Raw genomic sequence first — 72,089 nt, forward strand, 5'->3', positions numbered from 1 at the left:
CAAAAAGTATATGAAAAAGCCTGTAGAAAGGAACAGTAGAAAGGGACAACAGGGGATATCGATTTTCAATCATCCTTGTTGTAATTTATAACAGAGTTAAATAAAACTCACAAAAATAGAAAAAAGAAATTTGAATATTTACATGAATCACTATGACTTGCAGTGACAGAGGAAATAGGTGACCAAACTTCAAATTCTCTATTTTGTTGTGAAGGTAGAATTTCGAACATGATGTTTTTTTGTGAAAATGTTAGAGCTGATAAAGAAAAAAGAAAGAAGAAATGTTATTGAGAATGATGAGATGGATCTTTCTCTTGCTAGATTTATAGAGTATTCACTGGACTAAAATAACTAAAATATCAATTGTATTATATCTCACTTTAAATTTTCATGCCACACAAGTCACGTTTCTTTCCATAACTTTAATTATATATTTACTCTAGATTATTTGGTTAGTTAGACATTAAATGACCTTTTCAGGTAAAACATTTACTAATTGGTTATTATTTATGGCTAGTAAGAATTAGACTTATATATGATATATTACAACACAAAGGGTCTTATATACCCCTTAGCTTTGTCATTTAGAGCTAATATATCCCTCGTTATGAAAGTGGTTCATATATACCCATAGCTAGGTATATTACACGTGCTCCGCACGAGATTGAACTATTCTATAACGCTTACATATGATTATTCGGTAGCATTTGTAATTTCGATACATAGACTACATTGTCAAGAACATTTTATGTTATGGCAAAACGTTTCTCCAAATCTTATGTGCTATATTTTTTTAATTTTATTTTTTATTGCACAAACGTTATGAGTCACAGAAAGATTTTAAGTATAATAAAGAAGTCTAAGAAAATCTCTGTGGAAATAGTTGGTCAGAAGTAATGAAATTTTCTGACTTCCAGGAAGTTATAAAGAACAATATCAGACATTAAGGAAAAGACAAAAAATCCTCGAACAACAAAACTGCCAAGTGAAGTGGAACATCCTATCCATACAAGAACAAAATTAACGAAATTAAGATGGAGGACCTTTGGCTCATTTCTTATGAACCTCTATCAATCTCTTTTTTATTATATTATGTCATATCAAATATAGCTATAAAATTACCATAATATTGTTAACATCATAAAGGTTTTTCCTCATTATCTTAGAATGATCATTACTATTGCTTATGTTTCATATCAACGGCCCCAATTTGTTATAACACCCCGCAACTAGAAAGGGCAAGAATAAGAAAGAGTCATTTTCGGAAAGAATGAAAAATCTGTAAATTTGACAAAGTTAAGTTAAATATGTCTTTTGTGTCAAATTAAAACAACAATAACTACTACATCAGGATTAGTTAGGTGTGCTACAAGATATTGTAGGAAAAACCTTTGAATTATCTTTCCAACACCACCGGGTTTGCTCAGTTTCGAGTTCGTATGAGGGAGATATGCCTATTTGAAGTTGGGTTGTCTAGATAAGGAAAGTCTAAACCGAATTTTTAAGGGGTATATTGGTCTTTTCCATGCCCAATTAATTTATTTCGTGTTTAGAAGTTTATTTGGTTTCTAATCAGAATTAGATCATTTGACGCATTTACCAAAATACACTAGGGTTTTTGGAGACCGAACTCAACAGGAGAAAGGAGAAGAAAAGTTCAAGATTCGTCAAGTTCTTGCAATTTTGGTTGAGGATTTCGTTAAGGATTCAATCCTACGAGGTATGTGATTTCCCATAGCGCTGGGTTCATTCACCCACAAGCCAAATTTTTTTATTTTAGTATGATTTTCGTCCTAAAAGATTGAATCTTTGATGTTTTTGAGTTGTATTCTTGAATTGCTTTCGTTCTTGAATTTGATATGAGATTGAGGAGTTCTTGAGAGTTTAAGGTTAATTTTAGAGTTGTGTTTGATAAGATTCTTGTATGCACATGTTGGGTATCTGAATCTAAAGAGGAATTGAGAAAAAGATTCGAATTATGGTGAATTGGGGTTAGAAAATAAAAAAGGAAAAGGTCAGGTGAATCTGGGTACCAGGTCCGCATTGTGGACGTGTTCCTTAGGACTGGGGAATTCTTCTCCACGTCGCGGAGCAGTTAGAGACCATTCTGCCTCAAATTTTATTTTGCGACCAAATATTTAAATACATTTCCGCGTCTCGGATTTGCTTCCAGACAATGATTTGTCGATCTTTTCTCATGTTTAACTATCTAAAAACACTCATAAACATCATGAGACCTTTCCTATCAAAAATTACAATCATTGTATCCATAATTCAATTCAAGGAAAGTTAAGAGTCAAGTCAAGAGAAGTTAAGGGTCAAGTCAAGAGAAGTCCATAGAGTCTTCCAAAAGGCTTTTATAAATGTTTTAACTTTGTTTTAAGACTTGAGTTTTTAGTTGAGCAAAAATAGTAAAGTTTGAAGTTCATTTCTTCAAAATAGTATATCGGGACTATGTATTCCCAAAGAATAAAATGTTTCACATTTAAAGAAGAAAGGAACCCTTGATTTCCAAAAGAGACTTTGAGCTAGTTTTCAGTTAAAGAGTTAATTCTTTCACAATTAATAAATAGAGGAAACTTTGATTTCAAAGAGGAGCCTTTGAGCAATTATCTCAAACCACAGAAAGAAGTTATGTTTTGAACATAAGAGCTAGTATTATATTTTGGAAGTAGTATTGAGTATCGATATGGGGGAGAGTTCAGACAATACACAATCCCCACAAACCATGTAGCCACCGTGGATAGAAAAGGATCATACTTTTAGATGATTCCTTAATGCTTTTAGTATAGACTAGTGGATCCACTAAGTAGTTAGGTTCTATACCCTCGACAAGGTATAGGACGGCCCTGATAGCGTCAAGCAAAATGTTGTACCATCACAATAGCTCTTAAGTGATGGTTTTCGGTTAGAGAAACTCCCACAGAAGTATTTTATATTCTTATATACAAAAATTATTTGTATTTTCATAGACAAACACAGTTAATATTGTATCTTTGCATACAAACAGAGTCACTATTGTATTTTTCAATAGACAGAGTTGCTATTCATGTTTTAAAAGCTTTTCTTTATACTGCATTTACATTACTGCTTTATATTAAAATGAGTTCAGTTCAGTTAAGACCATGTTTGTTATTTCAGTTCCTTTCAAGCTTATCTCTTGTTTAGTATTCCCCTCGCATGCTCGTACATTCAATGTATTGATGTCCTTTGGCCTGCATCTTTTAATTAGGCAGATATAGGTAAACAAGATCAGCATCCAACGCATCGTTGATTCTAGTTGAGCTCGAGAGTTGTTGGTGAGCCTCCATGCTTCTGGAGGATCCCTTTTATTGCATTCAGTATTTTTCATTAGGATGTCGTGGGTCTTATCCTGACATCCATCATAGGTTTAGAGGATTCATAGATAAACAGTCAGATGTTAGTTCTTTAGTATTTTTATTTTCATTCTATTATGTTGAGACATGAGTTTGCCTTATTGGCCAGTTGAATGTTCTTTTATAACATTCTCGTTTATTACATAGACTTATCTTTGTTGAGTAAAATTCTTTTGCTGAGTAAGTAAGCCAGGCCAAAGCTTAACTTGGGGCCAACAATGGCTCTCGAGTACCAGTCCCTCCCATGGTGTAGGCTCGGGGCTTGACAAACTTGGTATGAGAGCACACAGTTCAAGAGTCCTAGGGAGTCTATGAAGCCATGTCTGTAGAGTCCTAGTTATCAGTGTGAAGCGCGCCACATCTATAATTAGGAGGCTACAACATTTAGGAACTATCTAACTTCTTTCATACTCATTTCGTGCGATAGAGTTCATCTCTATATAGTTTCTTTCTAACTCGTGCTTGTGTGTAACCGAATGTGAGCTAAGCTTTGTTTGAGGAGGCCTTCTTGGGGCATTTCTTTCCCTGAGAACTAAGAGAGGCTAAGGTATGAGAGTTCCTCACTGTTAAGCAGGATTCTTTAAGAGTTCATGAGTACAGTCTGAAGTTCACACAACTTTCCCGCTATGTTCCGGGTATGGTTGCTGACATGAGGGGCAGGATGCGTTTACTCATTGTGGGATTGTTTCGCCTATCAAGCAAGGAAGACAACTCAGCTATGCTAATAGGGGATATGGACATAGCAAGCCTAATGATACATGTGCAACAAGTTGAGGAGGACAAGCTGAGGGATAGAGAAGAGTATAAGAATAAGAGGGCTAAGACATCAGGGAAGGAGTCCGAGCAACAGAGAAGTAATGCCAACTGGTCATCTTTACAATAGAAACAGAAAGGACCTGCTCCATCATCTTTTAGTGCACCTACGCCAAAGAACAAAGTTGAGTACATTAATCAAAATTTCAGAGCTAAACTTGCCTATTCTCAAGGTAGTAAGGCACAAGGGGGTAGTAAGCCTCTTGCATGTGCTAAGTGTTGTAGGAACCACTAAGGGATGTGTCCTGATGGCTCCACTGGTTGCTTCGGGTGTGGCCAGAATAGTCATTTTATGAGTGAGTGTCCAAAGAACAGGCAGGGTAACAATAATGGGGGAACATAGCCCAGTCTTCTTCAGTTGCTCTACCAGACAGAGCTGCATCTAGAAGAGCTACTTCAGGGTCAGGCAGAGGACGAAACCGTCTTTATTCTATCACTAGTCGGCAAGAGCAAGAGAATTCTCTAGATATTGTCACTGGTCTGATCCAAGTCTTTAACTCTGATGTTCATGTTTTGCTAGACCCAAGAGCGAGTTATCCTTCGTAAATCCTTATATTGCGATGAACTTTGATGTTCTTCTTGAAAAATGCAGTGAGCCCTTCAGTGTTTCTACAGTTGTTGGTGAGTCTATTCTACCAGAGAGAGTCTATCGTGATTGTACTATTTTCATCAATCACAAGAGCACCATGGCTGATTTAGTTGAGTTAGACATGGTAGAAATTGATATCATTCTTGGTATGGACTGGATCCATGCTTGTTATGCCTCAGCTGATTTTAGAACTCGAGTTGTCAAGTTCTAGTTTCCTAATGAGCCAGTTATAGAGTGGAAAAGTAGTTCAGTAGTGCCTAAGGGTCATTTTATTTCATACCTTAAGGCAAGAAAGTTAGTTTCCAAAGGGTGTGTCTATCACTTAGTCCGAGTTAATGACTCTAGTATTGAGATACCTCCAATTCAGTCAAGTCCAGTAGTAAAAGAGTTTCCAAAAGTCTTCCATATGATATTCCTGGAGTCCCTCTTGAGAGAGAAATAGACTTCGGTATAGATATTCTTCCTAATACTCGTCCTATATCTATTTCGCCATATATAATGACACCAACACAGTTAAATGAGCTTAAAGAGCAGTTGAAAGATCTCCTAAAGAAATGTTTTATTCGACCAAGTGTCTCACCTTGGGGTGCTCCGGTGTTGTTTGTGACGAAGAATGACGGTTCCCTTAGGATGTGAATAGATTACCATCAGTTGAACAAGGTTACCATCAAGAATAAGTATCTTCTTCTAAGAATTGATGATCTCTTTGATCAACTTCAGGGTGATACTTATTCCTCTAAGATAGACCTCAGATCTGGCTACCATCAATTAAGAGTAAGGGAATGTGACATTCAAAAGATAACTTTCAGAACCTATTATGGTCATTACGAGTTTATAGTTATGTCATTTGGTTTAACTAATGCGCCTGTAGTGTTCATGGACATTATGAATAGAGTATTGAAAACTTATTTAGATATGTTTGTTATCGTGTTCATTGATGACATTCTAATTTATTCAAGGAATGAGGAAGACCATGTTAGTCATCTTAAAATAGTTCTCTAGACTCTAAACGATAGAGAGTTGTATGCCAAGTTCTCTAAGTGTTAGTTTTGGTTTGAGTCTATGGCATTCTTAGACCACATTATTTCCGGTGAGGGAATTAAAGTTGACACTCAGAAAGTAGAGGCAGTGCAGAATTGGCCTAGACCCATATCTCCAACTGATATTAGGAGTTTCTTGGGGTTGGCTGGCTATTATAGATGCTCGTAGAGGGGTTCTCATCTATTTCACCTCCTTTGACCAAGTTAACTCAAAAAACAATGAAGTTCCAATGGTCTGAAGCTTGTGAGAAAAAACTTGTAGGAATTGAAAAAGAGGTTGACTAGTGTTCTAGTATTGACCTTACTAGAGGGTACCCAAGGCTTTGTTGTATATTGTGATGCGTCCAGAGTTGGTTTGGGTTGTGTGTTAATGCCGAATGACAAAGTTATAGCTTATGCCTCCAGACAATTGAAAGTTCATGAGAGGAATTACCCAACCCGTGATCTAGAGTTGAATGTCGTAGTATTTTCTTTGAAAAGATGGCGGCATTATGTTTATAGTGTTCATGTGGATGTGTTCACCGATCACAAGAGTCTTCAGTATGTGTTTTGTCTGAAAGAGCTTAATATCAAACATAGGAGGTGGTTAGAGTTATTCAACGATTATGACATGAATATTCTTTATCACCCAGGTAAGGCTAATGTTGTTGCTGAAACCTTGAGTATTATCTATGGGTATTATTTCCCTTGTTGAGGAAGAGAAGAAAGAACTAGTAAAAGATGTGCATAGGCTTGCACGATTAGGAGTTCGCCTAATGGATTCCACAGAGGTAGGAGTAGTGGTGATGAATGGAGCTGAATCATGATTAGTGTCAGAAGTAACATAAAAGCAAGACCAAAATCCCATTTTGCTTGAATTGAAGGCAAATGTTCATAAGCAAAAAGTGATGGCTTTTGAACTAGGGGGAGATGGCGTATTGAGGTATCAAGGTAGGTTGTGTGTACCTAGGGTGGATGAACTCCAAGAGAGGATCATGGAGGAAGCTCACATCTCTAGATATTCAATTCATCCGGGTTCCACAAAGATGTATCGTGACTTGAGAGAAGTGTATTGGTGGAATAGTATGAAGAAAGGTTGAAAACAACACAGAGTTGTCAGAAATCCTACACTGATGTTAGGAGAAGGAAGTTAGATTTTGAAGTAGATTATTGGGTCTACTAGAAAGTTTCACCCATGAAGGGTGTTATGAGATTTGGTAAGAAGGGGAAACTTAGTCCCCGATTGTAACACCCCAGAAAAAATTTGAGCTAAGACTTGAATCGTCCTTCGTTGTGAGTAGGATTTTACTAAGGAATTTAAAATTTCTTAAGTATTAAGGTCAGATCACTATATATAGCACCTTGAGTTCGAAAAAGTATTAAATTGGAAATAGCAGAAATCTGAAATTTTGCAAGTTAAGCTAAGTATGACTTTTGGGTTAACTTCAAACATTCAGAACTCCTTGCTCAAAATGAGTTAGGTGTGCTACCAGATACGGTAGGAAATATCTTTGAATTATATTTCCAACGCCACTGAGTTTGCAAAGTTTCGAAGTCGGATGAGTGATATATGGCCCTTTGAAGTTAGGCTGTCCAGTTAAGGAAAGTTAGTCGAAAACAGTAAGGGGTATTTTTTTCTTTTCCTTACCCAATCAGATTTAATTTGTTTTTAGTAATATTTTAGGGGTCTAATCCTATTAGGTTCAGTATTGTAAGCCTAATATATGCCTAGGGTTTTAGTTGAGAGTTCAAGAGAGAATAGAAGAGAAAAGAGGAGAGGATCAAGCGTTCGTCGAGATTCTTGTGTGTTGTTGCGGATTTTCGCCATTGTTTTGATCTCTAAGAGGTATGTAAGCTTCCAGAGTGTTGGGTTTGTTCACCCATACGCCAAACATGTTATTTTAAGCGCAAATTTCATTCTTGAAGTTGAATGTATTTGAGTTCTTGATAGGTGTTCTTGAAGTTGATTCTAAATCTTGTGGTATTGGGTTTTGGATGATTTCTTGAGATCAAAGTGACTGTTTTAAGGGATGTATTGTGTAGATTAGAGTGTACTTATTTTAAGTAATCAATTCTAAGTGATTGGGGAAGAAACTGTTCGATTCTAAGCGAGTTAGGGTGAGAAAACGAGCAAAGAAATTAGTCGGGTTTTCTGGGTTGGGGCCTGGTGTGTCGCGCCAGCCAGAGCACCCCAAAGTAGGCTCTGAATGTTAGGGGCTGGCGCTCCGCACCACCCATAGCCCCAGGGTCGCCTGCCCCATCCAATTTGCAATTGGTAGCTCCGTTTGAGTTCTCTCGAAAGGTGCTTTCACTCTTTTTCGATTCTATCTACTCTAACCTACTTCTAAACACCTAAAACCATTCCTAACATGATAATAACCTTGAAATAATAATTCAAATTCAAGGTAGAGTTAAGAGTTAAGTTTTGAGAATTCTTTCGAACATTCTAAGAAAGTCCCTTTGAGTCATTTTGTGGAGTCTTCTACAACTTCTAATAACTTGTTTCAAGACTTGAGTAAGTGAGCATGAGCGTGACGAGAATGTATTCATGAGTCTAGTTTTTCATCATGAGATCTTTCATATCATGAACCATAACTCTTGAATTCATAATTTACATTCAAGAGAGAGTTCACAGTAGAGTTCAAGAAAGCTTTTGAGTTCAATTGTGAATCCTTTGAGATCCATAATCGATTTGAGTAAATTTTTGATAAAGTAAGTAAGAGAATGAGAAGAGTTGTATCATGAGTACCATAATGTTATGTAGACCTACGAGTCAAGTCGTTCATGCCCATAAATTTCGCATGAACTCTAAAAGTTGAGTATCTATGAGAGGAGTAATATTTTCATGTCCTATGTCTTAAGTATTGAGTTTCTAACCCATTTGAGATTACATTCCTAATCATGGGACTATTACATGTTACCCATGAAGTCGTTGAGTTGGGTTATTCATATCCATAATTCCGCATGAACCCTATAATTTGAGCAGTCTTGAGAAGAGAAGTATATTTGAGTCATTAAGTTGAGTAGTTCATGCTCATAATTCTACATGAACTCTGAGTTGAGCATTCTTGAAATGAGTAGTATCATTGAAGTTCTTGAGTTCCAAGTATTTGAGTTCTATCTATGGTTATTGAAAATCTTGCATTGAGTCGTTCATGTCCATAATTTGGCATGAGCCATATTTTAAGAAGTATTTTACAAACGTTTTAACTTTGTTTTAAGGCTTAAGTTTTGAGTTCAGTAAAGAGTAAAGTTGCAATTCTTTTCTTCAAAAAGTATATGGGGACTAAGTATTCCCAAAGATATTTAAAATCATTTCACTTTTAAATAAGAACGGAAACTGAGATATCCAAAGAGCCTTCGGGTTAGTTTTCAAAAAAGAGTAATCGCTTTCTAAATGAAGCAAGAGGGGAAACTTTGATTTCCAAGATAGCCTTTGAGCTAAGTTTTTTAGCACTAATCTCAAATCACAGAAGAAGTATGTTTTCAAACATAAAGAGCTAATATAATGTAATATTTTTGGGAGTAGTATTGAACACCGATGGGGAAGAGTTCATACAACAATCAGCCCCCTTAAACCATGTAGCCATCATGGGTAGAAAAGGGTCATACTTTTTATATGAATCCTCTTTGCATAGACTAGTGGATCCATTTAGTAATTCAGGTCCTATACCTTTGGCTGGGTATAGGATGAGTTGGCAGCGTGCGGAAGATCATTGTATCATCACAAAAACTCTTATGTGATGGTTGTCGGTTAGAGAAACTCCCACAACAATATTTTCATGGTTTCTCAAGGGGGTCTGCTTAGTATGAATGGGGGTATGAGACTTCATTCTTGCATTGCACAAGTAGACTTTGAGAGGGAGCATGGTATGTCTTTTATGATATTATGATTATGAGTTAACATCATGTTTTAAACAGTTTTACTTTTTCTTTATATTGCACTTGTTTTAAACTGTTTTATATTGAAATGAGTTCAGTTATGTTGAGTTGAATTGAGTTGAGCCAGGTAAGTTCTTCAGTTTCTTTCAGATTCTTTCAAGTTTATGTTATGCTTTAGAATTCCCCTTACATGCTCGTACATTCCACGTACTGAGCCATTTGGCCTGCATCTTCTCATGATGCAGACACAGGTATTCAAGATCATCAACTGGAGCTTCGTTGATACATCCGAAAGTTCGAGTTAACTATGGTGAGCCTCTTTATTTCCGGAGGATTTCATTTAGTTTTCAGTTAAGTCAGGATGTCGTGGGTCTTGTCATGAATTCCATCTTTATCAGTTAAAGGCTTCATAGATAATCAATATAGTTGAGAAGTCTATATTACTCATTTATTTTATTAAATGTTTTAAAGAATTAAGTTGTCTATTTTATGGTGAGTTGAATATATTATTTTATTCTAAGTTGTTCATTTGAGTTGAAGTTTTGTAAAGTTGAGTTTAGTGAATTTTATGCAGTTTTAAGCTTTTGCTTGCGTAAGTTAGTCTTCCTCTTGTAGTCAGCCATGATGAGGGTTCACTTGGGGACCATGAATGGTTCTTGAGTGTTGGCCACGTCCAGAGTGTAGACTCGGGTCATGATAAACTTGGTATCAGAGCCCAGAATTTTAAGTGTCCTAGGGTGTCTATGCAGCCGTGTCAGTAGGATCTCGTTTATGGTTGTGAAGGCCCCACTTCTATAAACGAGGGACTACAGACATTTAAGAAAAGTTTCCTTTCATTCATACTCTTAATCATGAAATAGAGCTATGTCATAGAGATTTTATTCTTACCCGTGCGTTTCTCAGATTCATTCGACTACCCATCATACTAGTGGTGGTTTAATAGAAAAGTCAGATCCTTATGGATGAGTTGTTCTTAGCAAGAGTTTTGAGAAAGTTAGGAGATTCCAGAGGGACTTGAGAGAAGCCCAAGAGTAAGTTTAGTGTTCAGTTTCAGAGTAATGCCCTCATATTCATATGAATCATGCATTTGAGCTAAAAGCGAGTTGTACTCTTTTCCTTAAGCCTTGTTTCAGTTGAGATCCTTATGAGAAAGTATGATTAGAGTTTGGGTAGAATTTTTTCACCCGAAAATGTAGCATGAGTTACGAGATCATAAGTATTACTAGTGAAAGAGCCTATAAATACATTTTTGAATATTTAGTTTAATATCATAGTTTTTATAATATTTTTTTTATCGGTTTTGGAGATTAAGAACTGAGAGTATTGAGACTATGTTTTCCTTAGCTTTGAAGAATTGAAGTTTTCCATTTTTGAGAAATTGGAAGTGGGTCTTTGAGATTCTTTAATTTGGACCTTTATAAAGACGAAATTAATCGTACCTAGATGATGGAAACAAAATTTGGTGACGGTTTTTATCTTTTTATGATGTCTAGCTAAAACCCCAATTCTTGGGGTGTGATTATGTGATAATGAGTTTCTTTAGTTTATGGGTATTGCTAATTGTTAGTTTAAATGTTGTTTATAATTGATTTCAATCAGTAATTGTGGTTAAAATTAAGGGATTGTAGTTGCAAATACAGTTCTACCTTCGTTTTTTGGCTTGTTTAAGAGAGAGGTTTTAAAACCACGATTTCTGAATTGCTAGTTTGTGGGTATTGGTTTGTCATGGGTTCTGCTCGAGAGAGTGAATCCTAAATCCTTTTCCACACATTCAGCTTGAGAGAGTGAATGAACTATAGCGTAGGCTGCTCTTATTTGCTTGCTTGTTGGTGTTTCAGAGAAACCCACTTGATTCGGGGTAAATTGTTCGAGAGAAAGTTTATCCCCACTAAATTCTAGCTTATTCACTAATTTACAGCTATTTACTAACAATTGCAATTACCCATTTGTCTATATTAGCCTATAATCGAATCACATACCAAGAATCCGCCTCATTTGTGTCACCCCCTAATTTGAATTATGTGTATTCGATAATGTCTATTCCTATGATTAACTAGAACATATTCGTACTTTGCTCTTGAATCTTAAACACGTACCAATCCATGTGGGATTCGACCCCAACTCATTTAGTTGGGTTATTGTACTGAGTAGAGATCGTTGACACTTAGAATTGGATGAATTTCTTTGAAACATTAATCAAAATGGCGCCGCTGCCGGGGAATGGTGTTAGTTAATTTTTTTTAGTTAAGTTGAATTTTGTTCTTGTTAGTTATAGTTGAATCTACTTATTTTTAGTTTTGGTTCGTGTGTTGCTGTTATAAACATGTAGTATGATTGTGAATGGAAGCAATGGTAGCCAAGTGGGCCACCAGGATGTCATCGGAAACCTCAACGATGTCAATAAGCCTAATGCTAATGATCCCTTATTATGGGTGGAATTAGTACCATTCGCTTGCCTGTAGGGAATGTTGTGTTCCATATTACAAGTACTATGTTGCAACTCTCGCAATTGAAAGGGTTGTTTGGTGGTCTGGCTCATGAGGATCCCCATGAGCTTATTAGAAACATTGTGGATTTTTGCGGTTCATTCTCCTTCAAGAACATATCCCAAGAGTCGGTTCAGTTGAGGTTATTCCCGTTTTCTTTGATGGGAGAAGCATGTAAGTAGTTGGCTGAATTGCCACGAGAATCAATCATTCCTGGGAAGATCTTGTCATCGCATTTCAGGTGCAATTTTTCCCTCCTTCGAAGATGATGACTCTTCGGGATAGCATCCAAAGCTTTAAACGTTTGGCGGGTGAGCCACTTCATGAGACTTGGCTACGATTTGGTGCTGCAATGCCCAACTCATGGTTTGCTCGACAACGTTTTGTTGCAATATTTTTACCGTAGCCTTGATTCGGTGAACAAGGGTGTAGCTGACCAACTTTCTCTAGGAGGTTTGATGCAAAAACCTTATGTGATAGCAACCCAACTTTTTGATGGAATGACCACAATTAATGGGGCTTGGTACACCCGTGAAGATCAGGTCTCTCCCTTCACTTTCAAATTGATCGAGGAGCAGATGGAGAAAGACCAAGAGAGGGACCAAAACATGGCTAAGATCATGACACAACTTGACATTTTGTCTAAAAATACCATGGGAGCTGGTGCTCGGAGTGTCAATGCCGTGGTGTTGGGTGAGTGAATCTCGAAGAAACCAAGTTCGAAGCATTGTATAATGAGGAAGTGTATTTCTTAGCCAACCAAGGAGGTGGTTATCGTTCAAACTACCCAAGGCAGGGTGGTACTCATGTTTGGAATAGGGATGAAGGCTCCAAGGATCGTGATAGAGATTGGAGGGATCGAAATCCAAATGATTCTGAGGGAGGTCAGTCGGAGGATATGCTTTCTCGTATCCTCAATAGGGTTGAGGGGTCAAACAATATTTCGAAAGAAATGAGGGAAGATGTGTCGACCCTTAGCTAGACGATTACCTCTCATTCCGTCCCTATCAAACAGTTGGAGACCCAAATGGGTCATATCTCGTCTCATTTGAACCCGAGACAACAATGGGGGTTGACTAGTGACACTATGGAAAACCCCAAGAATGAGGTTTGAGCGTGGACTTGCGTCATGCCGCGACGTTAACTAAGGCGCTGCTTGGGAGGCAACCCATGTTTTATTTGTTTTCTTTTTCTATTTGAAATAATGGTGTGTTAATTGTGCAGGTCAAAGTGTGGAATGTGTTTGAAAAGTGCAGGTTGGCGAGCTAAAAGGTCTAGTCGGCGACTCGCCGAAGAGGTCGGTGAGCCCGACTTGGACCACCGTTAGACTCAAAACATTTTGATATTAGAGTCCGTAAAACTTGGCGAGTCCAGGAGTATATTGGTGAATCGCCGACCAGGTCGGCGATCATGACTTAGTCCGCAAACTGGAGTTCATGCAAAACTTGGCGAGGTAAGTGCCCACTCGTCGTGTCACCGAGAGGGTCGGAGGGCAAAACTTTTGTCACCAAATGGGTTAGAACTGGATGCTTTTTCAAGGCCAAAGGTTTAAACTTTCAAACTCTGTCATTTTTCCTTACTTTTGAACTTCCAAACCTCACACCCGCACAATATTTTCTGTATTCTTGCATTTTTATCGCATTTTAGACATTGAGTTTGTTTTCAAATTTGAATATCATTACAACCTAGCTTTACAACTTGATTATTCAACTTCTAATGTTGGTTTTCCGAACCCCAAATATTTATTTAGCAATTTTTACTCTTATGCAATGAATTCTTATCTTAGTGATGTGTGCTGGGCCTCTTTGATCGTAATTGTATGCTTGTGTGTCTATTTAAATTTTAATATCGTGCCTATAATGCCTTTATTGTTAATTTCCCGAATTATTGTGCTTTAAAGTTAATAAAAAATGTTGGATGTTGCCTAAGTGTTGTTGGGTCTAGTCGGGTGAAGTCTAAGGAACTCACATTTGTGCCAAATGACGTAATTTGCCCAATGATAGAGTGGTTGAGATCATTCTTAAAGGCAAAAGTTGTCAAATGGCCAAATTTTTGCCCAACCAGGAGAAGTCTGAGTATCCCGAGGGATTGGATAGTATGACTCTTAGTTTAATTAAAGTAGTGCATGTTTTGATTTTGTTATTGGGGGTTGCGGGGTTGAATTTGGAAGTTGGGGTTGAAAGTAGGCATGTTGGGCGAGCCGGGTCGAGCTCGCTGAACCATTCAGCAGTTCGCTGAATACCCCCTAATCACCTTTAATTTCATGCTTAATCTGGAGTTTGGTTCTGTAACTTTCAGCCAAAATCCTGAGTTTACCGAGTGCACTCGGCGACTCGCTGAATGTCTTCCTTGATCGCCTTTTTGTGCGCTACAAATCCATAAAAGCACTGTAACTTTCGGCGGGCTAGTCCTTGATCACCGAATGTATCGGTGATTCATCGAAAAGGCCTTCCCATCACCGACATGCCAAAATTTTTGGGAAATTTTGAGCCAATACCTTCGGTGAGACCGATCTGGCTCGCCAAAGAGATTCGGTGACTCGCTGACTAGTTCGATGAGTCTGTCTGCAAATATTTTTCTACAATTTTTCTTGAATTATCTCTTAACTCTTTTTGATGGTTTTGCAAATATGGCTAGAACCAATCTTGACATGCAGTCCCGTAAGAGAACACGAGGGATCGTGATAAATGAAGGGGGAGCCAATCCTCCCAAGAGGCCAACAACTGAGGTTCCGGAGCATAACTCCGCCAGTGAGGGATAAGCTCTTAACTCCCATGTTATCTGAACCGGAGGACGACCAACCCTTACAGTCTAAGAGAGCGGAGATCCGTGCTAGATCTAGTCCTGACTCAGCTAGAGTCCCAACAGCCTATTCTCCGGTAGAAACAGTGCCCGCTCCGGTATCTCTTGTGGCTCCAGTTCCACCTGTGGTCACTCGTCCCAGGCTACTCAACAGACTAAAAGTCGATGGGTTGTAGACTCTCCTTGATGAGAAGCTACTCTTCATAGAAGGTCTTCAGGGAAAATACCCCTCAGTGAGGGACACTCTCTAGTATGACCGCTTTAAGCAGTTCACTAAACCCCGAGGCCCGTATATACCAACATGGGTCCGAAAGTTTACTCGCCATATGGTGGCTTGGTTCCTAAAGGCAAGAAGAAGGCCAACTCTTTCAGACTGGTGGGGTCCATCATAGTACGGGCAATAGTAGTACATTGTAGCCGTGACCACATCAACGCGGTACTTAACAGAGGGTCAGTATATGACTACCCAAATGTGGCTACCACTACGGCATCATTGGATGAGATCAAAGGCTAGTTGGCTCCCCTCATTTCTGATACCAACCCGAGGTGGATTGAAATTAGAGTTTTGATCCAGAAGAAGGACTTGAGTGTAGCTGCACGATATCGATTTGGATTCATCAGCAGCTCCATTATGCCTGTCACGCCCCGAGCTACCCCCAAGACGCGGACACGGGACCTAGGACCACAAGTGATCCCAAGCTAACCCTGCTGGCATGATCATGAGCATACTAAAGATAATAAACTGTTGCGGAAGCTAAATCATAAATAAATCTGAAAAGATGGGGAATGCCCATATACTATAACTGAATATATCAAATCTGAGAGTTTAATACAAAAAAGTTATCAAACTCAAAACACTAAGCTGAATCTAACTTATGTCTGAAATAAGCCTCTAAACTGATTAGAAATGTTGGGACAGGCCCCAGCTAAGTCTAGCAAAATTGAAACTAAAGGACTAAAATACTGAAAAGAAACTCATGACTATTGTCCTCGGAGAATGAGGACTCACCACTGATTCTGCTGAACTGGAGATCGGGAACCGATCTAAGCGTGATCTGGATGCTGAGAACCTGAACCTACATCACGAGAAAATGTAGTGCACGTATACGTCAGTACTTGAAAGGTACTGAGCATGCAGGATAGAGTAAAGCTGAAAGAACATATAACTGAACAAAGCAATAAAGCAATGAAATAATCTAAACATGATATAGATACTGAAAATACTGAATACTGAGCTAACTGATGCAACGACCAAATTTATAACATGCTGAGACTGAATACTGACTGTACTGAAATATGGTCAATGCAATAGAGTCTGACTGAACTGTGGGAGCTACTAATAACCGACATAAAACCACATGAGCTAAATGTGGAGTCCGATGTATACGCCCCATCGAGAGGACCCAATATACCCTGCCAGAGGTATAAAGGCATGTTGGCGTGATCACTAAACTGATGTTGCCCACAGAGGGGACTTACACCTACGTGGCTCGTAGTTCTGGGACTATATGGGTACGCTGAAACCCTAGTCCAACTCGGTATTATGCTACTCCCAATGAATTAAGTAGTTAACTGGTTATGACTGAATTTCTGTAAATACTGGATAGCTCGAACTGAACATGCAAACTGAGAATGCAACAATTAATCTGATAATGATGCATTCATAAACTGAGGCATGTATAACTGAATACTGAAATATCTGACCTAGCATGTGTAATTCAAGAACTAAAGAAATACATAGCTAGGGTTCTGAAATTCATGCGATAAACTGAGCAATAACATGATAATCTGATTTGGAACATTTAAATAACTAATTCATGATGATCTGCTGTAATTTTAGAAACCTTAGGTCTGTTCATAATCATGGAATCAAGAATCTGATTGAATTCTAGGGACCTAATGGACGAAAGGAACCCACTAGTGAAATCCCATATACCTGGTGACGAATTCCACGGAGAAATCTTTCGATTTCGGGGCTGGAACTGAAGGAACCTTGCTGCGTTCTTGAACTAGGGTTCTTGACCTTTTTCTCCTCTCTTGCTTCTAATTTTCTAGGTTTGATTAATGATTTGACTTAGGTAAGTTCTAGTTATGTTTCTAGGCTTAAACTAATTAAAACCTCATGATTTAGGGTTTAAACGACGTATCTAAGGGGTTAGACAAAATAGGAAAAGACCAAAGGATCCCTGAATTAACTGCTGTCGGAGTGACCTACGGAATGGACCTACGGGCCGTAGGTCAATCTACGGTCCGTAGATTGAGTCCGTAAGTCAAGCCTATTCGACAGGCCTTCACTAAAACGGGTATAACTTTTTACTCGGAGGTCAGAATTTAGCAAACTCGGTGGCGTTGGAAATATAATTCAATTATCTATCTAACCATAGGTAATGAGACACATAGTTCATTTTGTGCTAAAAGTTATGACCATCTGAAGTTGACCCATCAGAATTTTCAGCTAACTGGCTGCTAACCTTCGATCTACGGTCAGACCTACGGACCGTGCTGGTCAACCGTAGTTCGGGACTGAAGCTGGGCTTTTGGGGCATCGATCCACGGACACGAACTACGGTCCGTGACCTGACTTACGAACCGCAAGTCCGGCCGTGGGTCAACACTTAGCCAAATTTTCTGACTGAGTTTTGGGGAAGTTTTCTGTCACGAACCACGGACCTGCAGGACGGACCGTGAGTCCATCTACGGTCCGTGGATGGTGTCCGTGAGTGCCACCTGTAACACCAGAAATCTGAAATCTCTATTTTCGGATACGGGGTGTTACATTATCTCCCCCTTGGGACCATTCGTCCTCGAATGAATACTAAACTAGCTGAAATGGAGGGAGAGGGCTGCAATCCCTACCACTAAACACTGAGAACTGAATTTCTGACTGAACTGAGTTCCAAGAACATGCAAATACGCTGAAAATGCAAGTACAAACTGAAGGAACTTGATTCTAAGACTGAATTTTCGCATGAATGACTGAAAAACTGAAGAGGAACTATTACCTCAAGCTGGAATGGAATCGGAAGGAAAGAGGTGAGGATACTTGGACTTCATGGCTGCTTCTGCTTCCCAAGTAGCTCCCTCTACTGACTGACTCCTCCACAAAACCTTGACTGAAGCGACTTCTTTATTTCTCAACCTTCTAACCTGACGATCGAGAATCTCAACTGGTACATCCTCATAAGAAAGACTATCTTTCACGGCCACACTCTCTAATGGCACTATGGATGCTGGATCACCCACACACTTCTTCAAAAGAGAAATGTGAAAGACTGGATGCACTGCTGCTAAGTCTGCTGGCAACTCTAACTCATAAGCCACTTTACCAATCCTTTTCAAGATCCGGTAAGGGCCTACATATCTGGGACTGAGCTTTCCTTTCTTGCCAAATCTCATCACTCCCTTCATGGGTGACACTTTCAGGAAAACCCAATCATCAACTTGGAACTCTAGTTCCCTTCTTCTCACATCTGCATAAGACTTCTGGCGACTCTGAGCAGTCTTAAGTCTATCTCTAATGAGTTGCACTTTCTCCATAGCATCAAGGACCGAATCTGGTCCTATCAAGGCTGCTTCACCTACTTCAAACCAACCAACTGGAGATCTACATCTACGCCCATACAATGCCTCATAAGGGGCCATCTGAATGCTGGAATGGTAGCTATTGTTGTAGGCGAACTCTATTAGAGGAAGGTGATCATCCCAACTACCCTTGAAGTCGATCACACAAGCTCTCAACATGTCCTCTAAGGTCTGAATGGTACGCTCTGCCTGACCATCCGTCTGTGGATGAAATGCTGTGCTAAGATTAACCTGAGTACCAAGACCTTTCTGAAATGACTTCCAGAAATGAGATGTAAACTGAGGACCTCTATCTGAGATGATAGACAAAGGAACTCCATGCAACCTCACAATCTCATTAATGTAAAGCTTGGCGTAATCCTCCGCCGAATCTGTAGTCTTGACCGCCAAAAAGCGAGAAGACTTAGTAACCCTATCAACAATCACCCAAATGGAGTCATGTTGTCTGCGAGTACGAGGTAAACCTGTGATGAAGTCCATGTTGATCACTTCCCACTTCCAAGTAGGAATGTCAATCTCTTGAGTCATACCTCCTAATGTAGAACCATTACTTGTCATCAAGTGATGAGAAAATCAATACATTCAGCCCTCAAATTATTCAAACATTTTTGAAACTACGCGGCAACCATCTCAAACACAATTTTTATCAAAAACCATGAATATAACATGCAAGGATGAATCTATGACATCTCATTACTTATAGTCAATTATGCTTATGGCTGTAAATTTTCAGCTAACACAATCTACTCTCAAATGCTATCACTTTGTCCTCACACAAAATAATTCCCTCACTAATAATAATTGGGACTAATTACTGCGCTCACACTTTCAAAGAACTTCTAACAAACAAACTAACATAGGCTTGCCATTGCTTTCTACGATCTATCTTGCAAATACCCGGAATAGGACCACTATAGGACTTTATCGGTTTGTAACATAGGCTCAGGTTAGGGAATGGATATTTGGGTTTGTGAGTGACTAGTCCCTTGGTTTTTCCAAAGTCTCATTTTCACACTACTCTTTTCTGGGCAATTCCCTCTTTTTCTTCATTTCAGCAAACCCCAACAACCATTATTTTTTATTTTGTTTTCTTCTTTTTCTTGTATTTTCTTCACATTTTTTATGTACTCAGCTCATTGGTTGAACGTTCTTTTTCACTTTTTCTTTCTGCTCGGATTGCAAACACCCTCAACTTAGTCTTTTGGCCTGGAGTGTTAACATCGTATCTTCGGAAACCAAAGGAGATGATATTTACTAGGTAAGAACAAAAACTGATTCTTAGGCTCAAATCGGGTTCAAGTGGTAAGCTTTTTATTTGTAGTTCTATTTTTGTCTTTTTACTGGATTACAAAAATGGCCTACTGTTCCTTTCCGATCCGCTTATTCTCAGACTTAAGCAAGACTACTTAGGCAAGTTCTAGTTTCTGCTCCTAGTGTTAGACTTCAAACAACACTCAAACATGACATATGACTACATTATCCAGTTTCTTGGTTCACCAATTTATTGATCAGACAAACAATGCTCAACATGTAAGTATCTAAGATGTCATCTAAAGATCCTAACAGTCAAATGACAGATTCAGGTGGTTATTTTTACGAGACTAGCTGCTGCACAACTCAACACACAAAATAATTTTTTTAACAGTAATTACAGAGTCAACCTCCATTCAGCTTAGAATGGCAGGTTGCTCACCACCCCCTCCCTAAAAAAAGGGACTTTACCCTTAATGTTAATAGAAAATAAAACAAGACTATGAGGAGGGGTCATACCTACGGCGCTCTAGGAGTCGGTAGTCGGCTCATGATCAGCACCCTTATCAAGGGGTGCAGTCTCAGAAATCAGCATATGATCAGGTTGACTACTACTCGCTGGGGTAGGTGCTCCCCTACCAGAAGCTCAAGCTAACACTGTATCTCATTGTTGTTACTCAAGGGCTTCTTTTTCTCTAGCTACCTTCTTGGATGCCTTGCGGGGTTTCTTTTCTTGCCTTCTTTCCTCTCTGGAAAGGTCACCATGTATCTCATTATCTGATTCTCTGGCTTTGTGTTTTCTCTAACCGGACTTACTCTTGGGTAGTTCACCCCAGAGATCATCAATTGATTGAGTGGAGGGTGCCTAATTTAGCATTTGCATTAAAGAATATGGCATTAATGGAGTGAGTACCTGTACTAGTTTTTCTGCCAGTTTAGCAACCTGATTTCGCATCTTAGCCAACTGTGATTTGAACTCTTCAATATCTACTGATCATGTTACCTGGAATCGATCCTGGACAAGGTTCTCCAAACCATCCATCATGTCTTTTAAGACATCCAGCTCCTTCCACATCTCAAATTTAAGCTCTTTCTTTACAGCTAACACATCTCTCTGCATCAATTGAGGCATCCTGTTGACTATCTGGTCGACCAAGATCCTGGTTTGGTGTTGATATGCAACAAATTTCTCATGAAATATCATAGGGATAGAGACAATGGTTCCTGGAGCTTGGGAGGCTGAAGCTGGAGGTGGTGGTGCCTTTGCGGAAAGTTGTGATGACTCTCCCTGTTCTGGAACTCTATCTGCATGTAGGATGTCAATTGGTACGTGAGGGACAACAACTAAGGTGCCTACAATTGTAAATTTTGCACCAAAGAGATGGTTTGCGTAATCTTTGATCTTAGAAACTTAGATGAGTCTGAATGATTTACCGTATTTTGTCAACTAGCCTGTTTAGAGGAATGCTCGCTTGTCGACATAATTTCCCTATCAGACAGGGGAATGGAAATCTGGCTCTCTCATTCAGTACCCTATCCCTCATCTCAGTCGATATAATCCACCCCGCATTTACCGGGTAACTAACCATAAGACATGCTACCAACGAAGCTAGGGAAAAGGACAGAGAGTTATCATTAGTTATCAGTCGCAATTGTTCCCGGATGACAGCCCACAAAACATTGGCTGGAAATGACAGTGAGGCTTTAGTAATGATTGTTGGAGTTGTGGTGACCCAAACTACATTCTCCCCATCTATGGCAATTTGCTTCGCAATCTAGCACAAAATCCTCACTTGAGAATTCTGATCCTCCATCGTAGTATCACTGGTGACCTCATGATGTTTTCCCTCAAAAAGACTAGCTGAAGCTGGTGCAGAGTATTTTGGGCCATACAAAATTCTGTTAATAGTTGTCTCAGAAATATCTATTGATTTGCCCCGAACTATAATTGAGTTGGCTGGACCCCAGGTAATAGCAATGTCTTTCTATCTACGTTTCATAGGCTCTGTTCCTGCAACAAAGTTCATCAGTGTAGATGCATAAGATAAATAAAACTCTATGGTCAGGTGGCTAGAGTATTATCCAGGTGCATTGTCCATCCAATTGAACTGATGAAGCTAAAATATCCCATAGATGTTGGGGAATGCTTTGATATCAGCAACCACCACCCTAGTCTCAGGCATGATTGCTCGATTCTTGAAGCCACCAATTTTGTTCACAATGCCATTGTTGAAGAATTCTTTGGACCGGTTAACAGGCCATATGGAGCGATAACAATCAATCAGTTGTTGCCTCTCTCCGGGATCAGGTTCATGCATATTCACATATATCACCATGGTTTCATCGGTGGTGATCTCTATATCCTCATCTGTAGCATCTACCTCCTCACTTATTCTAGTTTCAACTTCTGTATTTATCGTAGGTGGAGAGGTAGTTGCATCTTCCTGAGAGCCACTTTTAGACCCTGCGCTACTTCCCCAACTATTATCTGATTGGCTTCCAGAAGCATCATCAAATTTATTTCCCGAGTCCTCCCTGTTACTAGAACGACTTTCATTCTCTTCAAACTGAGGAGGAGTGTCCTAGAGGATAGCCCTTGCTGCTCTGGATATATTAGCTCGAGGTGGATGATTATCAGGTGTGACATTTATTTTCACCTCCGAGCTACTAGACTCAAAGTTGTCATGACCTTCGGATTGAGACGCAGTGGGTGTAGACTGTGGGGCTGCGTTGTTTGGCATAGTACCTGAGAACACAACATTCATTAGTACCCAAATCAATAAAATGGAGTGCTATCGAGTACTCAGACTTCCCTTGTGTAATTACATCATGACACCTTGCCTTAAGAATGTCGTTGCCCAATCTATCATTGGGAAGGGCCACAGAATCAAAAGACGAAACAGCAACAAAAGTACAAAACTTAAACTGTACAAAATATAAGTAAACTTTACGAAAGCTCCCACGGGCCGTGGTAGGTACCACAGTCCATTAAACCCCTCGTGGATTTATCACATACTTAGTGTGCAATAGGAGGTTTACCAAGTACTATTCACAGACAGTTACACAGCCAGTGGAGTGAACCATGGTCCGTGATACTGGTCATGAACCTAGCTGATGGGTGGAAAGAATTTAAGTATGGTCCATGATTTGTTTCACGGCTTGTGGTAGCTTTCACGGTCCATAAAACCTATCGTGGTCTTACAGTTGGCTATCTCTTTAGTCATCTTTTTCCCCGTATTCACCAAACTACCATTTTTACACTGGATCACACCCACACATATACACAAATCATTACTATCCTTCATGAATTCAACTGCCCTAATACACTCACAACTGATTTAGAAACACTGTGATCATACCCATGTACAAGAACAATAAACTATACCCAATTCAACTTAACCCACAACAAATTAATACCAATCAAAGTAGTTCATCATTTAATCATGCTAAGCTCAATTAAATTGAAGTAATTCAAACTAACTTTTATACAAGATTAAACTTATTGCAACTGATAAGAGAACTTACTTGGAAATTAGAAGAAAATTTCGCTTAGCAAGAGGATAAGTGAATTCGACTTGAGATTCTTGATACTTAGTATTAGGGATTTGATTCTTTGATAAATTAGGATTATGGATGATAGGAACTGTTTTAACCTCTTAAGAACCGTTATGGAAGAGACTAAAAAGAAAAACTCCGACCCTTGGCGCTTTAGGAATCATATAGTAATTTTGATGCAATCACGGGACGGTTCGAGTATCGTTGGGACTGGTTGTAGACAACGGACCGTGAAAGTACCCCGTGAAGCTCACCATGGTCCATTCAGTGATCCGTGGAACTAACTTGGGACGAAGTACTTACCTGTGGTTCACGAGAGGCTAGACGGTTTGTACAAATCATGACGGAGCGTGAACTATTTCGTGAACCCTTTCTTGCAAATTCCAGCACTTCTTTTTCGTTAGTGCTAAGATTGACGGACCATGAAAGTTCCTGTGAAGGCCACCATGGTCCGTGAGGCTGCCCCAGTTCCTGCACTTTTTAACCCATTCTCTTCTGCACACATCAACAACACAGTGACTCCATAAAAACTAAGAAAAATAAAGAAAAAGAGAAATACGTACTACATATACATGTTGGGTTGCCTCCCAAGCAGCGAACAATTTAATGTCGCGGTGCGATGCAGGTTACTTGATTACTCAGACTTCATTAAGTTTGTATTCCTCCATAATCTTTAAATCCTATAGAACATCCAAGTATGCCTTGATTCGCTGGCCATTTGCTTTGAACCTTTCGCCCTTATCATTTTCCAACTCAGTAGCACCCGACTGAAAAAACCTGCGTAACCTTAAAAGGTCCAGACCATTTGGATCTCAACTTTCCCAGGAACAAACAAAGTCTGGAGTCGAAAACTAACACCAAGCTAACTCACCAGGAGTGAAGCTTCTTTTCTCAATATGCTTGTCATGATATAGCTTCATCTTCTCCTTATACAGTGCAGACCTCTCATAGGCTCTTAGATGAAACTCATCCATCTCATTGATCTGATCCAACCTCAGGTTTGCAGTTTCGCTCCAACTAATGTTGAACTTCTTCAAAGCCCCGAGTATTTTATGGTCAAGATCAATCATCAAATGACATGCCTTTACAAACACCAATTGATATGGAGACATACAAATAGGTGTCTTGAAAGCTGTATGATATGCCCATAAAGCATCATCTAACTTCCGTTCCCAATCTGTCCGGTTGGCATTCACCATTTTAGCTAGAATTGCTTTAATTTCTTTGTTGGAGACCTCCACTTGGCCACTGGAATGTGGGTGATAAGGTGTTGCAAGCTTGTGTTGTTTTACTCTATATTTAGCCATAAGAGAGTTGAATACCTTATTGTAGAAATGAGAACCACCATCACTAATGATAGCTCTGGGTGTGCCCAACCTTGAGAGGATATTCTTCTTTAGAAAACCAGCAACATTCTTACCATCATTCTCAGGCAACACAACTTCCTCAACCAATTTGGACACATAACCCACTGCAACCAATATGTACTTCTACACATACGAGCTCACAAATAGGTCTATGAAGTCAATTCCCCATAAATCAAACAACTCCACCTCCAGAATAGGTGTCATGGGTAACTCATGGCGCCGATGGCTCCTTGTCGCTGGCATAAATCATAACTACTAACTACATCCATCGCATCCTGATCAATTATTGACCAGTAGTACCTAGACTGAAGTATTTTATGAGCTGTCCGAGTACCTCCATGATGACCACCTACCGGAGAGGAGTGACAGGCTTCGAGAATATGCAACATCTAAGCTTCAGGAACACATCGCCTGATGATGTTGTCAACATACACCCTGTATAGATAAGGTTCATCCCAAAAATACTTTCCCACATCATGCAGGAACCTATTCCTTTGTTGATAAGTCATCTCCTCAGGCATCAAATCACTAACAAGATAGATAGTAAAATCAGCAAACCAAGGAATAAGATCAAGTGTAGCGGCTAATACCTGCTCATTCGGGAATGAATCATTTATGTCAAGCTCGTGGTGACTAACAAGAAAAATACAAGATTCGGTAACAACGAAAGAAATAAGGAGATTGGTATTAAATATATTAAATTTTATATTTACAATTGAAGTAATAAAAATTGATAAAAATGTTATTGCAGATTACCTATCACGACAAAGCTACTCAGACTGAGACTGAGGAAGAAGATACAATTGAAAAGATACTCAAAGCTATTACTACACTTTGTACAAAAGTGGATAGTATGGACAGCGAGATACAAAAGCTAAAGACTAATGCAGATAATTTGAAGTCTAAAGCTAGTCAGCAGCATGACTATAAAAATGCGGAGCTACGTCGATCGGAAGACGGAAAAAACCCAGAGCTAAAAGGAGACGATGGGAAACTCCTTAAAACCCATAATGTTTGTTTAAATACAGCTGCAGGTACAAGCAAACAAGTTGGCGATAAACAACATAAAAATGCGAACTTAAACCATCTATTCGCAAAACCATTTACCCAAAGGACACCTAGACATATGTCTGTAGAACCACAAATATCTACATAGGCAGATAGTTTGCAAAACCAAAATGAGAAAAAGACATATAACTACATCACACGAACCTATATCGAAAATATACACAAAATCCAAACTTATTTTAACCGCAACCCCATATCAACTACAAAAGAACCAAACCAAGATTATTTGACACAAAAGTTACAAGGATATAACAAGTTAATTGCACGACAAAAAACTAACGCTAATTTAGTAAGAACATGTTATAACTACAAACTGTTAAATACCGTATACACATACGACAGAGAAGAAGTTGGTGAAATACCGGAGCTACACAAAGCATTCGTCACATACAAAAGAGTTACAAAAGGAAATTTATTTTATATAAAATTCTATAAAGCACCATCGGATATATTATACGAGGAAATAAAACCTCCAATACAGGTTATCAAGATAGGACTGACTAAAGATATGATTATACCCGAGGACATCGGACAACAAGAAGATATATGCAAAATAGAGATACCAAGTTTTTATGCCAACAAAAGAATAATTGGTATATCAACTATCATACAGGAGCTAGCAAATAATTATTTAAATGGAAACGCTATATGGAGCTACTATGCAAGAGATCAGCTAATGATTTATTCCAATTCAAGGGAGCTAAGGAAATCAGATATGGATGAAGTCCAGAGATGGATTTTGTCATTACTTAAGCCAGAAAAACGACCTACGATGAGAGCACTAAATGCAGGATTTATTTCGACAGAGTTACTAACCAGATATTGCAAATTAATTGGACATAAATATCCTGATCACATATGTTCGAAATGTAACGGTGAAAATAACATAATTCCAGATGTCGATTTAGAGTAAAAGAAAATGATGAAGATAAGATGCAATTAGCAGACAAAGTGGCAAAGAAGATAAAGTAAATAACATAATGAAAAAGATGTAGATGTAAATTAGTCAAGTATGCATTATTATGCATGTGCATATTAAAGTAAGTGGATAGGAATGGTGGACATGTGTAAAGTAGGAATAGTAAAATTGTTTGTTTGTAAACACAAAAGTCATGTAAAGTTGTTTGTTTGTAGACTTATTGTAAAGTAGAAAAGATGTAAAGTCGTAAAACAAAAGACAAGTGTAAAGTAAGGTGTAGAAGTGTAAGGTAAGTATAAGGGATGGTAGGGGGTGTGATTTAATAGGTGACAAGTGTTAAAAGTGAATAGTAGTACACTATTGTAGTGTAGTATGAAAGTCCTTTCTATATAAAGGACGAATATGTAACTTAAAGAGGCAACGCCTAAATAAAAATCCTCTCTTTTCAAAAACTCTTACAAGATACTAACTACTTGAAAGTTAATGGATAAATCTGAAATCCAATCAGATATTTCAGATAGCATGAATGAGCAAGAGGCAAAGGTATATTGTTCAAAAAATATGCGGAACTAATTTCATATATTCCTGAATATCATATATATGATTGAATAAATTTATATTAGTTATTATGTATTAGAATTATTTGAATCATGATTTCTAGTTTATTAGCACACTGGAAACAGGGAGAAAACTTCTATACTATGTCATCCTAATGTTGAAACCGGTAGGCGAGGAAAGCTGTTTAGGGGAGTAAACTAAGTTGAGGCACTGATAAGAAGGAAGTATCCGCTAAAGTACGATGCTAGTAGTGACATGAGAACATGATAAAGATAATCTAGTTCATAATAATCTAATATGAATTTAATCAATTATGAATATGATAGAAAGGAATAATTTGAAATAAAAAATCTGCATAATAAAGAACATGACTACATACATGCATGATGAAATGATAAAAAACTACGAAACTTTAATCTTATATGAACTTAAAATATATAAATAATTGAATTAAGAAGAATAATATGGGAAAAAATATTTAATGATTACGAATCAGAAGATATATTAAATCAAGAATGGTATGAAATAGACCTACATGATTTAGACCTCGAAAGAATAGAATGGTATGATTTAGAAATAAACTTAGATTAAAATGAACTACGAATATTTACAATATTGGATAGAATCTATGAAAGATATAAAACTATTAGAACAATTAATGGAGGAAAATGTATATATGTACCAAAGAACCCAAGATATGATATATCTAGAATATATCATAAATAATATTAGTGAAATACTCAGATTAAAACAACTATCAGAAGAATATTACAATAAATATTATTACATTTTACCATGAATTTCGTAACCCCAAAAAATGATATTAAAGAAATATCAAGATTAAGACACTTAGCAAAAGAATATTATAATAAAAAAATCATATTACCGCTCTATAACAACAGTTTTGTTATTTGCGCTCCATATACAACTATGTTTGCTATGGAGCATTTGATTTGTAAAAATTGCAGACATTTGATTTGTGTAAAATCATAGTGATTGTATGTATATCGGTTAGATAATTGTATATATGTAACTAGTATATATATGTATCAATGAAGTCATAGAAGTCATAGATAATTTTCATGTCATAGAAGTCACATTTCTTTCTATAACTCTATCTGTATATTTACTCTAGATTATTTGGTTATTTATATATTAAATGACCTTTTCAGGTAAAACATCTACTAATCTGTCATGATTTATGGCAAGTAAAATTTTGACTTATATGATATATTACAACACAAAGGGCTTGATATACCCCTCAACTTTTTCATTTAGAGCTAATGTATCTCTCGTTATGAAAGTGACTTATATATACTGATAACGTTCAAATATACTTCTTGAAAAGAAATATAAACGATCGTATGTAATATATTTACCCAACTATGAGTCGGGGTCGATCCCATAGAGAATATGGAAGAATATTGTCAATAGTAAATATTTAACTCGATAGTCGTTATAAAAATGGGGGATTTAAATTGAAATAAAATAAAATAAAAACAATAAAAAGATAGTTTTGAACTAAGTATTTATTCAGATTATTAAAAGTAACTAGGAATGTGTTCCCCATAAGCTCATAACGCAGTAATTCTAATAATAGTAATCATTTTCTAGTGTATTACATGCGAAGTGATAAGTTAGGTATCTCTAAATCCTTGGTCCAGCATCTAGCGAATTTCACCCCGCACCTTGGTCCGGCTACGTGTGTATAATTTACTAACCCTTACCTTTACCTCATATTAGACATCATAATCGATGTTTGGCTTAGTTATTACTTCGCACCAATCGACACTAGCCTATTAGATAGTATCACACTAAATCTATGTTGATAATTCTTTTCTTGTTAATTACCACCTTGGTCCGGCAAGTAGTAACAAGGCGAGTTCTAACGTTGGCCACCGTTAAAAAGACTTCTAAACGAAAGAATTATCAATGCATGCAAAATACTAGTCAAGAATTGTTTATTTACTATTCATACTTTGTTAATCGCTCATGGTTCCCACAACCCTAGTTATGAAAGTTAGCTACTCATTATCTCAAAAACACAATCAAAATTTATTAAAATAAATATGCTTGTGTTAATCATAAAAAGTTAAGAACAATAGCTAAACTATCTTTTATTAATCACAAATACAAATAAATAATAAAGGAGAAGAAAGAATAAACCACAATTCTCCGGCCTCCACGGCGGCTCTTCCAAAGTTCCTAAGCTAGAAGAAAATTTATATTATGTATTGTATCTTGGTTCTTGCCCCCCAAGAATAACTTTTCATGCCCTATTTATAGATATAGAAACCCTAAATAAAATAATTGAGTCCATCTTAAATTAGGAAATCAAAACCAAAAGGAATCGAATTCCTTTTTATTTTCGGTGAAGCTGTCCGCGTCAATTTTCTTTTGATGTTGTAGCCTTCCATTGTGAGACGTGTACAGTAGAGGTAAATTGAAAATTTCCAATTGCTGCCGCCTTTCCTTATATACATAAATATATTATTTTATTCAATTTAATCCATTAAGTTGTCTGCTTGATTTCCTTCTTCAACCTTCTATCTTTAATTCGTTTTAGCTCCAAACTTTTTTATTTTTCCACTAATTTAATCCTACAAATAAAATATACCATTTAGCACAATTCATAAAATTCATACTCATAAAGGATATATATAAATAATAAATGTGAGGAAATAATGATTAAAAATATGTATTTTTAGTCTCACATCAACACCCCACACTTAAACTTTTGTTCGTCCTCGAGCAAACACTAAAACTCATCCCAAAAAAATCATACTAGCAATGTCATCACTTTGGTTAATACAAACAATTATGTCATATACCAATTTCAAAACATCAAGTAGACTTCTCAATCACTATGCAAGTCATCCAAATAAACAACAAACCTCCTAACCTCGAGGAAGGACTTTGAACTCATCAAATTTAAGTTTGTTCTCCTACTCTCATCAAAGAAAGTTAATGACATCACTTATCTATCATGAAACAAGTGCCCTCACAAGAAGAAATAGTCCACACACTTGAATCAACAGATTGAATATAAATTAAGGACTTGGCATCAAAGAACACTCTCACACTCACAAAGAAAATTCACATGTATGCACAAAGAACCATATGCTTGCCCATTATGTACATCTCCACTAATTAAGCATTCTTGAATAGAATCAAATAGGACTTTAATGGATTGTACTGTAGGTTAGGGGATGGGTAGGAAAGCTATATAATAGTGACTTACACTTACTTAAGCACTTTGCAATTTTAGACTTCATAACCCATTATTTTCTTCTCTTTATTTTCAGCCCTCTCTTTAACAATTATTTCACAAGTAATTCTCATCCTCTCAAAAATGTTTTAATCCTTTTTTTTAAAAAAAAAAAAAGTTTCCCTTCATAATAGCCACCCTCAACTTACGTATTTTACATGCGTTAAGGTGCACAATATCCTTGGAAGGACCAGGGCCATCATCAAAGTAACTTTTTTTTTTTTTATGTCACATTTTTTTTTTCTTTTTTTTTTTCAAAAAGGGCTTATAAGCACTTTGTAGCTATCATTGATTACTCAATCATCCCTTTTTCTCATAATTGATAATTAGAATAAGTCTATGCTATAATGCTCAAGGAAGCAAGATGCAAAAACTAAGGATTCAACAAAATAGTTAAGGGCAAAATATGGCTACCAATAAAAGGCTACAGGCTCAAAAGGGCTAATTAGTGATAAAATATCTGAAAAGGAAAAACTTTACTAGACAAATCAAAGAAAGCCTATTATCATCTCCTAAACAAAGCAACACTTTTTATTTCGTTTCAATGACATGCAGGGCAAGTTCTAGACTAAGATGCAAAACATGGAATAAACAAAGTCTCACCACACATGGAACAAGTATCAATCAAGATGGATCAATTCCACTTCTAAGAGAGACAGGATCATAACAAACTACAAAATAAAATAAGTTATATACAAAGTCACAACCATGAGCTTAGATGTCAAAGAGTCTACATTTTTTTTTAATCAAGCATTCACAAGAAAGTACTACTCAAAAATTAGGCCCAAATAGTAAGTATCACATAACTCAAAAGGGTCTTTTCTTTTCTCTCCAAAAAAAATAAAATAAAATAAAATTTATTCCTAAAAAAAATAAAAAAAAATAAAATAAACACTTGGTTCAAAGGGACTATCCTCAGGAAAAGAACCGAAAACAAAAGCCAAGGAACCCATCCTAAAAAAAAAAGACTCAATAAAACGGTAAAAACTAGGAATTCATTCCTCCACCCCACACTTAACAAGATGATATGTCCCCAAAGCATTAGATAAAATTTAAAACAAGGGTTAGAAAAACTCCCTGAGGCCTTTAGGCCTAGCTAGTAGCATGATCTCTTAATTTTCATCAAGGGTCGTCACCCCACACTTAAGCTCAAACATGCTCCCTCTTTTTCTTGTTCTTTTTTTTTTTTTTTTTTTGTGGATACTCAAACTTCCCCTAATCTGCAAAAAAAACAAGAAAAGAGAAATACCAATGTTCAACAACAGTAAATCAAGGCATATCATTAAGTGACTCATCATATTCATTTAATTAGTATTATCAAATCACACAATTCAACAAGGAAGGAAAATGAAGGCTTTAAAGGCGAACAAAGGTGGTAATCGGCAATTCGCCGAACGTGAAAGGCAAACTCGATCAAGTCTGTCAACTGAGGTTCAAATACCTGAAGCAAGTGAAGGGCGAGCTAAGGAACATATGGCTATTCGCCGAATATGTTTGGCGAGCCCGACTAATGTCGCCAAGTTGATCACGCGTTGGATTTTGGGCTAAATTTTGAGAAATCATAAATAGCCCAAAGGAGAGAGAAAATAGAGGTGATTGTGGAGAAGAATTTCAGTTCCTAACTTTGTATGAGTTTTGGAGACTTAACTTTTGAACTTTTTGAGAAATATTCTTAATTTACAATCTTGTAATTGACAATTGAAGATTCAAATTGAAGTGGGTCTTAAAGATTATTGCATAATTTCAATTCTCCAATTACTGAAATCATAACGGGTATACCTTCTTTTCCTTTTATGATGCTTGGCTAAAATCCCAAATCTAGGGGTGCGATTATGGGGTTGAGTGTTGATTTATTGTAGTGAATTTTGTATCTTGCTATGTTTTATTACTGTAGATTCATGGATTTAATCTAATTAGCATGAGGCAAATTCATAAGTTAAGGTTGCAAAGTTAATCTTAGCGTAGATCCTCGATTGATGCTCGAAAGAGATTAATTGAGATGGACAATTAGTTTAATTCAAACAGAATAGAATATTCCAAGTGGAAAGTTTCTGCTTCTTTTTTCATATTTTTGAAAGAAAATCAATCTTGTAATGAGCTTTTTTTCTAATTTACAGGTGTAAAATATTAAATGAAGGCAGATATACAGTTTCTTTTTTTAACATGAGTAAATAGAGAAAAGAGATACCCAACTAACTGGGTTATACTTCTTAGTTTAGGATTCTTTGTATATAAAGTCTGGCTCTTTTTTTTTTTTGATTTGCACCGGGTGTCCGAGTCTCTTTGAGCCCCGACTAATCCCGGGGGTGCACAGGCCCTCGGCAAGAAGTTTCCCGCAAGTGCACCACGGTTAATTCAGGTTTTACCCAGTCCGATGGCCCTCAGAAATTGTTTGCACCTAGTGGGTTTCGAACTTGAGACCTTGAAAGGGAGCAAACCCCAAGGCTCAAGTCAATTGCCAGCAGGCCAACCCCTGAGGGTTTATATAAAGTCTGGCTCTTGAATTCAAATTTTCCTTGTATGCTCAAAAGTTTAAATTACATGTCTACTGAAAATCAAAGTAGAGCAGTTTCAAAACCTCTTTCTTTCTATCTTTAAGGCAAAGCCGGCCTGAAAGTCGGAACGTATAACTTGTACCAACAAAAAGGCTCAACTGCAACAACTTTGAACCTGAATAATTAGATTAGGCGGTGATTACCAGCTTGTGTATATCATTCAACAGTGATTTCAAATGTCTAACTGCTTATAGCCTTATACAATCACTCAAGCTTTTCAACTCAAAATATAAGTAACCTAACAAAAACTATACTCAAGATCAAAATGTTCAACTACTCCCAACTCTAAAATTTGAAACACTGATTTGTTCCGCGGTAATAATTTCAAGCAAAGCTTAAAAGAAAGGAAAACCGTGAGTGCAAACTTTGAATATCCTCTACTTTGAACTTGAAAATGTCTAGCATCTTCTTGATGTGCACGTGAGCTAGCTTCCAGCATCAAGGATAGTGAAGGTCTTCATCTCACACAAGACCCTCAGAATATATGCACAATGTCATACACAAATCTTTTGTGTGTTAAGGAATTATAGGAATGTATTATAGGATACAACACCATGCAAGTGATGATATGGTAAATGCACATAGAGACCACGCAAGATATGCAAGGACAGTATTGGCACTGATGCTGCCAGTTCATATCTACAAAAGATCTTTAAAAACTTGTTTTGGTTAAGTTATTTCAGAACTTTTCCCCAGAGAAACTTCATCAAAATACCTGTTTTGGTTGAAAAGTGTTCTTAAAAAACATTGAGAACACAAAATCTTACAATATATGCATATATGTTTTTGTTCCGGACATTTTTTTCCTCAACAATGGCAGTTAGTATTTCTTAGGAGAGAGGACGGAAGGTAAAGGATAATATGTTGACAGCTACTCTAACCTGATGATATTTGCAGAGTCATTCCTATCTTGTTGCTATGATAGTAAAACTTGAAAACTTTGACAACATAGTTCAGATAGTTTTATTAAGGGAGGGGAAAAATGTGTAAGTCTTTCATAAGAAGGATACGTCCAGAAGAGCACAAATGACTGCAAAGAGAAGAAACAATGTTAATTGAGTGTCAAACTAAGGGTATAAAGCTAGATTAACAATTTGAAATCATCATGCAAAGATGATAAATTTCTCTCAACAATCAAGCAGTGAAACTGTTATGTTGGATACTATATCGAAACTAAAAGGTAGTTCATAGACTACCAAAACCTAGAAATCGACCCCTTTTCCACAGATTCCCAGGAAAACCTAGTTCTTTATTAGTTACCAAAAAAAAAAACCCTAGAAATCAACACCCATCACCCTAAAAATAATTAAGAAGATCCACAGGAATACTAATAAACATGATTCTAATCAACAAAGTATCACTGAGATAGAAAATAAGTTCCAATAGTTAAGTAACTTAAAGAGAAATTTGAAGAAAGAAAAGTCAAGATGATATGGAAAGAATTCATAACTGGAAAATGAATGAGAAAAAATTTCCAAAAGGGTATTAAAGAAACAGGTAGATAAAATGAAGCAGGATAGACGAACTAACTAGGGCTTCAAAAAAATATTACTCCACTTGTTTCAATTTGTTTGTCATGTTTTGACTTCGCACGGAGTTTAAAAAAGTAAAGACGGTTTTTGAATCTTGTGGTCTTAAATTAAAAATATGTCAAATGCACCAAAATGCCCTTTAATCTTGTGGTCTTAAACATGCCATGTGGAAAGTTGAAATTAAAGAGTTGTCAAAAAAGGAAGAGCAATTCTTTTTTAAATGGACTAAAAACGAAAGTAGGACAAACAAATTGAAATGGGGAGTATGACTTTGAAAGAAAGTACTCCCTCCGTCCCATTTTATGTGGCACTTTTCGGATTTCGAGATTCAAACAAGTCTATCTTGGACCGTAAGTTTTTCATAAATCTTTTAAACATTTTGAATTATCAATTATTATGGCTTATAGTACTTTTTACGTAGTTTACAAATATATAAATTTCATTTCAAAAATTTGAAGATTCCATGCGCAAATTTCCGATCAAACGTAAACTATTTGACTCTCGAAATAAAGAAAAGTGTCACATAAATTGGGACAGAGGGAGTAATTTTTTTACAATATTCTATCATTGTAACCGTTTCTTATGCAGGTGATTGAGCAGGCAGATGAACTATTTCTTGATCAATGATTAGAAACAAAGAATGCACGAAGAAGAGATCTTATTAGAAGTATGAATGCAAAGAAGTACCATAAGCCCGCCAAAAAATCCATCAAGCAAGATTCTGTTCCAACTGTCAAAGTAGGAGTGGATTGAAAACTTGGCCTTCGCAGTGAGTGCTACTGAAGTCATTGCCATGACAAGAAAATAAAAGATAAAATCCTGTCAAGCTATTAAGTCCCAGAATGCCGGCAATGACACCACCAATGATTGCCATGAATGTGCGGCTGAACAAAAGAATGCTCAATATAAATGGAGATATCCAATGACAAGGAAAAAATGCTTAGAAAGACGAAAAGAACCGAATTTTACTTTTTCACATATGATCGACCGCTCGTCTCAATCATATTTTCATTCTTCCTTCGGATCCAACTGTGTGATCAAGTAGTTAAATTTCTTTATAGACAGTTGCAACACAAAGCTTGGATTTATTTTGTTTATCTTTCCTTTTTTTAGATATATAAGTTTATGGAGCTTGGGGTTGTTTTCTTGTAGAGGCAAAATGACAAGGGTAATCCCAAGACTTGCACTAGCACTGAAAACAGGTATTAACTGTTCAATTACTCAAAAAGCTATTACATACTGATCAAAAAGAAATTATTCAAAACTACAACTAATTCATTAATTGAAACCTGAAAAGGTTAATTGCCATTAATATGATTATAAACTGCAGTTCTTGGTTGAGGGTGTTAGGTTGTTTATTTGGTGATTGAGGTACTTGGTACTTGTAGGACTTTACTGAGGCAAAAGAACAGATATTTATAAGGACTATACGCATCTCCTCGAGCCATTACAGGAAAGCATACAGCTACACCAAGGGCAACTCACTTTCTGCTCAAGTGCAAGGAGTACTAGTCTTGGGTGAATAAAAGATAGGAGGAAAAATCAAGGACTGTAACCCAATTGGCCATAATACATACTAATCATACCAATGTAGAAGTGTTATCCCACAAATGAAAAGAAGTTAGCACTAAGGCTACTTTTATGAGGTATGTTGTCTAATTAAACTGATATCATATTTTTTATTCTATATCCTAGAGATGTTCCACCAAAATGACGCCTCAGTGAAGGAGTTAAAGCTACAGGTGCATATAATCCCTAATTTCAACCAGTTGTTCCGTTGGGCTAATTTCAGTGATACACAATTAAGGAGTAAGAGTTAGATTTAGGCTTCTGGAAAGTAGTTAATTCTGTTAGACAGCTAGAGTGAAAGCAGTTAGGCAGTTATAACTGATTTCTATTAGATTAGTGAATTAATAGATGTACATTTCAGTCATTCAATAACTATATAGCATGTAATCAACTCATTGTACTATCATATATGGAAATACAGAATTCTTCCCTATTCCTAAACTATCTTCTTCTCTCTTAATTCTTCTTCTTCTTCAACTGTATTCTCGAGGTTACTCCTGAATCAGTAACTCGATCCTCGAATTCATTGAGAATTCCTGTAATCGAGTAACATTGGCATCAGAGTCATCTATCCTTGGATTTTAATGGCGAAACAAACAAGGTCTGCCGATAATTCTCCAACAGAAATGGGGACTTGGGGCCCCCAAGGCCTAGCTCAAGTGGCAAAAGGTGGAGGATTTGTGGCTTAGGTCGCAGGTTCAACCCCACACCATGCAAAGCGAAGCCCAGTATTTAAGTGGAGAAGGGTAGAGGGGCGGGCCCATTATCCACGAATTTAGAAGGCTGTGATTGGTCCAAAGGACGGGTCACAGACAGATTTCTCGGTTATCAAAAAAAAATAAAAAAATGGGGAATTCGGCAGGGGAAGTTACAAACATGAAGAGATTGGATCAAGTGGTCATGGAGTTGAAGGAACATTTGGTCAGCAATCGAGAATCTGGAAGGGAGACAACTCCTATGCAACAGGACGGTCCTTCAGCTGCAACACTTTTTGAGGAAAGAATTCACAGACCCATGAATCCGACCAATTACAACACTCATAATTCCAATTTTTCAAGGTGGCCGAGAATGGAAGTTTTGAGGTTTTCTGGAGAGGATTTGAGATCTTGGTTGTTCAAGATCGAGCAGTTTTTTTTTTACGCAAAATGTTACTGATGAAGAGAAGGGATCAATTGCAGCCTTGCAACTGGAAGGAGAAGCTATACAGTGGCGTCTCTCTTTTATGAGATATAGCAATACTTACAACCTGCAACTTGGACCGAGAATGTGATGGCCATGGTTGAAAGATTTGGTACCGACTTCGATGACTCTATGGAGGAGATTAAAAAAGATCAAGCAGGTGGGGAGCATAAAGGAGTACCACGCTATGTTTGAGAGACATCTGACTAGGATGAAGCTTTCATAGGAAAATGCTATTAGTTGTTTCATTGGAGGGTTGAAGTATGAATTAAATATTGTTGTGAAGATAACCAATTCATATCATTGTCTCAGGCTTATAAAAGTGCAAGACTAGAGGAGGCCTATATTGCTGCGACAAGGCAACCAACTGGACTTCAGAGTTTCAATTCCTCTAGGAGGATAAATGATCATAGAATGCAGAGTAAACAAGGGTTATTGCCAACATCAAGCACTAGTTACTCAGGGCCACACAAAGGTGTTAATAGGAAGACCTTGAGTATGGAAGAGATGAATGACAGAAGAACTACGGGCCTTTGTTATTTTTGTGATGAAAAATATGTTTTTGGGCACAAATGCAAGAACGTTAAGCAATTATATCTGCTAGAGATAGAAGAACAAGAAGGAATGGAGGTAGATCCAGTAATAGAGTTGGATGGGCCATTGGAGGGACAAGAACGGGAACTTGAAAATCATTGGAGCAACTAGAAATCTCTATTCATGCCTTGAATGGTTCTTTGGGATTGAGGACATTGGTTACCACTTAGAAAGCCATTGCACATCTTAATTGATACAGGAAGTTCACACAACTTCAATGATTGAGCTAGTCAAGCAGTTAGGGTGCCAGATCAAATCTATTCGTCCTGAAAGGGTTGCAGCAGCCATTGGAAATGATATGCAAGTAAACAAAATGTGCACCATTTCTTGGTTATTACAAGGTGCTAAGTTTTCAACTGATTTCTTGTTATTACCACTAAGTTCTTGTGGAGTGGTTTTGGGTGTTTAGTGGTTGTTGACTTTAGGAGATATCAAAATGAATTTTCGTAAGCTCACAATGGAATTTTATTACAAAGGGAAGAAGCATTGTCTTAGAGGCGCAGGGAGCCAGATTACAACGAGCTGGGAAGTTGGCTAAAATCTCAGGTAATCAGTCTCAAAAGCGCGCTCAAAGCGCGAAGCGAGGCAAGGCGCACTTGTTGCGCTTTTATGCTCTGAAGCGAGGCGCTACTGAAAAAGCAAGCGCTTCAGCAGTAGAAGTGAGAAGTGGGCTTAAAGAAAAGGCAACAAAAAGCTCGCTTAAATGAAAAAGGAGCTAGTTAGGGTTTTTAAAATAAAATTGTATGTTTTTTTTAATTTCTGAAAATATACTTGGGTTGCTGTGACTTCCAATTGTTTTCCATCCGACTGCTGCGAGTTGCAACTTCTCTTTAGGTTAGTTCTCTTCTTCTCTTTGATCGACTACTACTCTGATTTTTTCTATTGTTGTATGTTGGTTGATGCTCTGTTCTATCTTTATTTTTTTTCCTTAGTTTTTTTGTTACCGAGTTACACTTCTCTTTTTTGCTTGTAGTAAGCTGTATTTTCTTATTCAATGTCACAAAAAAGGAATCCGACTTGGGCGTATGAAACTCTTATGGGCAGTAACACAAAAGTCAAATGTGTCTTTTGTGATATGACATACAATGGCGGAATATTTCCTCACAAAAAGCATCTTATTGGTGGTTATAGAGATGTAAAAGTATGTCCGAAGGTCCCGGATAGTGTGAAGGAAGAGATCAAAGAGTATTTGCTGGAAAAAAAATGAATTTAAAACTCAAATGACCATGAAGCATCCATGGTTAATGTTCTTGATGATGATGAAATGGATGTTGATGAAGTTGAAGTGAATATGCCAATGGGCCTCCCTCAAAATATCAAAAAGAAGTCTTCAAGTAGTGAGAGTGGGTCCACCAATAGCAATGTCAAGGGTCCTATAAATCTCTATTTCTCGCAAAAACCAAATGAAAACAGAAAATGTGGGCCTATTGATTTAGAATCTTCTAGGAAGATTTTAAGGGATCCTGGTATATCTACTTTTGCTAGCTGAATGTATGATGCAGGACTTCCTTTCAATTGTGTTAATTACACCGAGAGTTTTGGTGAATTCATTGAGGCAGTCGGCCAATATGATCCTAGAATGAAGCCCCCCACCTATCATGAGGTAAGAATTCCTTTTCTAAAAAAGGAGGTGGAAAAGCCAAACAAGATTGTAGAAGAGCATGAGGTTCAATGGAAAACGTATGGTTGTTCCATTATGATGGATAAATGGACAACAAGAAAAAATGGTCATTAATGTTTGGTGAATTCGCCAAGAGGGAGTGTGTTCCTTGAATCTTATGATGCTAGTGACTCTTCTACTGATTCTAATAAGATGTTTAACTTGTTGAGAATACTATCTTGAAGATAGGCAAGAAAAATGTGGTACAAGTTGTGACTGATAATGCAAGTCACCCGCTTTTTTGTTCTCACTTGCATTATCAGCCACAACTTGTACCACATTTTCCTTGCCTATCTTCAAGATAGTCTTCTCAAACAAGTTAAACATCTTATTATAATCAGTAGAAGAGTCACTCCCATCATAAGATTCAAGGAACACACTCCCTCTTGGCGAATTCACCAAAACATTAGTGACCATTTCCCATTTCTTGTTGTCCATTTATCCATCACAATGGAACAGCCATACGTTTTCCATTGAACCTTGTATTCTTCTACAATCTTGTTTGTCTTTTACACCTTCTTTTTTAGAAAATCAACTCTTACCTCACGATAGGTGGGGGGCTTCATTCCAGGGCCATATTGTCCTATTGCCACAATGAATTCACCAAAACTCTCGTTGTAATTAACACAATTAAAAGGAAGCGTTGCATCATACATCCACCTAGCAAAAGCAGATACAGCATGATCCCTTAAAATCTTCTTAGAAGCCTCTAAATCAATAGGTCCACCTTTTCCCTTTTCATTTGGTTTTTGCGAGAAATAGAGATTTATAGGACCCTTGACATTGCTATTGGTGGATGACCCACTCCCACTACTTGGAGGCTTCTTTTGACATTTTGAGGGAGGCCCAATCGGCATATTCACTTCAACTTCATTATCATCCATTTCATCATCATCAACAAGATTAACCATGGATGCTTCATGGTTCATTTGAGTTTAAACTCATTTTTTTCAGCTAATACTCTTTGATCTCTTCCTTCACACTATCCAGGACCTTCAGACATACTTTTACATCTCTATAACCACCAATAAGATGCTTTTTGTGACAAAATATTCCGCCATTGTATGTCACATCACAAAAGATACATTTGACTTTTGTGATACTTCCCATACGAGTTCCATACGCCCAAGCAGGATCCCTTTTTTGTGACATTGAATAAGAAAATATAACTTTACTACAAGCAAAATAAAGAAGAGTAACTAAGTAACAAAACAGCAAATAAAGTAAGGAAAAAATATAAAGATAGAACAGAGCAGCAACCAGCATACAAAAATAGAAAAAAAAACATAGTAGTGACCAAAGAGAAGAGAAAAAACAGAGCAACACTGCACTGCAGCAGTCAACAACCTCGCAGCAATCGCAGCCGGAAGAGTAGAAGAGAAGAGAAGAGAAGAGAACTAACCTCGCAGCAGTCGGAGGGAAATAATTGGAAGTCGCAGAAGTCAAAGCAGCCCAGTATATTTTCAAAAAAAAATTAAAAACTTGCAATTTTTTATTAAAAAAAACCCCTAATTTGTGCCTTTTTCATTTAAGCGCACTTGTTCTCACCTTTTCTTTAAGCACGCTTCTCGCTTCAGCAGTTGAAGCACTCGCTTTTTAATCATCGCCTCGCTTCAGAGCATAAAGATATAGTGAGTGCGCCTCGCCTCACTTCGCGCTTAAAGCGCGCTTTTTGTCGTTTTTCACAACACTGGTACCCTCTGTGAAGAAGGATATCATTGAAGGGTTAGTACAACAAATGCTAGATCAAGGGATAATTCAGTCTAGTTGTAGCTCATTTGCTGCCCTTGTGGTTTTGGTTGGAAAAAAGGATGGCTCTTGGAGGATGTGTGTGGATTATCGGGACTTAAACAAATACATTGTAAAGAATAAATTTCCTATACCTATTGTAGAGGATTTATTAGATGAGCTTGGAGGATGTAAAATTTATTCTAAAATTGACGTGATATCAGGTTATCACCAACTGAGAATGGCAGTAGAAGACATATCAAAGACAACTTTTAGACGCATTTAGGTCATTTTGGATACCTGTGATGCCCTTTGGGTTTATCAAAAGCTCCTGCCACATTTCAAGGACTTATGAACTCTTGTCTTTCATTCCTTTTTTAAGTTAGTTTGTGTTGGTTTTCCTTGATGATATTCTCACTTATAGCAAGTGTATGGACGATCATTTGAAGCACCTCATGGCTATTTTTGAAGTAATGCAGCAACATCAATTGTATGCTAAGGCAAGTAAATGTTTCTTTAGGGTGTTGAAAATAGTGTACTTGGGACACTTCATTATTGAACATGGCGTATCTACTAATCCTCAGAAGGTTGAGGTTGTAAAAACCTATGTTGCTCGGACTCTTCAAAAATGCCAACGGGTGCGTGTTGAATTCGCCAAAAGTAGTGTATTTTTGAAGAATCCGAGACGGGTGCGGCATCAAAAGTGAAGAGTCCGCGCAACTGAGGTAAAAACTGGCCTACCCTTACTACTCTTGAATAGTTGAGAGGGTTTTAGGGACTAGCTGGTTATTATAGAAGGTTTATTCAAGGGTTTGGTATCATTTGTAAACCATTAACAGATCTCTTGAGGAAAGGTGGTTTTAAATGGTCTACAGAGGCAAATGTTGCTTTAGCACAACTGAAGGACAAGTTGACTAAGTCTCCAATGTTAGCACTGCCTTATGCAACTAAGACATTTATTGTAGACATTGATGCTAGTGGAAGTAGTATTGGGGTAGTTCTCATGCAGGAGGGCCACCCCATTACTTTTATTAGCAAGGCTCTTTCTCCTAGGCATAGGGCCTGCCTTTGACAGTATATGTTAGAGAGTTGCTAGCTATTGTACATGCTATCACTACATGGTCACAATATTTACTTGGGCAGAATTTTGTAATTAGAACTTATCAGAAGACATTAAAGTTCGTGATGGAACAGAAGTTGCATACTAATTCTCAGTTGTTGTGGCTTACCAAACTTATACCATTTGATTACACTATTGAGTAAAAAACAGGACTTGAGAACAAAGTGGCAGATGCACATTCAAGAGTCATTGGGCTGACTTATTGGCTCTAGTCATTTCTCCTACCAAACTGGTCTTTTTCAGGCTATTGCGGATAGCTGGACTTCAGATCGAGAGCTCAAACAGCTCATTGAAAAATTACAAGCAAACCCTAATACTCAAGCATTTCACTTGGATACAAGGTCAATTGCAGAGAAAGAGAAAACTGGTCATTGGAAAAGTGCAAAGTTTAAGGACTGACATTACGACTTTATGACATGCTAGTCCACGTGGGGGTCATTCAGGTGTTGAAGCTACTCTCAAAAGACTACTGACATTGTTCTATTGGAAAAATATGAGAAAGGAGGTGAAAGAATTTATACAAAAGTGTGATGTGTGCCAGAGAAACAAATCAAACTTAGCTGCTTACCCTGGCCTCCTACAACCATTGCCAATTTCTGACATAGTTTGGTCCCAAATGGATTTTATTGATGGTCTACCTAAGTCACAGGGTTATGAAGTAATCTTGGTGGTAGTGGATAGACACAGCAAATATGGCCATTTCCTTCCACTCAAACACCCTTATACAGCTCAATTAGTTGCTAAGGTGTTTTTGGACACAATTGTTAGACTGCATGTATTGCCTGATGCAATTACTAGTGATAGAGATGTTGTCTTCTTGAGTTCCTTTTGGCAGGAACTTTTTACATTTCACATTGGAAGAAATTCTCTTGCATACTTCTTCAGTAAATCACCCTTAGTGCGATGGCCAAACTGAGGTACTCAAAAGATGCCTAGAGACCTACCTGAGGTGTTATTGCAATGATGATGCTTCCAACTGGTTTTCTTACTTACCAAGGGCTGAGTGTTGGTATAATACATGTCATCATTCAACAATTCAGACAACTCCTTATGAAGCTCTATATGGCAGACCTCCCACGCTGCACTCTCTTATCTACTAGGTGAATCAGCTTTTGCTGAAGTTGATGGTACATTGGTAAATAAAGAGCTTAGACTTCAACTAAAACATCACTTAAGGAGGGCTCAGCTCAGAATGAAACAACAAGCTGACTCTCATAGAAGTGATAGACATTTTGATGTAGGGGATTGGGTGTATTTCACCTTATAAGCAAGCCACAATTTCTAACCATTTGTCCCACAAGTTAGTTGCCATGTATATGGCCCATTCCAGATTATTAGAAGAGTTGGTCCAGTAGCTTACACTCTCTAGTTGCCTACTTCTGTCAAAGTACATCCCACGATTGATGTGTCATTGTTAAGGAGATGCTATGAAGTGCCTTCTCAGATATCTCATCCTCCTACTATTGATTTGGCCAATCATCGTTGTCCTGACCCTGAGATGGTGTTGCAAAGGACAATTGTTAAGAGGGGAAACAAGGTTGTGGCTCAATTGTTGGTTAAGTGGTTTGGACTACCTGCAGAGCTACCTGGGAGTTTCCAACTGTTTTGAAGACAAGATTTCCCTTGTTTGATCCTTGAGGACAAGGATCTTTTACTAGGAGGGAGTACTGATACACAATTAAGGAGTTAGAGTTAGATTTAGGCTTCCGGAAAGTAGTTAATTCTGTTAGACAGCTACAGTGAAAGCAGTTGGGCAGTTCTAACTGATTTCTGTTAGATTAGTGAATCAATAGTTGTATATCTTGGCTAGTCAATTACTATATAGCTTGTAATCAACTCATTGCATATATGGAAATACAGAATTCTTCTCTCTTCCTAAACTCTCTTCTTCTTCAACTGTATTCTCAAGGTTACTCCTGAAACAGTAACTCGATCCTCTAATTCATTGGGAATTCCTGTAATCGAGTAACAATCAGTCTGCTCACATGACTGAGGATGAAATTCACATCGACAGTCTGTATCAATTTACGTCGAGACTTTATAAAAAAATCAGCTAAATTATTACTAGACAAAATCATCAAGAAACAGCAAGGAACGATAATTTCACTCCACCTTAATACGGTGTCAAACTAAAGCCAACCTGTACAGAATAACTTTCATGTTGTTTTGCATATTCTCAGCATTGAAAGTCGGCAAATCATCCATACCGCTGCTCGACTTTTCTGTAGATCGAGAAGAATTGAACTTTTGTGGTCACTCAGATTGCATTCATCAACACAACAAAGCAATTTACCTACAAGATAATATAATACATAAATATTCAGATGCTCTTCCATTGAGTTCAATTCAAACTCTTTCAGTTACAATCAATTGATTGTATGATCATAATGTAAGAATTTCAAACTATCTCAGTTGGTAAAAACACTGAATTCAACCAACACAACAGAAAAAAGGTCCTATAAATAAATAAAGTTGAAGGTTTGTTCAAAATCACAAAGCAAAAATCCCCAAATTCAGTTCGCTCAAACACATAAAAACAGACAAACCAAACAAATCTGATGAAGGCGATGTAAAATGTTAATTGTGAGAAGCACCGTATTAAGAAGCAATGGCAGAATGAAGTCTGCAACAACCCTGGCTCAACCTCCTTGTACTAAATAGGGTGAAGTACTCTCCCAATCAAATTAATTACTTGTAGATTTCCTTAGGTTAATCAAAGTAAATATATTTTCAAGATTAATTAATTAATCAATCAAGGGTATAATGGGAAAAATATGGCAATTTATGCATTTTTTTTCCCTCCCGAGAAGCTCCCACCCCTTTTACTTTCTTGATGACTCGAACTCGCAACCTTCAGCTTGGAAGTGAGGGTGCTTACCATCCGAGCAACTCTCTCTCGTCTGGTAATTTATGCATAAATTTTATAAAATGACATATATTGTGGTTCAACTATTTTAAAAAATGGGTGACTTATAATATGGGACGAAGGGAGTACAAGAAATATTATATTGTCAACTGAAAAAAAAATATTAATTATTAAATTATATATATATATATATATATATATATATATATATATAAGTATAGACCACATATTCCAATGAGCCCCCTCTGGGTTTCTTCTTTGGATTTCACGTCTAGTGCAAAACCTAACTTAAAAATTTATTATAAATATACGATAAAGATTTAGACCTTGTTCAGTCCGTTGAAATCAAATGGTGTCAGTTTGGATGATGATTGATACGGTTGTTTCAATTCAACACAAGTAATCATAAAAAATTAATACAAAAGATAAAAGATTCATTTATATACTAATAGGTCTGCTAAATTCAAATTGAGATTTTAAGAATTAAAACCTAGGAAGCAAAAAAGGAAACGAATTTGTCTTTAACCCGGGCTCTCAAACACTTAGAGCCAATTGGATTGGCTTAAAAAAGTAATTTTTAAGTCAAAAATAAAAAATTAAATTGAAATAACTTTTAAGTTAGAAAATAAAAAGTAGGGGGAGACTTTTTGATTTCTGACTTACTTTAAGTTATTTTTTACTTTATCAAACACTTTGTAACTTATTTTAAGTCATTTTTGACTTATTTTAAGTCATTTTTTATATTTGCCAAACAAAGTCAAAAACTGACTTAAAAGTAAATTTAACCGACTTTTAAGTCAATCCAAACAGGCTCTTAATTATGACACTGCTAATTTCTCTTCTTTCTTTTTTCATAGCAAATTTTTTTTTAATGGACTCTGTTGTGGCCCTATTTGGGGGAAAATGTATCATTGAAAAACTAGTCTTCATTTTAGTTTATATCTACCTTTTGTTTTTATTTAATTTTAAAAGAAAATTGTTAGTTTGGACAACTAAATTTTATTAAAAGAAAATGTGAATTATATTAAATTTAAGATATAATAGTTTAAATAAATATTATTATCTAATATATTTATATTAAATATTTAAGTTTAATAAATATAAATTTAATTAAAATTTAGTTTCATTAGGTTAATTTATTGATTTGGCTATAAATGATGAGTCTGTTTTGTTTGGCCAAAGATACCATATTCTAGAGATTTAGTTTGGAGGAGAAGATGATACACAATTTTGGCATAATATTTTCAAAGTTTATACTTTTAAGTTTTAATTTCTTCATTAAATAGTTCAAAAATATTTTATTTTTTGCAATTTTAATTTAATTTATTGATAATTTGATTTGTTAAAATATTTGAAATTTTTTCTGTTTATGTTAAATTTTACTTAGTCTTGATTATCACTGCAGTTTTTTCCACTGTCCATTGAATATAAACAAATTATTGTTTCAGTTTTATCAAATCAAATTTTTTTTGGTTAAATTTCATTTTTACATGGCATTAAATACATTTATTTTAGCACATATGAATACATTGAAACACAGATAAAGTATTTCAAACCGTCCATAAAAATATTATAATATTAGTAAGAATCTGCACAACTAAATTAAGGTAAAGAATATCAATTAATAAAATAATAATATATACAATCAGACAATTAGAAAATAGTTATGTTAAAGGATAGAAATGTATCATCCTCAATCATGTATCAATACTATCATTAAAAAAACATGTAAAAATCTGACCGAAACTAAATAAGACAAAAATAATCATGCTATTTTACCTCATAGGAATCACATACATACAATAAAAAAGACAGTAAGACACAATTAAGGATAGAAGACCACCAAATTTACTAAAATTATATAAATAAGAATTCCAAGTATAAAATCAATAATCTATCAATTAAGTTATCACAATAAATCAAAAAAAAGTTCGAGTAAATTACGCTGATCCAGCAATGTAAGAAACACACCTAATTAAATTTCTCTAGAAGCTTAAGTTAATAAATCAACTCAATTTAAAATAAGTAAACAGAATTAATTATAGGGATAATCAATGAATTTACACATCAATAATTAACAAAGAATCCACAAGTATTTGTAGAAGATTTAAAGCTGTTTAGAAATGATTTCATGGAGAGCGGTCAAGGGAAGAAGCAGATTTCATTCAAACAGATGAAAACATGTGACCTTTTAACAAGAACTAAGATGCATAAGCTTAGGGATTACAAAGAATCATAAACAACAATACTCATAGGATCACAAAACTTATAGATCATTTTTGAGAGGAAAATTGCTACTTAATTAATAAAATACTACACATATTAAATGATTTATATAAAAATAAACACACTTAAATATTTTAAGTGTTTAAATAAATACATAAAATAATCATTTCAAACTTTAATTATCGATAAATAAAATAATAATAATATTTGTAAATTACGAATAGTAAATTATATAATTATTTAGCCAAAAATAATTTAAACTTTAAACACGCAATAAAAGAAATAGGTTTTAAATATGTATGTAATTAAATAGCAATTTAGATAGGGTTATAGGTCGGTCAAAATTGGATATATACAATTGCCCCTTGTTTGCTTGAGAATGAAGGATGAATTATCGGGCAAACAACGTTGACTAAGTAGTTGATTTTGTCCGACTAACGAAAAAATGTTAATGGGATCAATTGAAATGATGTATGGTTGAGAAAAATGGTATAGCCGAGACTTTGGTTTTAAGTCGCCTACATATCTCTGGTATTACGAGATTCAGACCGTGTGTAGTTCTAAATTTAGGAATGAACAAAGTTCCTAAAATTGAAACAATGGTATGAGATTCACACATAGGCGATATCATCTTGAATAGATAAGATTAGAGCTCGATGTGGAATGAATAGCGTAAGAAACGACTAAGTTATGGGAGCAAAGATCGTATGACTGGTGCGAAAAGTTGAGAAAGTTTTTGTTGTGATAGATATATATAAGTATGAAAGTCGCATATGAAAGAGCAGTTGATCTCGTTTGCAATCTGTCAGTCTCTACAAATCTGTAGCTTGAGACAGGATTCAATAAAATTATTAAGACAGATACATCAATTACATGGTAAAAATAATTTATAAACATGATAAATTTTCTTATATAGACTATGATATTTTCCTTAAGATGATGAGGATGATATCTTAGGCTAAGATGTATAGGGCAATGACTCGCGAAACTTAAATCATCGGTCATGAAAATGGTGTCCCATGAAAAATGATGCCCTTAGACTATGACACTTTCATATCATGATAAGTAGAAATTAAATTCTTAGGCCATGAGATGATGTCCGCGGGTCATGAAAGATGGTGTCTTTAGACCATGACACCTTTGAAACATAAATAATGAGTAAAGAGAGTATATTTGTTTCGATGTAATTTGGGAATTAAGTGATACTTGTGGCTTGATTCTATAGAAACTCCATATATATGTATTCATTGGGCTGCATGTGATTTCCATGACTTGGTTCAACAATATTTCCAATATAGTTATCGAGCTCAATATAGATTCAATTTTATGGCACAATACAATGCTCGGGCACATACAATTATCTAGCACAACGCAATGCTCTGGCACATGCAATTCTAGGGCCGGGCACGATGCAATTTTCAGACACAAATGCAATTTTCGGACTCATGCAATTATCGGCACAATGTAATTCTCGGGTACAATGCAATATTCGGGCACATGCAATATCTCGGGTGCAATGCATTTTTTGGGCATATGTAATTTTCGGGCACAATACAATTCTTGGGACGATGTAATTTTTGGGCATAATGCAATCTTCGGGCACATGCAATTTTTTGGACACAAATGTAATATTCGGGCACATGTAATTTTTCAGGCACATGCAATCTTGGGGCACAATGCAATATCTCAGGCACATGCAATCTCCAAGTTCATGCAATTTTTTGGGCATAATAGTTGAGAGCATAAAGCAACTTAGAAAACATTAGATGCTTTAGCTTGTGTTTTATAGCCTCATAGTTATTGTTTGCTCCCTTTAGGGGATGTTTTATGTCGTTCTCCTTGTGATGATGCTTGTGACCTAGGTGGCTCATTGTGGTCGTTGGTTGGTTCTAGTTGTGCACAGTCTGGGACTGGAGCTATGTGATTAGAGTAGGGCGCTGCCCCATGAGTTTTCTCCTCGTTTATTTATTTGAAATTTCTTTTATCTCCCTTTTCTTGTTGATTAGAGATGGGCAAGTTGTATCCTTATTGAGCTTATGATTATACTGTTGGGCCCGAGGTCGTATGTGAGGACCACTTGGATCCCATGCTAGTACTCTCTGCATTGGTAGCGTGGTTTCATTGGCTGTATAATTATTTGATTTTGAGTTTCTTGCTTGAATGCTTGTGATTGCATGCATTGCATTGTTTGCTCATTTTCATGAATTTTATGGTACGATCCCAACCCATGCATTGGCATATTTATTATTCTTGATGAAATATTGTTTTACTCACTTTTCATTCTAAACTTCTTTTAACGGGACTCATACCACCTGGATATTGTAGGTGTTAGAATTCTTAGTTTAGGTTGTGGCTTCACTTGTGGCTTAGATGATGTTACTTATCCTTGTTAGGATTTATTCGTGGTGGCCTTAGACTTGGATGGACATTAGATTCTTTAGGTTGTGTTTTATCGCCTCGTACCTATGATTTGCTCCCTTTAGGGCTTGTTTTTTGTCGTTTTTCTTGCGTTGATGCCTGTGACCTTGGTGGTTCTTCGTAGCCGTGGGTTGGTCCTAGCTTTGCTTTGTCTAGGACTTGAGCGGTGTGATTGGGGTAGGGCATCGTCCCTTGGGTTTGCTCCCCTTTTACACTCTATTTGGATCATTGCTACCAATTGCATTGTATTGTATTGTTACCAATTATACAATGTTTGTTTTGAATGTTACTTAAAATGTATTGTATTGTACTGTTAAATTTCGTTGTTACGTAACAATGAAAACCCTCATTTTATAGAACAACCGATTTGGTGAGTTCTCATTGTTACTTAATTTCTTTTTCTAATTATATCCTTATTTAATATTTCATAATATTGTTTTACCCTTTACCCAATATTATTTAATCCCAATCAAACCTCCTACCTTAGAATAATTAAGGACATTTTAGTAAATTTATAAATTATAATACAGTACGATGCAGTCAAACCAAACAATAAAAATGTTATTAAACAACAACAAACAATATAGTCTAGCCAAACATTGTATCTACCATATAGTACAATACAATACAGTACAATTCTATACAATACATTATGAAACAATGGGTAACAATGATCCAAACAAAGTGTTACTTGTCACAACCCTTTTTCGCGCACGACAGAAGGGTTTTTTCCAATTAAAGTGACGTTATTGATTAGAGATTATTTTTTATTTTTCAGAGTCGCCACTTGAAATTTAGTTATGGTGTTCCAAGTCACCTTTTTTATATCCCTAATCAAAAGAAAATGACTCTTTATTATGATCTGCGAACTAGAAATTTGGGTAAGGAATTTTGTTGACCGACGGGAAGGTATTAGGCATCCCTCGAGTCCCGTGGTTCTAGCACGGTCGCTTTTTATTGACTTATACTTACTTTAAAATATTGTTGGATATATTATTTCAGGCCATGGTTTGCTCGCATGTTTTAATTGTTGAACTTTATTGGGTCTCAGCCTAGATGCGTAACTGCACTCTTGATCTTGACATTTAGAGACATATTTGTCTTCTTTGCATCACCTAATAATCTATTTTTTCTATAAGTCTCTACTTTAAATTAATAAAATTTAATTATATTATTGGACAAGGTGCATCACTGCATCCTTGATTTTTTTTAATGTCTCAAAAAGATGCGCAACCACATTCTTAATCGAAACAAATAATTTTAACGTACCTAAAAGTTTGTCTAATGTTAAAAGAAAATACTTAGTCTTTATAAAGAAAAATCAAATAAAATAAAATACAAAAATTCTAGGATAAAATTTTGGATCATATTCATATCTTTTTGTTTTATATTTTAATAGTTTTATTACTATTAAAATTAACGTCAAAATTAAGTATACATTTTCTAATCAAACAAAACAATAACGAATTGTAAAAAAATAAATCTTATTTTTTGTTTCATAAAATAAAACAACAATAATTTGTTTATTTATTTGTTTTTTTTAGCCTAACTATACCTACTTTATCATTATTATCAAAATCAAGACAAGAACAATGTTACGACCCATTTATTTTTAAGAGATCACAACTAACAAATAAAAATAAATAAATAAATAAATGAATAAATAAAAAATCATCGATTAAAGCTACCTTTACTCATGAAATAGAGATATAACAACTAACAAATTAATCATTTCAATCAAATTCATGAAAGAAACATAATATAAGAAAACTTGTCATAAAATTACATCAAATTCCATAAATAAATTAAAGAGAAGGAAAAGTTGAATACCGCAAAATCTTGATAGAACCTCGATTAGAACACCCACCAAGTTTTTGTAGGTGATTTGTGATGGTATATGTGTTGTGTTTAAATAAAGTAGTAATGAAAAAGGAAAAAAAATATGTGAATCTATTGATGAATTTTGGAAGAAAAGTAGACTAAAAATAAAATGAATTCCTCTTTTTCCTTTTCCTGCGTGAATGTTTATGTGCGTGCAACGTGTTTTTTCCTTTGTTGCTGTTTTTTTTTTGTGTCCGTGTGTGTGTTGTGTTTTTTATAGGTTTGTGCGTGTTGTTTTTTGTATCTGTGGGAAGTGTTGTGTTTAGGAATCGTGTAGGTGTCTATGTAGTGTGCAGATGGGGTTTTTGTAGTGTTCTTTTACATGTAGTAGCTGGGTGTATAGTGGTGTAGGGGTTGAGGGGAGTGGGGTGGAGTAATGCAGTGTGGGGGGTAGAGTAGCGGGGTTAATGGGTAGGTATATAAATATAAAATATAATAATTAAAAATATTAACTAACTATTTTATATTAATATAAATATAAGAAAAGTTAAATAGCTAATTAAAAAATATAATTAAAAAACACTAGTTTATTTATTAAATCTAAATTAAAAGAAAATATTTATTTTTTGTAATTTTCCATTTCATTTTTAAACAATTAAAAATAAAACTTTCATTAAAAAGTGATTATATTTTTGTTGTTTTCAAACATTTTAAAATAAACTTAATAAAATAAGATAAAACTCAAAATATTTAATTTAGATTTATAAAATTTTTAAGCTCTAAAGATTGTGTAAAATTTTAGGTTCGATCAAAAATTTCGTGTCTACAGTTTGCCCCCCTTTGACTGGAAACACGAAGAGTTTTTAGACAAAGAAGTAGACAATGAGACAAGTTTTGACCGAACTCTTATTTGAAAAAAAATAATATGCGATCGAGTACTTGTTTTAGACATCCTACATATCTCGGGTTATAAGGGAATATGGTCGCATGTAGTTCTAGGAGATGAGATGATGAGATGATGAGTTGGAAGTTAAGTGAGGTTCCAGGTCGCGACTCTTATCCTTACAAAAAAATGAAAGCTAATAGTCAAAAGGAAAATAAAAGTACAAGATCCTATCTATGTAGCTTCTCTTGAGTCTTCACTTGAGTCTTGACTTTCAGATATCACCTTGATTTTTTGGGTGAGTATCTTGATCTTGAATTGAATTCGATGCTTAACTTGTCACTTAGAGTGAGATTTTGGCACTCTTCAAAATGACAATTTGAATATTATGTTCTTGAATGACTACATATTTTCTTGATCAGAAGCTGAATAGAAATAGATGTCAGGAAGTCAAACTGCTATATGCATTGAAGAAGCTGATTCTAGCTATCATGGGATTGATCATTCTGAAAAGAGTTAAAACTTTGTTCCTGAATTTCAAATCCATTTTTCGCTTGAAGAAACCTGAAAACCATCACAAACAAAAGAAATAAATAGAATTTTTGCCTCAGTTTTCACTGGAAATTTTTTGTGAGTTATTAGCAAATGTGAATTAAAGAAAAACAAACTCAGACTAGGAAGTGTTTATCCTAGGAGAAAATTAAAATAAAGGTCTCAGGCTAGAAAGTGTTTATCCTAGGAGAAAATAAAAAATAACAATCTCAGACTAGAAGTATTTATCTTAGGAGAAAATAAAAAATAACAATCTCAGACTAGAAAGTGTTTATCCTAGGAGAAAATAACTAAAACCCAGTATGTAGGAAGGTCCTGCTAATCCCATTGTCCAAGAGGGTCCTGCTAATCCCATTATGTAGAAGGGTCGTGCTAATCTAATTCCCATTGTATAGCAAGAATCAGGTCAAACGTAGTTCATGATAAATCAAAAAATTACTTTTTTTTCTTGATTTTTCCTACAGTAGACATCATTTGAGAAATGAATTTGTTCATGGCTGACAATGTTTTTACTTTAGTTGGTACTAACAATTAGTATGATGCATATGAATCACTTTCAACTACTTTCAAACAAATTTGAGTCAACTCTGAGTAATCCATATAGTTTAAAATGGTATCTCAAACATATTTAAGTATTTACAAGATCGGTTCCTCTTGCATAAATTAAGGGATTAGAATTATTCATATCATCATGCTTCAAGTGCCCTCACAACAAATGAAGTGCTACTTCACACATAATAGAAATGTTTTGATCTTAAGACATTTTAGAAGTCACTCACACTCAGAAAAATGTCGAATGCATGAGATTGAGATGCTATATGCTTGGCCCTTATGCAGGTATCCACTAATGAGAAAACATCAAAAATGAGATCAAATAGGACTTGTCATTGGCATGTAATTTAGGCTTTGGAAAAGGTAGGATATTCATTTGGGATAAAATAGTTATTTCCTCCTAAAAATTTGCACAATGCTTTCAATATTTTTTCATTTTCGCATTTGACCTTTGTTTTTTGAAAGCTTCATCTCATTTATTTTCTTCTTTTTTTTCACATTTTTCTCTCCTTTTCATTGAAGGTTTTTAATTTTCATTTTTCTGTCTAGCTTTTCTTTGTCATTTTTTTTGGACATTCACATATTTGACTTTTTCACTTTGTTACCCAACTTTGATCTTTGACACTGTGTAGATAATTGATAGTACATTCAAGGAGGTGAGATTAAGGAAAAATGCATTTATGCACTCAAAAGGATATAGACTAAGATGTGGTTATTCAATTAAAAAAGCTTTATGCTCAAAATGGAATAACATGTCATTTGGTAGGCTTGAAAGGCACAATCGGATCAAAGAGACAATATAATCTTTTCCCAAGTTAAATGTTGTCCAACATTTCGCCTCAACCTACATTCGGGCCAAGTTCTAGATTAACAAACTCATGCCTTTGAATTTTATATACAAAGCTTACCACACAATGCACATGAAACATGAGTTCAAATTTGTTATAGCCTTAACTTTAAGCAAAACAGTTTCTCAAGTATGACATAAATATATCAAGAGATACCAAAAGAAGTCTATAGGTCACAACAAAGTTGGTCTGACTTGCCAAATAGTTTAACACTTTATTATTTTTTCTTATGCACACTCCTAAGTATGTTGGTACCAATCAAGTATTTTTTCTAAATAAAAAAAATCCTTTTTTTACCCCAGTTTTTGTGACGAGAACTCTTTAGATTTTTCCTTGATTGGACTGAACCGCAAAATAAGGTTGCCTACGTATCTTGTCAAAGCAAAAATCGGGTCAAACGTAGTTCAGAAATATGAGTAAAATTACTTTTTTGTTTTTTTTAAGGACAAATCCTTTTTTTAAGAATAGATAAACAAATAATTTTTTAAAATAAGAATTAGGAATTTTTTTGAATTTTTAAATAAGAATGACCGAACTCGAGGAAGGTTGTCTACGTATCTCATCGAGGTGAGAATCAGATGTGCGTAGTTCATTCAGATTGAACTTTCCAAAGTATTATGAAAGTAAACTATTTTGAATTTCTTTTATCAACTCTACAAAAGAAACTTAAATAATTTATTTTTATTTTTTTGTAATTTATGTTAAGTAGTGAAAAAAAATTCATTTCATTTTTGAAAAGTGTATAATAACTTATAAAATAAAAAAAAATTATTTTGTTTCTCCCTTTTTTTATTTTGTAAAAATGAAAGGATAACATTTTCTCTTATTCCATTAATCAAACTAAAATGGATCAACTTGCAAAGACTTTTTAAATAAATGCATTTTCATGTATCACATAAAATGATCTAGATGGTTAAATACGATAGGGGTACATGTCCTAGATGGATCCGACCCTTATGTCGAATCTCACCAAGTCAAATGCAATGATGCAAATAAGCGGAGCCTACTAGAGATAACCATGTCTATATTTCAGGTTTAATAAGCTCAAACCTAAAGAGATTAGTGTTTAGAATGACTTATCCGAGTGGACAACTCAAGCCAGGGGGGCAACTTATCGGTAGTAGCGCTATTCCGATTTAATTGTTGGTCCAACCCCGCCTAACATATGTGACTAAATATCCTTCACTGGATGTCAAGACACTCTAGCTTTATCTCAAGGGAAAGTAGGATGCATAACTGCATTCATGTGAACATGTGTTAAGTGTATTCAAAGACTTAAAATGGTTGTGAAAATGAAGACAATTTAATACAATTCAACAATATCAAAGCAATAAATGAGCAACAATTAAGCTGTCATACACAATATATCCAAAAAATAACAATAAGATCAAGTAAAAGTCAATATAATAAAGCTCGAATTCTGGTTAGTCCCCAGCGGAGTCTCAAGAGATGTCACACCCCTTTTTCGCGCACGGTGGAAGGGTTTTTTCCAATTAAAGTGACGTTATTGATTAGAGATTATTTTTATTCTTTTTCAAAGTTGCCACTTGAAATTGATTATGGTGTTCCAAGTCACCTTTTTTTATCCCTAATCAAAAGAAAATGACTCTTTATTATGGTCTGCGAACTAGAAATTTGGGAAAGGAATTCTGTTGACTGACGGGAAGGTATTAGGCATCCCTCGAGTCCCGTGGTTCTAGCACGGTCGCTTTTTATTGAATTATACTTACTTTAAAATATTGTTGGATATATCATTTTAGGCCATGGTTTGCTCGCATGTTTTAATTGTTGAACTTTATTGGGTCTCAACCTAGATGCGTAACCGCATTCTTGATCTTGACATTTAGAGACATAACTGTCTTCTTTGCATCACACCTAATAATCTATTTTTTCTACAAGTCTCTACTTTAAATTAATAAAATTTAATTATATTATTGGACAAGGTGCATCACTGCATCCTTGAATTTTTTAATGTCTCAAAAAGATGCGCAACCGCATTCTTAATCGAAACAAATAATTTTAACGTACCTAAAAGTTTGTCTAATGTTAAAAGAAAATACTTAGTCTTTATAAATAAAAATCAAATAAAATAAAATACAAAAATTCTAGGATAAAATTTTGGATCATATTCATATCTTTTTTTTTATATTTTAATATATTTACTACTCTTAAAATTAACGTCAAAATTAAGTATACATTTTCTAATCAAACAAAATAATAACGAATTGTAAAAAAAATAAATCTTATTTTTGTTTCATAAAATAAAACAACAATAATTTGTTTATTTATTTGTTTTTTTAGCCTAATTATACCTACTTTATCATTATTATCAAAATCAAGACAAGAATAATGTTACGACCCGTTTATTTTTAAGAGATCACAACTAACAAATAAAAATAAATAAATAAATAAATAAAATAATCATCGAATAAAGCTACCTTTATTTATGAAATAGAGATATAACAACTAACAAATTAATCATTTCAATCAAATTCATGAATGAAACATAATATAATAAAACTTATCATAAAATTACATCAAATTCCATAAATAAATTAAAGAGATAAGAAAAAGTTGAATACCGCAAAATCTTGATCGAACCTCAATTAGAACACCCACCAAGTTTTTGTAGGTGATTTGTGATGGTATATGTATTGTGTTTAAATAAAGTAGTAATGAAAAAGGAAAAAATATATATGTGAATCTATTGATGATTTTTTTGAAAGAAAAGTAGACTAAAAGTAAAATGAATTCCTCTTTTTCCTTTTCCTGCGTGAATGTTTATGTGTGTGCAACGTGTTTTTTCCTTTGTTGTTTTTTTTGTGTCCGTGTGTGTATTGTGTTTTTTATAGGTTTGTGTGTGTTGTTTTTTGTATCTGTGGGAAGTGTTGTGTTTAGGAATCGTGTAGGTGTCTATGTAGTGTGCAGATGGGTTTTTTGTTGTAATGACCCTCCAGGTCATTTTTAAATTAAAGAATTCTTTCCCTCGTATAGAGCATTCCTGTAGCGACCCCAAGTCATTTATGACTTGCTGGCACTGACTGTTCGGTCGCCTGGTCGTTCGTTTGGGTTTTAGGCCCGTTTCCCTGTTTTGGAGATTTTTATAACTTGAAAAGTTGACTTTGGTCAACCTTCTTGGAAGTCGTGCTCAGATGAAAATTCTGGCAGCTAGGTTAGCTTCGGAAGATCGATTTTGGTCTAGAACGACCCTTTGTTCACTTCCCGAGGCTTTAGATGGCAGTTGTGGAATCTGGCTCAAAACGATACTGGGTGTGGGACCCACTTTTCATCGAAGCGAGCTCCAAATGGAAATTCCGCCTTCACCGTTGAGTCCGAAATATCGTTTCCAATCAGATTCCATATAAGGTTTGTATTTTTCCGACTCCGAACGAGTCCGAAACATCGAAATTTAAGTTTGAAGGGTTGTAGAATTTTGACGCGGCGGTGACGTGGCAGAGCCACGTGACGACACGTGGCAGAGGAGTGAAATCTGGAAATTTCCAGAATTTAAAAACGAAATTCGTCCAATTTTTTTGTTCAACTTCAACTCAAGATTGCTCCTTCATTTTGAATCCAAATTAAGTGATTCAAAAGGCAAACTTCAAGAGAATTTCGAGGGGAATCTAGCGGTGATCTCGGAAACGCGAGGGGAGGCTTCGTTTGAGGTAAGAAATCAATTTTAGCCACTGCCAGTGTGATTTCCGGATGGTTTTGTTATTGAATTTTGAAATGTGAGATCTTGATCATCGTAAGTCCGTTTTAAGTCATTCTTGGGGCTAACTTGTAGAGTTTTTCGCAAGGATCGTCGTGGTATAATCTGTTTGGGTTGAAAGGGTCTCGTTTTTCCGAAAATTGGTGATCAAGGGGCTGCCCTTTTTAATTATTGTGGCTGATTTGCGGTGTTGTAGGCATCTGTTTGTGCTAAAATTTTGGGATATTAGTTTAGTAAGGTAGTTGGGACGTTTCCACGGATTCGATTTTGAGATTCTAAGTGTGGGCCCCACAATCCCGTTTTAGACCCGATTTTGGGTCCGTCTCCGAAAAATATAATTTTAGTGTCAATATATTCGTAATGACGAGGTGATTAACCTTTTGTTAGTGGGGAAGCATTTGGAGACCGTTCGGAGAGGAAAAGATCCGGTACCGTGAGTTGGAGCACGCGTGATCGGCTTTCAGGTAGGCTATGGTTTTCTCTCGTGAGATTGAGCATGTTTAGGCAATTGTTTATTGATTTGCTTGAGTATGGAGGGGTTCGGGTGTCGAGCATGCTAAATTTCTATAATTCCTGCCTTAGACCTTATTTCGGGAAAGTGTTGGATTATGACAGCATGTCTCTTGATATTATTGAATAGCCATATCTGGTGGTGTATATGATAATATTGATTTGAAGTATGTTTGGCCTTAGTCTAGGCTTAGACTAGTGTTGCCATAGACTTGCGAGATTTCGGATGTCGTTGGGCAGTAGAACTTTTTCCGACGTCGTTTCGGACGGTTAGCTCCTTGTAGACTGATATAGCAGACTTGAGTCTGATAGTCGGTAACTCAGCTTATGACCTTGTATCCATAATGCCCTGCTTTTATATCGGCTACAAATACCCGGTTAAAGTCCGTGGTCTAGCTTACTCATTATTGGATACTTCCTCGGCGATTTGGGGTATATGAGGGTCGGACTAAAAGGATTATTTATGGTAATCGGTTTGGTGATATTTCCCGCGACGGATGGTTGGATATTGATTCTTAGCTACAGTACCCGGTTAGAGTCCGTGGTCCAGCTTACTTATTCCAGGTTTAGCTACAGTACCCGGTTCGAGTCCGTGGTCCAGCTTACCTGTGATCTGGTTTCAGCTACAGTACCCGGTTAGAGTCCGTGGTCCAGCTCATTTATGTCCAGGCTTAGCTACAGTACCCGGTTAGAGTCCGTGGTCTAGCTTACCTGTGATCTTGTTTCGGCTACAGTACCCGGTTAGAGTCCGTGGTCCAGCTTACCTGTGATCTGGTTTTGGCTACAGTACCCGGTTAGAGTCCGTGGTCCAGCCCACCCGTGCCTGACCTTTGGCTACAGCACCCGATTCGAGTCCGTGGTCCAGCCCATATAGGTTGACTCATTAGCTATAGTACCCGATTCGAGTCCGTGGTCTAGCTTGCACGTGGTGTCCTCCCAATTCCTCACTAAAGCTTCAGTTTAGTCTTGATTACTCTCATCTAAGGCTGGGCACAGGATCGGAATGGGACCACCGGACCGGAACGAACCGGTACCGGATCGGAACGGGACGGTTTGACCTGGTTGTTGACCGGTACCGGGATGAACCGGACCGGAATTACCGGGATGGAGGCTCAGTTCCGTCCCGTCCCACTATATACCGGGATAGAATCGGGACGGACCGGAATGGACCGGAACGGAACGGGATAAACGGGACGGCACATATAGCTATTTCAAAAAATAATTATTTTTTTTGAGTAATTTTGAATTACGAAAATTCGAATGTTTTTCTTATTTTTCTAAGTTATATTAGTTTATAGTATTTAAGTTTTAAAATTTATAATAATTTTACTTAAGTTTATTTTAAAGATTTTTTTTTTAATTTTTACGTATATAAGTTTGTAAGTTAAGTTTAATAAAGTTTTTTTTTTTAGTTTTTGAGCTTATGTAGTTATGTTATAAGTTTTAAAGATTTGAATCTTTTGAAGTTTATAAGTTATTAAGTTATACTTATAACTTGTAAGTTAAATAACTTAAGTTTGTAATTTTTAAAAAATTAAATAAACAAAAATAAATGCTAATAAAAGTAAATAATGACAAAAATATTATTTTTTATTTTAATTAAAAATGATTTACCGGGACCGGACCGGTACCGGACCGGACCGGAACGGAACCGGAATGAACCGGTACCGGTATACCGGTACCAAATCATGGTACCGTTCCGTTCCGTGTACCGGTTCAATGTATCCGATCCCGTCCCGAATACTACCGGACCGGAACGGACCGGAATGGTACCGGTACAACCCGTTTCGGTGCCCAGCCTTACTCTCATCTGTAGGTTGAGGTTTTGGAGGTTGGAGAGATTCCGATTAAAGTCCGGGACGTAATGAGATCCTGGAATATGATTGGGAATGGTTCAGTTAAAAGTCCGGAAATTGGTAATATTGTGATAGACCTTCTAGCTCCATTATTTTACTTCAACTGCCGATGCATCTGCCGGACTTATGGGGGTCTGTGCAGGTGGTTTCTTTTATTGTGCACGAGCGTACCCGTCGGGTTTATGGGAGCCCGTCGGAGTTAGTTAGATTACTTGACTTTGTTGCCTGTACGCTCGTGTACATACCCCCATTTACTACTCTTTGCACTTGATGTGACCCTTTATTTGCACTTCAGTTTACTTTTGCTTATCTTGCTCAGTCGGCCAATGATGCCTACTGGGTACCTGTTGTTTTGGTACTCATGCTACGCTCTGCATCTATTTTGTGATGCAGGTCCGAGCACTAGTAGCCAGCGTTGATCGAGCTTGGAGTAGACTTATCCGGAGACGGGGGTGAGCACACGGTGTTTTGTACTATTTCAGTCTCCATCTGTATATATAGACTTGTCTTTTTCCTTTCGAGACAGTCTAGTCTCTGTTGTCCAGTTTTGGGACTTGTACTCATTTTGTAGTAGCTCTGTACTGGTGACTTCCAGGTTCTGGGAGGGATCTTTATTTGTATATATGTTTTTGGTTTGCTTCCGCCTGTTTATATTGTTATTTGCCTACTCTTGTTTAATTTCTACCCTCAGACCCATTACTTGTTGTTCCGGGTTACGGGTTGGCTTACCTGCTGGTAGGTTATAGTAGGTGCCATCATGACTTGATAAATCGGGTCGTGACATTTGTAATGTTCTTGTACGTGTAGTATGTGGGTGTATAGTGGTGTAGGGGTTGAGGGGAGTGGGGTGGAGTAATGTAGTGTGGGGGTAGAGTAGTGGGGTTAATGGGTAGGTATATAAATATAAAATATAATAATTAAAAATATTAACTAATTATTTTATATTAATATAAATATAAGAAAAGTTAAATAGCTAATTAAAAAATATAATTAAGAAACACTAGTTTATTTATTAAATCTAAATTAAAAGAAAATATTTATTTTTTGTAATTTTTCATTTCCTTTTTAAACAATTAAAAATAAAACTTTCCTTATAAAGTGATTATATTTTTGTTGTTTTCAAACATTTTAAACTAAACTTAATAAAATAAGATAAAAGTCAAAATATTTAATTTAGATTTATAAAATTTTTAAGCTCTAAAAATGGTGTAAAATTTTAGGTTCGGTCAAAAATTACGTGTCTACATTATTGATTTGAAATCTCTTCTTGATCCCATTGCTTTTTGATTAGCGGTGGGCATGTTGTATCCTTATTGAGCTTATGATTATACTCATGGGCCTGAGGCCGTATGGGAGGACCAGTTGGATCCCAAGTTAGTAGTACTCTCTGTATTGGTAGTGTGGTTTCATTGGTTGTATAATTATTTGATTTTGAGTGCCTTGTTTGAGTGCTAGTGATGGCATGCATTACATTGTTTGCTCATTCTCACGAATTTCATGGTAGGATCCCACCCCATGCATTGGCATATTTATCCTTTATGATGAGATACTATCTTTCTCAATTTTTATACTAAACTGGTTTTAACGGGAGTCTTTCCACCTGGATCCTTTGACTTATTTATTTTTTATATTACAAGCGTTATGAACGTGCTCCTTTTAATACTTGAGATATTAGAGGCATATGGGATGTGCTCAGTTTTTACTTGACTAATCGATGCGTCGACGCCCTCATGCAAGCTTTTGGTCTTGTTGGTTCCCCTGGGAGCTTACATACTAGGTAGGCAGCCCCATTATTTGTTATTCATGGTTCGAGGTCGTTTCTTCCGGTTTGAGGCTGATCCTCATGGTTCGAGGCCAATATTTCCTATCCGAAGGCTGATGTTGATGGTTCGAAGCCGTTATTCCCAGTCTAAGGCTGATGTTTTGCGGTTCGAGGTCGTTACCAATGGTTAGAGGTATGGATGGTTAGTGATGGTTCTGCTGCTTACCCGGTATTCATAAGCATTGCTATCACTAGTATACTTGTTTGTTCTTTATACCCTTTGGTTTATGTGGGCTGGTTGGGTTATGTTGTTGTTTGTACCTTCTAGGCTTATGGGGTTCGGTTAGGTTATTGTTTGACTATATGCTATTCTCTACTATTGTTTTATTATTACCTAGTAGGTTTTGACTTTAGAATTGTAGTTGTGGGTCCCCCTGACACTGGGTCTGGGTAGTAGACTTGGTATCTTAGTTGCTTGCAATTAGGTTGTTGTCTTCTGATCCATGTTCGTCTTGACTCGACTTCTTAACCCTTCTTTCCTATTTCTATTCTTTATTTCTTGGCTACTTTAGCATCTCTTGTTTAGTTACTTGTTCTATGCTTTGCTTATTACATTTTCTGTACTCATAGTACACTTCTGCCCCCTGCAAATCTCAACTTGAGTTATCACCGTTGATGTGGAGTCATCTGGAGCAGCTTAGAGTTTTTGGAGAGTTGGGTGAGCTCCTAGCGTTCTGAGTTGCCAATTTCCATCTACTTTTGGATAGGCTTAGTCTTTATATTGTATTTAGACACAACCTGTGCTTATCTTGTATTTGTAGAAGCCTTGTACTTTTATTTTGGATTAGATTCTCAATTACTGACTGATGTCAATTCTTGGGATTGTTCCTATATTGTATTCTGTTGATTATCCTTTCTTTGCTTGATATAAGCTTTTGCTTTTTATTATTGGTTTCTGCTTGGTAGCTCATTGCTTATGGCTCTGGGCTAAGGGCTAGGATTACCTACCGGTGAGATGTCGTAGGTGCTATCATGACCTGAGAAATTGAATCGTGATATAAAAGGGAGAAACATGACGTACTTTAGCCATATCTTGTTCTAGATTAACTGATTGGTGAGTCCAGAAATTTAAAGTTAGTCATATAAGTCAACTTCATTCCAATGAATTTGTGGAGCCAAATTTTGGTGCTCTATGTTTAGAATTCATGAATTTTTTGTCATAAAGTGAGTTGCCCTAATTTCACTCTAGTGGCAATGTGATATCATGTATTTCGAGTTATGCTTGATCGCTTGATTCTAGTTTAGTTTTTTGGAATTTCAAATTGATGAATAAATTCAATTCTTAACAATAATTAATGGATATCCTAAAAAGGTTAAAGCATAATCTAACTGGAGAAAAGTGAAAACATAAACAAACCAAAATTAGTTATATAACTTTTGATGTATTAAGATAGTAATTTTAGTCGCGTATAGAATCAGTTCAAAGCATGTTGACAATGCAGGTAGAAATCACAAGTCAAGCAAAAGCTAAAAGACACACTTGGTAAAGCAACTGTTAACTTCAAACTGTTGAAAGTAACACATGGACAATAGCTTCAAGGCTAAATCCTCAGATAGGAACACAAAAAATTTCTAAACTCTAAATCACAATAACCAGTAATTTAGCTTCATCGGTGCCATCGTCCTGCCCCTGAAATAAAATTAACAGTCAGTAGCAATAAGTTTCAATATGGCCTTGAACAAAACTACTAGAAACTTAATAAGCAGAATCAATGTTCATTAACTAATGCATACTACAATTCTGATCACAACATTGTTTGCATTGGTTTCATCATTATAGATTATAAGGCTACAATGAGTGATGTTGAATCTGCTGATCACTAATGGAACACGGCAACTATGGTAATCAGTAATTTAAGAAAACAATTTTCCCTTACATGAGAAATTGTTCAGTGTAAATCAACTTATCCAATGAAGATTATCTTTAGATACTCAACCTAATTATTAATTTGTTATTGTGTGTGTTTCATCTACATTTATTGCCTTCAGATATGTCGAAACCTAAGCATTATGAGAACTTATGGAACTCATTTTACTCAGCATCTAGTTTACAAGGTGCAATAGTTTCTTCATCAACAACTGAATCACAACCTCCGCATCTTAATGATACATTATTTAATCATCAACAGCCGAACCAAAATCTTTGTCAACAACAGTTAACGTCATTTCTTCAATCGACACCTTCAATTCAGGTTGCACCACATCCAACTCCATCGATTCAAACCACAATACAGCTGATTCCATCAGTTCAGGCCATGTCGACACAACAGAAACCATCCAAAAATCCTAGTGGACGTGAGTCTATGCGGGATTGGACGGTAGACGCAATAGGTAATTTCACATAATTTCCACTCCTTTCTTCTTCATTTTCTTCTCACTGCTATAGGGGGCAGAGAATTTTCTTCTTCTTCTCGCTTCTAGTGGGGGCTGGCAAGCAAATCTTTTTTTCACTCTTTTCTTCTTATTTTCCCCCCCTAGAGGATTTTTACAATTATGCAGTGGTTGAGGATTAGCTGTTGTGAATATGATGTTTTGGTGCTTTCATATAATTACTGTGACCATTTGTCTTATGGAGAACTGTTGGTCTTTAGAGCATTATAATATTATTATTATATTATAATAGCTCATCATATTTTATCTCAAAAGGCTGTTTATTTTCTCCTCCTTCGTGCTGCCTTGGTCATTGGTGTCAGAGGTTTAGTTAGGATTTATTGCAATTAAACATTTGGTATAAACGTTCCAATGAACGTTGGCAAATGGTCAAAGTGTAACATTTCCACGTTGGTGCATTTGTTACCCCTCACCTTTATTTCATTCTTTTACTCCTCCGTTATACCTTGTAACCCATGTAACCTCTAGGTCATTTATCTTCACTATTTACTACCCCATTATCTTCCTATTTGTTGCTAGGAAGGTTTCCTCAACTATAAATAGTGGTGGTCTTCATTTGGTATAGAGACACAAGAAAAATATAGAGTGCATAAAGTTTGTCAAAAAAGATAGTTCTTATTAGTTGAAGGGATGTGTTCTTTTCATGGAGCTTCGGACTCAACTCTTGTCCAGAGTTTGTTGAGTTATACTTTGTGATTAGGATGTTGTATCATGGAGGGGACAAGTTAAGAGGACTATTGCTGGACCGGTGAAAAACATTTGCTACAGTTGACTTGAATCTCCTTAAAGAAAGCGAGATATCCGCGCCTCAGTCTGAAGAAATTTTATTTCTTCATTTTATTTTCAATTGTAATCTTGTAATTCTGTTATTTTAGAATTTTTCACTAACAATTTTAAGGAGATTAAAAATGGCTACGGTTGAAAAGACCGCGGATGTCAAGATGGGAGACATTAACAAGCCAATTCAGTTCAATGGTAACCATTTCAAGAGATGGAAGGGTAAAATACTTTTCTACTTAAGTCTTCTCAATATTTCTTATGTGTTAACCGAGAATAATCCTAATAAAGTAGACATCACCTCGATGAACGATGATGAAACTATTTCTCATCTAGAGAAAGTGCAACATCGTCCTCAAAATCTTCTTGTTTTGTAGCCTTCAAAACCAGGTTTTTCTCCTTTCTCTTTCCTCCAATTTCCTTTTCTTTATCCTTATTAAGTTCATAAGTCATAATATTTCCAATGAGTTCTTCCATAGCTAGCTTATCCAGATCAATTGCTTTAGTGATAGCTTCAAACTTAATTTCCTATGATTCTGGAAGAATACTTAGGAGTTTTCTGACTGCCTTTCCATTTGGAATTATTTCTCCCAAAGAGTAGATTTCATTGATAATGGCGGTGAATTTGATATGCATTTCTTGTATTGTTTCAGCTTCTGTCATTCTAAACATCTCATATTGCCTATTTAGATTATCAATTTTGGATTGTTTTACGTGAGTAGTTCCTTTATGAGCGGTATGCAACATTTTTCCATATTGCTTTGGCATCCTGACATGATGAGATTTGATTGTACTCATCTGGACCTATACCACATATCAAGATCTTCTTTGCCTTTGCATTGTTTTGTATTGCTAGCTTGTCTGCTACGTCTCATTCCTTCCTTTCTTTTGGTACCTTGGTAACTCTGTCAACTTCGGTCTTCATGGTATTGTTGGTCCATCCAGTACAACTCCCCAGAGATTTGGGTTTTCTCCTATAAGATGGTCCATCATGCAATTTTTCCACCATTCATAATACTTTCCATTGAACAGTGGTGCTCGTATTTGCGAAGCTCCTTCCTGTAGGGTTGGTGGTGCATCCATTGGTCCTTTTCAAGATTTAAATCTTTTGATGAAAAAACCTGCTCTAATACCAATTGAAGAAACCTTACCCCTAATGCAATAACTAGGTTCTTGTATGTTTGCGTATGAAAGAACTTACCACAATAAAACATAAATGTTTTCGTAAAACCTTCCTTACTCAAGCAAGGGAAAACCCCAGTTTTATTCTTCAAACTCAAATCACAATTACAACTTATCAACCTAAGAACTAACTCTTATTTCTCTAAGAAGTCAAACTCGCTTCTTGTAACGAATCTATCTTTATCTCTCCAAGAAGTCAAACTCACTTCTTGTTACAAACCTCTCCCTAACTCTCCAAGAAGCCAAAATCGCTTCTTGTTACAAACCTCTCACTAACTCTCTTTCTAATCTCTTGAAAGAATTCTAACTCTAGATCTTCTTTCTTTTTCATTGTATGTCTCCTTGAATTACTTTTGCTCTTGCTTAGAATAAACCACTCTATTTATGAACAAGCAAAAAACCACATTATTCATGCTTCCACCTTGTCCTTATATAGATGTTTATTTTTGCATGCCCGATTTGTATAAGGAAGGAAATTAGTTTTTTTCCTTTTCCTTATAGAACTCGTATGCCACTTTTTCCTTATTTGCGCTAGACTCTTTACCTTTTAATGTTTTCCTCTTTTAACTCGAATTACTTCTTAACACGAACTCTTCCTTTTTTTTATTTCTGTCTGAGGTCTTTTTCCTGTCTGCTTCTTTTGAATTCTGAGCTCAATTATATGAACTTGGTTCATGTTGTCTATCATCAAAATCTCTATGTTTGACAGAGTTGCCAAACCATCAAGAAATGTAACAAAATAGTCAAAACATCAATCCTAAATACTCTGCTCAACTTATGATAATACACTACATAGAGATATACTACTGCAACTACTACAAGAACACTCTTTTTTCTATCCATTTGCTTCAACTTCCAAAACAATTTAGCCAAAGGTATGGTTTGATTAAAGACGCATTAAGATATGTTAGTTGCTATGTTTTAGGACCATGAAGTTAGTTCTTTATTATAAGTGTAAATCTTAGGCAGTGAGAAAAGACTGCATTATCAAATAAAGTTATCTCTTCTTTCTTATTCTTCATTTCTTTATAGTTCTAATCTTTCATTATTCTTAAGTTCTCCTTTATTCTTTTTATGAGTTTCCACCTTAATTAAATACAATTGGTATCAGAACTTTTTATTTTTGAGGGACTTGTGTGTGTTCATTAATCTATTTTAGTTAATTGAAGAAGCAAGTCTTTCTTCAATGGCACCACCAGCTTTTAATGGAGAAAGTTATCTGATATGGGCAGTCAAAATGCAGACATATCTAGAAGCTTTGGATATCTGGGAAGCTGTAGAAGATGATTACGAGATTGGTCCATTACCAAACAATCCCACAATCGCGTAGATTAAAAATCACAAGGAAAGGAAAATCATGAAATCAAAGGCAAAGGCATGCTTATACACAACAGTTTCATCCACCATGTTTACTCGTATTATGTCCCTGAAGTCAGCAAAAGAGGTATGGGATTATCTCAAGACTGAGTATGAAGGAGAAAAAAGAATTTGAGGGATGCAACTGCTAAATTTAGTACTTGAGTTTGAGCTGCAAAGGATGAAGGAAAGTGAAACCATAAAGGAGTATCCTGACCGACTTCTTAATATAGCAAATCGAGTCAGATTGTTGGGTTCCACTTTTAACGATTCAAGGATTGTTGAGAAAATCCTTGTAACAGTACCTGAAAGATTTGAGGCTATTGTTACAACCTTAGAAAAAACTAAGGACTTGTCCAAAACTACATTAGTGGAGATCTTAAGTGCTTTTCAAGCACAAGAGCAACAATGTGTAATGAGACATGAAGAAGTTGTTGAAGGAGCCCTATTAGTTAAACATTAAGATGATGGAAGAAACAAGAAGAAGCAGAACAAGAAGATACAAGGACAAAATATTGAGAATTTTGCTAAAAGTAAGAAGGCTAGCTATCCTCCTTGTTGGCATTGTAAAAAAATAGGTCACCCTCCTTTCAAATGTTAGAGGAGACCTGATGCAAACTGCAACAAGTGCAATCAACAGGGTCATGAAGCTGTAATTTGTAAAGCCAAAATTTAGCAGCCTGAAGTTGAAGCTCAAGTTGTTGATCGAGAAGAAGATCACCTTTTTGTTGCAACTTGTTTCACAAGCCTAGATTCAAGTGAAAGTTGGTTAATTGATAGTGGTTGCTCTAACCACATGACATCTGATAAGATATTGTTCAAAGAATTGTGGAACACTGAGACAAAGAAAGTTAGAATTGGATATGGTGAGTGTCTAATCTAATTATGAGATCATGAACCTTGAATCCATAATTCAATTCAAGGAATGTTAAGAGTCAAGTCAAGAGGTTAAGAGTTAAGTCAAGAGAAGTTCTTAGAGTATTCCAAAAGTCTTTAACAAACGTTTTAACTTTGTTTTAAGACTTAAGTTTTGAGTAGAGTAAAGAGTAAAAGTAAAGTTCATTTCTTCAAAGATCATACGGGAACTAAGCATTCCTAAGAGTTAAATATGTTTTCACATTTGAGCAAGAAAGGAAACACCGATTTCCAAGAGATCCTTTGAGTTAGTTTTTGAGTAATTATCTCAAATCACAGAAAGAATTTTGTTTTTAAAACATATGAACTGAGTATATTTTGGGAGTTGTATTGAGCAGCGATATGGGGATGCGAGTTCATAATATCTCAAGTCTCCATAAACCATGTAGCCATCATGAGTAGAAAGGATCATACTTTTTAGATGATTTTGTAGTTCTTTTTAGCATAGACTAGTGGATCTACTTAGTTGAGGCGTCCTATATGATGGAAAAGTATAGGACAGTTCTGGAAGCGTGGACGAGATGATGTATAATCATTTAGACTCATAGTGATGGTTGTCGATTAGAGAAACTCCCATACTATTATATTACTTTATATGTAAACTGAGTTGTTATTGCATTTCTTTCACAAATTAAGTTGCTACCTATTGTTTTAAATGATTTGTATAAACTGCCCCCTTATTGTTGTTTTTACTTTGCATTTGAGTTGACTTATTCATGAGTTGAGTAAAGCCAAGGTAAGTATTACTTTCAGATTCTTTTCAAGCTTATGTCATGTTTTGTTTTCCCCTCACATACTTGTACATTCAATGTACTGATGCCATTTGGCCTACATCATTTTATGATGCAGACACAGGTAACCAGAATCAACATCCAGCGCCTCTTTGATCCAATTGTGAACTTAGAGTTAGTTGGTGAGCCTCCTTGCTTTTCGGAGGACCCTTTTATCATTTGATTTAGTACTTTAGTTGTTAGGATGATCGGGGGTCTTTTCTTGATATCCCTTTTTGTTGAAGAGGCTTCATAGAAGAGTAGTTATAATTCTTTAGTCTTGTAGTTTTGCTATGAGACTTTAGTAGGCATTTTGGCTAGTTTGAATGTTTCCTTAAAGCCATTCTAAGTTTAATTCATAAGTTCCTTATTTGAGATTGTTTCTTTGTTTAAAGTCTTCAGCTGAGTAAGTAAGTCAGGCCAAGGGTTTGCTTGGGACCAACAATGGTTCTCGAGTGATAGTCCTGCCCAGGGTGTAGGCTCGGGGTGTGAAAAACTTGGTATCAGAGCATAGAGTTCAAGAGTTCTAGGGAGTCTATGAAGCCGTTTTTGTAGAGTCCTAGTTATCGGTGTGAAGTGTGCCACATCTATAATTAGGAGGCTGCAACACTAATTTCCTCACTTCTTTCCCACTCATTTTGTGCGTTAGAGTTTGATCTCTAAAATTTTTCTTCTAACTCGTGCTTGTGTGTGTCTTTCAGTTGATCATGCCTCTACGAAGAGTTGTTCGAGGTTGTCCTACTAGGAGGAACGTTGTGGGACAAGGGGTACCTAATGCACTGGAAGTGCAACCCCAAGGAGAGGTCACTAATGCTGAATTTTGGGAAGCAATCCGAATGCTAAGCTAAGTTGTGACCAACCAAGCTGGGTAACAAAGAGGGGTTAGACAGGAAGAAGCTGATACTTCGAGGATTCGAGAGTTCTTGAGGATGAATCCTCCAAGTTTCACTGGTTCGAGCATTAATGAGGATTCGGAAAATTTTATTGAGGAACTGGAAAAGGTATTTGAAGTTATGCACGTTGCCGATGCTGAGCGATTGGAACTAGCTGTATATCAACTGGGGATTGTTGCTTGGACTTGGTTTGACCAGTGGAAGAAGGGTAGAGCTGAGGGTGCACCAATTTTGACCTGGGCGATATTTGAGAAGGCTTTCTTGGGGCGTTTCTTTCCCCAAGAATTGAGAGAGGCTAAGGTACGAGAGTTCCTTACCCTTAAACAGGATTCACCAAGTGTCATGGATATATCCAGATTGATGCTTTATGTGCAGCAGGTTGAGAAAGAGAAGCTAAGTGATAGGGAGGAGTTTAGGAAAAAGAAGGTTAAGACAAGGATTGAGTCTGGGCAGCAAAGAAGTAATGTTAACCGTTCTTCGTTTCATCAAAAGCAAAAGGGACCTGCTCCATCATCAGTTAATGTACCTGCATCCAGAAACAAATGTGAGTACAACAGCCAGAATTCGCAGAACTTCAAGCTAGACTTGCGCAGTCTTAGAGTAGTGTGGCACAAGGAGGTAACTGGGCTCTTGCATGTGCCAAGTGTGGTAGGAAGCACCCAGGTAGGTGTCGCGATGGCTCCACAGGTTGTTTCAAGAGTGGACAAGAGGGTCACTTCATGAAAGAATGCCTTAAGAACCGACAAGGTAATGGGAATCAGGGCAATAGAGCCCAATCTTCATCAGTTGCTCCACCAGACAGGGTTGTACCTAGAGGAGCTACATCTGGTACTGGCGGAGGAGCAAACCGCCTTTATGTGATCACTAGTTGTCAAGAGCAAGAAAATTCTCCAGATGTTGTCACTGGTATGATCAAAGTCTTTACTCTTGATGTTTATGCTTTCCTAGACCCAGGAGCAAGTTTATCTTTTGTGACTCCTTATGTTGCAAATAATTTTGATGTTCTTCCTGAGAAACTTTGTGAACCCTTTTGTGTTTCTACACTTGTTGGAGAGTCTATTCTAGCTGAGTGAGTATATCGTGATTGTGTCATTTCCATCAATCATAAAGACAACATGGCTGATTTAGTCGAATTAGACATGGTAGATTTTGACGTCAATCTAGGTATGGACTGACTTCATACCTGTTATGCCTCCATTGATTGTAGAACTCAAGTTGTTACGTTCCAAATTCCTAATGAGCTAGTTATAGAGTGGAGTAGCAGTT

At 36.3% G+C, this 72,089-nt stretch overlaps 1 protein-coding gene and 1 long non-coding RNA gene across 2 annotated transcripts; one reads left to right on the forward strand and one right to left on the reverse strand.

Annotated features, from left to right (window-relative positions):
- Positions 1-33,199: 33,199 nt before the first annotated feature.
- Positions 33,200-45,042, reverse strand: LOC125876872 (uncharacterized). Its single transcript, XM_049558135.1, is given in 5 exon segments — positions 33,200-33,597; positions 34,102-34,121; positions 35,311-35,439; positions 35,441-35,507; positions 44,614-45,042. Coding segments are annotated over 5 exon segments (312 nt in total). The 5' UTR covers positions 44,679-45,042; the 3' UTR covers positions 33,200-33,566.
- A 13,089-nt stretch (positions 45,043-58,131) lies between these two features.
- On the forward strand, positions 58,132-61,440 carry LOC125876874 (uncharacterized). The gene is made up of 3 exons (XR_007447551.1): positions 58,132-58,304; positions 58,739-58,815; positions 61,111-61,440. It is a non-coding gene; the product is annotated as an uncharacterized LOC125876874 (long non-coding RNA).
- The last annotated feature ends 10,649 nt before the right edge of the window (positions 61,441-72,089 follow it).

This window comes from Solanum stenotomum, chromosome 9, assembly GCF_019186545.1.
Source record: "Solanum stenotomum isolate F172 chromosome 9, ASM1918654v1, whole genome shotgun sequence".
Lineage (NCBI taxonomy): Eukaryota > Viridiplantae > Streptophyta > Magnoliopsida > Solanales > Solanaceae > Solanum > Solanum stenotomum.